Source organism: Oncorhynchus tshawytscha, linkage group LG25 (assembly GCF_018296145.1).
Source record: "Oncorhynchus tshawytscha isolate Ot180627B linkage group LG25, Otsh_v2.0, whole genome shotgun sequence".
NCBI lineage: Eukaryota > Metazoa > Chordata > Actinopteri > Salmoniformes > Salmonidae > Oncorhynchus > Oncorhynchus tshawytscha.
Genome location: NC_056453.1, coordinates 18164360 through 18236448, shown reverse-complemented (window position 1 = coordinate 18236448; position 72089 = coordinate 18164360). Strand labels below are relative to the sequence as shown.

General features: G+C 43.2%; 2 protein-coding genes and 1 pseudogene across 4 annotated transcripts; 1 reads left to right on the top strand and 2 right to left on the bottom strand.

Moving 5' to 3' along the window:
* Positions 1-13683: 13683 nt before the first annotated feature.
* trim65 (tripartite motif containing 65) lies at positions 13684-36494 on the bottom strand. The gene is made up of 8 exons (XM_042306047.1): positions 36294-36494; positions 32071-32545; positions 31676-31771; positions 21458-21688; positions 16650-16818; positions 15560-15649; positions 15113-15330; positions 13684-14979 (listed from the first exon to the last, which is right to left on the bottom strand). Exons 2-8 carry the CDS (start codon positions 32503-32505, stop codon positions 14671-14673), a joined length of 1548 nt encoding a protein of 515 aa, XP_042161981.1. The 5' UTR covers positions 32506-32545; positions 36294-36494; the 3' UTR covers positions 13684-14670.
* A 5052-nt stretch (positions 36495-41546) lies between these two features.
* Positions 41547-45578, top strand: LOC112224776 (annotated as a pseudogene).
* Positions 45579-50043: 4465 nt separating this feature from the next.
* Positions 50044-71436, bottom strand: fdxr (ferredoxin reductase). 3 transcript variants are annotated; one of them, XM_024387842.2, is made up of 13 exons: positions 71317-71436; positions 70635-70844; positions 70325-70425; positions 64573-64668; positions 64319-64441; positions 64092-64205; positions 62501-62602; positions 60361-60468; positions 57882-57966; positions 56719-56918; positions 56347-56518; positions 55805-55978; positions 50044-50424 (listed from the first exon to the last, which is right to left on the bottom strand). In XM_024387842.2, exons 2-13 carry the CDS (start codon positions 70723-70725, stop codon positions 50294-50296), a joined length of 1497 nt encoding a protein of 498 aa, XP_024243610.1. In that variant the 5' UTR covers positions 70726-70844; positions 71317-71436; the 3' UTR covers positions 50044-50293. The 3 variants fall into 3 exon arrangements, with proteins under 3 accessions (XP_024243610.1, XP_042161979.1, XP_024243611.1); XM_042306045.1 differs by lacking the exon at positions 71317-71436 and having other exon boundaries at positions 70635-71310; XM_024387843.2 differs by lacking the exons at positions 50044-50424; positions 71317-71436 and adding an exon at positions 55404-55504 and having other exon boundaries at positions 70635-71310.
* Between the last annotated feature and the right edge of the window lie 653 nt (positions 71437-72089).

Here is a 72089-nt window from a genome sequence, read left to right as displayed (position 1 = left end):
CTTCTGAATCTGGAACTCAAGACCATCCATTCACCGTATGACAAATCATTACATTCCCAATTCTCTTAATATTCCCAAAAACTCTAAGACGAATGTCACAGAGCATAACCACAACTGTTGTAACCATTTTATCACAATTAGCTTATACACCCTCATGATACTGGCAACCTCTCCAAGAGCTACCGGGTCAGGGAGTTTTAGCGCTAACCCATCGGGAGAAATCCCAACAATACAGCAGACCCAATCTGGTGAGATTTGTATCCAAACAAAGAAAAAAACGACAACAACAGCAATACACATATCACAATCCATTTGGGATAACGCTCAACCATTATTAACATACATTTTTCCTTTTATATGCAGACTGAACTAAATATTTACCGAAGGGCCAGGGCCACAGGTAACAGGTCATTTTTTACTTTGAACACGTCTCACATCGTGATTCAAAAACAAACAAGACTGCAGGTTAAATCAATAAAGTTAGAATTACAACTCTCAATAACTCCATAAGGAAATAATGGTATCCCATAATGTAATGGTAAACTAGACTAGAGACTGGTGTCCCTCATGTTATAATTAAATCCCACCTGTCTCGATAATTTCTAGTGAGGTTGATTAGGCCTCACTGTGAGAATGCTATTCATTGACTACAGCTCAGCGTTCAACACCATAGTGCCCTCAAAGCTCATCACTAAGCTAAGGACCCTGGGACTAAACACCTCCCTCTGCAACTGGATCCTGGACTTCCTTACGGCCGCCCCCAGGTGGTAAGGGTAGGTAACAACACATCTGCCATGCTGATCCTCAACATGGGGGCCCATTAGGGGTGCATGCTCAGTCCCCTCCTGTACTCCCTGTTCACTCATGACTGCATAGCCAGGCACGACTCCAACACCACCATTAAGTTTGCCGATGACACAACAGATCACCGACAACGATGAGACAACCTATAAGGAGAAGGTTAGAGACCTGGCCGTGTGGTGCCAGGACAACAACCTCTCCCTCGACGTCATCAAGACAAAGGAGATGATTGTGGACTACAGGAAAAGGAGGACTGAGCACGCCCCCATTCTCATCGATGGGGCTGCAGTGGAGTAGGTTGAGAGCTTCAAGTTTCTTGGTATCCACATCACCAAACTATCATGGTCCAAGCACACCAATAAAGTCAGGGAGAGGGCATGACAAAGCCTATTCCTCTCAGGAGACTGCAAAGATTTGGCATGGGTCACCAGATCCTCATAAGTTATACAGCTGTACCATCGAGAGCATCCTGACTGGTTAAATCACTGCCTGGTATGGCAACTGCTCGGCCTCTGACCACAAAGCACTGCAGAGGGTAGTGCGTACAGCCCGGTACATCACTGGGGCTAAGATTCAGAGCGCATCTAACCCGGAAGCCAGACAGAGCCTGGGCGCGAACCCAGAGTCTCTGGTGGCACAGCCAGCGCTACGATGCAGTGCCCTAGACCACTGCATCACTGGGAGGCCCTTGTTGCTGCTCTTTTGACAAATATGCAAACGCTTGCATGGCAGCATTTCCTCCGAATGCAGCAGGCTCCATTCCCACCTTACACTCCCTTTTCTAATGACCAACAGCCCCACTGTTGCGATATTGTATTTAGAGGTAGGTGAAGAAGTCAAGCACAGGAGAGCAGAGATGTCCAAGTAGCGTCTTTTAATAGGCAAGTCCACAAGAACAGGATCAGGTACAATACCAAAATAAACGGCCACGACAAAAGAGTTACACAGTTACTCACGGAAGGAAGAAAAACAACGCTCCTTAAACTTATACACACTCGGTATATACCTGAAAATCAAATTTATTTATATACCACTTCTTACATCAGCTGATATCTCAAAGTGCTGTACAGAAACCCAGACTAAAACCCCAAACAGCAAGCAATGCAGGTGTAGAAGCACGGTGGCTAGGAAAAACTCCCTAGAAAGGCCAAAACCTAGGAAAAAACCTAGAAAGAAACCTGGCTAGTCCTCTTCTGGCTGTGCCGGGTGGAGATTATAACAGAACATGGCCAAGATGTTGAAATTTTCATAAATGACCAGCATGGTCAAATAATAATAATCACAGTAGTTGTTGAGGGTGCAGCAAGTCAGCACCTCAGGAGTAAATGTCAGTTGGCTTTTCATAGCCGATCATTAAGAGTATCTCTACCGCTCCTGCTGTCTCTATAGAGTTGAAAACAGCAGGTCTGGGACAGGTAGGACATCCGGTGAACAGGTCAGGGTTCCATAGCCGCAAGCAGAACAGTTGAAACTGGAGCAGCAGCACGGCCAGGTGGACTGGGGACAGCAAGGAGTCATCATGCCAGGTAGTCCTCAGGCATGGTCCTAGGGCTCAGGTCCTCCGAGATAGAGAAAGAAAGAGAGAATTAGAGAGAGCATACTTACATTCACACAGGACACCAGATAAGACAGGAGAAGTACTCCAGATATAACAGACTGACCCTAGCCCCCCGACACATAAAAACTGCAGCATAAATACTGGAGGCTGAGACAGGAGGGGTCAGGAGACACTGTGGCCATATCCGATGATACCCCCGGACAGGGCCAAACAGGCAGGATATAACCCCACCCACTTTGCCAAAGCACAGCCCCCACACCACTAGAGGGATATCTTCAACCACCAACTTACCATCCTGAGACAAGGCCGAGTATAGCCCACAAAGATCTCCGCCACAGCACAACCCAAGGGGGGCGCCAACCCAGACAGGAAGATCACGTCAGTGACTCAACCCACTCAAGTGACACACCCCTCCTAGGGACAGCATGGAAGAGTACCAGTAAGCAAGTGACTCAGCCCTTGTAATAGGGTTAGAGGCAGAGAATCCCAGTGGAGAGAGGGGAACCGGCCAGGCAGAGACAGCAAGGGTGGTTAGTTGCTCCAGAGCCTTTCCGTTCACCTTCACACTCCTGGGCCAGACAACACTCAATCATATGACCTACTGAAGAGATGAGTCTTCTGTAAAGACTTAAAGGTTGAGACCGAGTCTGCGTCTATCACATGGGTAGGCAGACCATTCCATAAAAATGGAGCTCTATAGGAGAAAGCCCTGCCTCCAGCTGTTTGCTTAGAAATTCTAGGTACAATTAGGAGGCCTGCGTCTTGTGACCATAGAGTACGTGTAGGTATGTACGGCAGGACCAAATCGGAGAGATAGGTAGGAGCAAGCCCATGTAATGCCTTGTAGGTTAGCAGTAAAACCTTGAAATCAGCCCTTGCCTTAACAGGAAGCCAGTGTAGGGAGGCTAGCACTGGAGTAATATGATAATTTTTTTTGATTCTAGCAGCCGTATTTAGCGCTAACTGAAGTTTATTTAGTGCTTTATTAGTGCTTTATCCGGGTAGCCGGAAAGTAGAGCATTGCAGTAGTCTAACCTAGAAGTAACAAAAGCATGGATTAATTTTTCTGCATCATTTTTGGACAGAAAGTTTCTGATTTTTGCAATGTTATGTAGATGGAAAAAAGCTGTCCTTGAAACAGTCTTGATATGTTCGTCAAAAGGGAGATCAGGGTCCAGAGTAATGTCGAGGTCCTTCACAGTTTTATTTGAGACAACTTTACAACCATCAAGATTTAATTGTCAGATTCAACAGAAGATATCTTTGTTTCTTGGGGCCTAGAACAAGCATCTCTGTTTTGGCCGAGTTTAAAAGTAGAAAGTTTGCAGCCATCCACTTCCTTATGTCTGAAACACATGCTTCTAGTGAGGGCAATTTTGGGGCTTCACCATGTTTCATTGAAATATACAGCTGTGTGTCATCCGCATAGCAGTGAAAGTTAACATTATGTTTTGGAATGATATCCCCAAGAGGTAAAATATATATCTAAAGTTTTGAAAAACGTATTTGTTATTCAAATTAAAAGCCCAATGTATACTCGCCTTTGTGTAATGATTTAACTCCCACCGCTTGTGGGACATTTATTTTGAAGGCACGTATAAAATAACAACTGCACAAGGACAGACAGTGACTGACAGGCTGACATACAAGTCACAGTTACAAATAGTAGCTAGCTAGAAATTGCGCAAAAAATATTTTTTCAAAGATTTCAAAGGAAAGTAGACAATGAATGGTGTTCCAGCATGAGTGGACATCAAAATATTTTCTTTATTGAGGTATCAGGGAAAGCTGTGTGCAAAGAGAGCATTGTTGCCTTGAAAGACTACAACTGAAAAGAAAAACTACAATAGTCCCGACACTTCCAGATGAGGCATGCAGAGAATTTTAGGAATATGTCTTCTGAGCAGAGGGCAAGTGCATCGAAAGATTTGCTTTCTCAGTTGCAAAAGCAGCACGGACTTTTCACAAAACTGTATTCAGCAAACGACGGAAATGCGAGAGATAGCTATGTACTGTCCCACAAAATTGCTAAACATAGCAAGCCATTCACTGAGGGTGAATTCGATACAGAATGTTTAATTCACTCCGCAGCAATACTTTGCCCCGACAAGAAAGAGCTGTTTGAAAATGTTAACCTGTCAAAGACGAACAGTGACCCGGCGTGTTGAGGACATCGCAGAGAATATGGAACAACAGTTGAAAGACAAGGTAAAGGATTTCACCTATTTCTTCTTGGCCCTGGATGAGAGCAGTGATGCACAGTTGTTGATATTCTTACGAGGCATAACTCCCAGACTTTGAAACAGAGGAGCTTGCTTCAGTGCAGTCAATGAAGAGCACAATCACAGGGAAAGATTTATTGGAGGAGGTTAATAAGTGTGTCAAAGCTGGGACTGAGTTTTGAAAAGTTATCTAGTGTGACCACTGATGGGTCCCCAAACTTGACAGGAAAAAATGTTGGCATTTTGAAAAGGATACAAGATCAAGTAGCTGAGCTGAACCCAGATCAGAAAATGATTTTCCTGCATTACATTATTCATCAGGAGGTGATCTGTAAATGTGTTCTGAAAATTAGCCGTGGTGTGGATACAGTCACTAAAGTGGTAAACTTCATAAGAGCAAAATCTTTAAACCACGGGCAACTTGTCTCACTGTTGGAAGAGACTGTCGGGTCATGCAGATATTCCCTACCATACAAATGTGAGATTGTTGAGTTTGGGGAAGGTGCTTAAAAGGTTGTGGGACCTGAAGTCGGAGATGATTGAATTTTTGTAAATTCAAGGAAAATATGTGGATTTCCCTCAACTGCAAGATAAAGAATTGTTGACTGATTTTGCCTTCACCGTTGACATCATGGCCCTCATGAATGAACTGAATTCTAAACTACAAGGGAAGGGCCTTTTTGCACATCAGACGTACAGCCTTGTCAAAGCCTTCAAGGGAAAATTACTCCAAGTAGAAGCCAACAATTTCACCCACCTTCCGGCACAACTAGTCTGTTCCTTATCAGATGACAACAATCTCACCCACCTTCCGACACTACTAGTCTGTTCCTTATCAGATGACAACAATCTCACCCACCTTCCGACACTACTAGTCTGTTCCTTATCAGATGACAACAATCTCACCCACCTTCCGGCACAACTAGTCTGTTCCTTATCAGATGACAACAATCTCACCCACCTTCCGACACTACTAGTCTGTTCCTTATCAGATGACAACAATCTCACCCACCTTCCGACACTACTAGTCTGTTCCTCAGATGACAACAATCTCACCCACCTTCCGACACTACTAGTCTGTTCCTTATCAGATGACAACAATCTCACCCACCTTCCGACACTACTAGTCTGTTCCTTATCAGATGACAACAATCTCACCCACCTTCCGACACTACTAGTCTGTTCCTTATCAGATGACAACAATCTCACCCACCTTCCGGCACAACTAGTCTGTTCCTTATCAGATGACAACAATTTCACCCACCTTCCGGCACAACTAGTCTGTTCCTTATCAGATGACAACAATCTCACCCACCTTCCGGCACAACTAGTCTGTTCCTTATCAGATGACAACAATCTCACCCACCTTCCGACACTACTAGTCTGTTCCTTATCAGATGACAACAATCTCACCCACCTTCCGACACTACTAGTCTGTTCCTTATCAGATGACAACAATCTCACCCACCTTCCGACACTACTAGTCTGTTCCTTATCAGATGACAACAATCTCACCCACCTTCCGACACTATTAGTCTGTTCCTTATCAGATGACAACAATCTCACCCACCTTCCGGCACAACTAGTCTGTTCCTTATCAGATGACAACAATTTCACCCACAGAACTAGTCTGTTCCTTATCAGATGACAACAATTTCACCCACCTTCGGCACAACTAGTCTGTTCCTTATCAGATGACAACAATCTCACCCACCTTCCGACACAACTAGTCTGTTCCTTATCAGATGACAACAATTTCACCCACCTTCCGGCACAACTAGTCTGTTCCTTATCAGATGACAACAATCTCACCCACCTTCCGACACTACTAGTCTGTACCTTATCAGATGACAACAATCTCACCCACCTTCCGACACAACTAGTCTGTTCCTTATCAGATGACAACAATCTCACCCACCTTCCGACACTACTAGTCTGTTGTTTATCAGATGACAACAATCTCACCCACCTTCCGACACTACTAGTCTGTTCCTTATCAGATGACCTTCCGACACAACTAGTCTGTTCCCTATCAGATGACCTTCCGACACTACTAGTCTGTTCCTTATCAGATGACCTTCCGACACAACTAGTCTGTTCCTTATCAGATGACAACAATCTCACCCACCTTCCGACACTACTAGTCTGTTCCTTATCAGATGACAACAATCTCACCCACCTTCCAACACTACTAGTCTGTTCCTTATCAGATGTCTCACCCACCTTTACTAGTCTGTTCCTTATCAGATGACCTTCCGACACTACTAGTCTGTTCCTTATCAGATGACAACAATCTCACCCACCTTCCGACACTACTAGTCTGTTCCTTATCAGATGACAACAATCTCACCCACCTTCCGACACTACTAGTCTGTTCCTTATCAGATGACAACAATCTCACCCACCTTCCGACACTACTAGTCTGTTCCTTATCAGATGACAACAATCTCACCCACCTTCCGACACTACTAGTCTGTTCCTTATCAGATGATGACTAGTCTGTTCTTATCAGATGACAACAATTTCACCCACCTTCCGGCACAACTAGTCTGTTCCTTATCAGATGACAACAATCTCACCCACCTTCCGACACTACTAGTCTGTTCCTTATCAGATGACAACAATCTCACCCACCTTCCGACACTACTAGTCTGTTCCTTATCAGATGACAACAATCTCACCCACCTTCCGACACTACTAGTCTGTTCCTTATCAGATGACCTTCCGGCACAACTAGTCTGTTCCTTATCAGATGACAACAATTTCACCCACCTTCCGGCAGAACTAGTCTGTTCCTTATCAGATGACAACAATTTCACCCACCTTCCGGCACAACTAGTCTGTTCCTTATCAGATGACAACAATCTCACCCACCTTCCGACACAACTAGTCTGTTCCTTATCAGATGACAACAATTTCACCCACCTTCCGGCACAACTAGTCTGTTCCTTATCAGATGACAACAATCTCACCCACCTTCCGACACTACTAGTCTGTACCTTATCAGATGACCTTCCGACACAACTAGTCTGTTCCTTATCAGATGACAACAATCTCCCCACCTTCCGACACTACTAGTCTGTTGTTTATCAGATGACAACAATCTCACCCACCTTCCGACACTACTAGTCTGTTCCTTATCAGATGACCTTCCGACACAACTAGTCTGTTCCCTATCAGATGACCTTCCGACACTACTAGTCTGTTCCTTATCAGATGACCTTCCGACACAACTAGTCTGTTCCTTATCAGATGACCTTCCGACACTACTAGTCTGTTCCTTATCAGATGACCTTCTGACACTACTAGTCTGTTCCTTATCAGATGACCAGCGGGAGAAGTATACGTCGCTGCCACGTGCTTTGAACGGGGAGTTTTCTCGTCGTTTTGAGGATTTCAAAGTGTTGGAAAATGACATGCTGTTGGTTTCCTCTCCTTTCACCTTCAATGTGGATAACGCTCCTACTGACCTGCAACTTGAGCTTATCGATCTTCAGATTAGGAGTCATGCTCAGAAGATGTTTGTACTGTTTGGGTCAACCTATGTATGTGAACAGACATTTTCATTGATCAAATATAACAAGTCAAGGCACAGATCATCTCGTACTGACTCTCACCTCTCAGCAATCCTGCGCATCGCGACGTCAGAAACTATACCTGACATCCCCTCTCTAGTCAATGCCCATCAGAGACTTCACTCCTCACACTGATTGAGTAGTTTAAATGTAATGTTGAGCTCTCTCTCTCCTTGTGTTTTTGTGCATACCCGTTAACAGGAGTCCTGTCTGTGGTGTTGAATGCACAGTGTACTTTTCCCTCCGTGTAGTTCATTGCATGTTTAATAATGAAAATGCCTACCAAAAGGAGAACATGGATGTGGTTTATTTCTTTTCATGTTAAAAGAGTAAGTAGCAAAGCTGGATGTCATTTACAGTAGATATATCTGTCAACACAGTCATACACATGATGTACAAACCTGTAATATGACTCTGGCCCGCAATGGCAAAAATATATTCTCACGTGGCCCTCCATGGAAAATAATTGCCCAGGCCTGCCCTAGACTATAGCACTCAATATTTCAAAAATATACCTGATAATTTAACAATATTCCAAGTTTACGAGTCAGAACCCAGAATCCATCAACATCAAGGAATTTAAAATAAAGAATCCTTGCATCAAATCACTCTGCAGTGTTCCAGACTAACACTAACTGACTAGATCACTGATCCAAACTATTTTCAATCGAGAATATTGAAACACTGCTTGTTTTCTCTGAAAACGGCCCTTTTCGTCCTCATGCTAGCTAGCAGTATCCATCACAGCCATTTTGTCAGTAAATCAGCTCCTTTGTTGTTCAACGTGACGTGCCATTCCACAAAATGACGAAAAGGGCAGTTTCCAGAAAAATAGCACTATTTCAATCTTCTCATGTACAGTTTGGATAAAGGTAAAATTTGGAGTACTCCGTGGTTTCTTAATCTAACCATGATGGCATTCCGGCCGCAGTGCAGTTCAGAGTAAACAAATGTAACGTAACGGATCTTTTGGTGAAGTTAACAAGTAATATATGGCTACATACAGTGCATTCGGAAAGTATTCAGACCCCTTCACTTTTTCCACATTGTTACGTTGATACAATTATTTTTCTCAACAATCTACACACAATACCCCATAATGACAAAGCGGTAACAGGTTTAAAAATGTTTTGGACTGGAAATATCACATTTACATATCTATTCATACCCTTTGCTATGAGACTCGAAATTGAGCTCAGGTGCATCCTGTTTCCATTGATCATCCTTGAGATTTTATACAACTTGTTTGGAGTCCACCTGTGGTAAGTTTTTAATTGATTGGACATGATTTGGAAAGGCACATAACTGTCTATATAAGGTCTCATCAGTTGATAGTGCATGTCAGAGGAAAAACAAAGCCATGAGGATGAAGGAATTGTCCGTAGAGCTCCGAGACAGGATTTTGTCGAGGCACAGATCTGGGGAAGGGTACCAAAAAATGTCTGCAGCATCGAAGGTCCCCAAGAACACAATGGGCTCCATCATTCTTAAATGGAAGAAGTTTGGAACCATCAAGACACTTCCTAGAGCTGGTTGCCCGGCCAAACTGAGCCATCTGGGAGAAGGGCCTTGGTTAGGGAGGTGACCAAGAACCTGATGGTCACTCAGACAGAGCTCCAGATTTCCTCTGTGGAGATGGGAGAACCTTCCAGAAGGACAGCCATCTCTGCAGCACTCCACCAATCAGGCCTTTATGATAGAGTGGCCAGATGGAAGCCACTTCTTAGTAAAAGGCACATGACAGCCCACTTGGAGTTTGCCAAAAGGCACCTAAAGGACTCTGACCATGAGAAACAAGATTCTCTGGTCTAATTAAACCAAGATTGAACTCTTTGGCCTGAATGCCAAGCGTCCCATCTGAAGGAAACCTGGCACCATCCCTTCGGTGAAGTTTGATAGTGGCAGCATCATGCTGTGGGGATGTTTTTCAGCGGCAGGGACTCGGAGACTAGTCAGGATCGAGGGAAAGATGGACGGAGCAAAGTACAGAGAGATCCTTGATGGAAACCTGCTCCAGAGCACTCAGGACCTCTGACTGGGGCGAAGGTTCACCTTCCAACAGGACAACAACCCTAAGCACACAGCCAAGACAGTGGAGTGGAGTGGACAGGAGTGGCTTCAGTACAAGTCTATGAATGTCCTTGAGTGGCCCAGCCAGAGCCTGGACATAAACCCGATCGAACATCTCTGGAGAGGCCTGAAAATAGCTGTACAGCGATACTCCTCATCCAACCTGAGAGCTTGAGAGGATCTGCAGAGAAGAATGGGAGAAACTCTCCAAATACAGGTGTGCCAAACTTGTAGCATCATACCCAAGAAGACTCTATGCTGTAATCGCTGCCAAAGGTGTTTCAATAAAGTACTGAGTTAAAAGGTTTGAATATTTATGTGATATTTCAGTTTATTTGCAAAAACAATAATCTAAAAACCTGTTTTTGCTTTTTCATTATGGGGTATTGTGTGTAGATTGATTGATTGAAAAAAAAAACAATTTTAATCTTTTTTAAAATAAGGATTAGTAACGTGGAAAAAGTCAAGGGGTCTGAATACTTTCCGAATGCACTGTATTTATTTCAAATTCACATTAATTTATTGAGTAATTAAAATGTTCAAATATAATATTGAAAAGACAACAAAAGCAAAGCATGGTCTCAATTGTAACTAATATGCATTGAATTGGGTTTTATCAAACTGATCTTGTGTGATGTGAAGTGTGTCCATTTTATTAATTTGACTGTGTTGAATTTTTCTGTACACATTGTGATGCTAACCTGGGTACCTGACTATATCTGCATTTATGTGCTACATCATTGCCTTGTTTGACAAAATGACAAGTTGGATAAATCAGAAACAGGCTGGCACCATGTCTACATTAATACCAGATTTATGTCCAGCTCCAACTTCCAACACAAAGTTGTTCTAAACATTTAACATCATCTCCAGTACAATTCCAACAGGAACTTTTGAGACATTTCCTCAGCCTCTAGCAGCCCTAGAGATGTGATTTTCCGTTCTCTCACAGAAAACCGGTTTCTCGTATAGTAGTCCTTTCCAGTTCCTAACGGTGCTTCTGGTTCTCCACATCAATATCCCAAAGACTAGTCTGCTTTACCGAGTCTGATCCCATGTTCTCTGAACATTAACATTCCAGAAGATTCCTGTGACACAGCTGTACTTACTAATCTCTCCCATTTTAAGTCAGTGTCCCACAACTGGACTGTACAAAACATCTGTACAGTAAGGTGACATCACAGCACTATCATCAGCTTTACATGTTAGGGACAGCAATGTGAGGGAGAGTGGTTTGTATTCTTGTTAAGGTTCCAATTAGGAGCGGTCTCTTTTAACTCACAACATTTGGCAACTACACAACTAGATTTAATTAACATCTAGCTCTGGCCTAGAATGTTTTTCTTGATTATTTTTCTTCTATGTAATCAATACATCTTAGAGAAGACTGGACATACAACAAATGCTACTAAGATATACATCTGGATCTAAGGAGATTAACTATGTCGTGTTTGACATGAGTTTAGGGTCTGTTGCATTTTTGCAACCGGGGGTCTCACCAGGTTAAGGATTTTGTTTATAAAATGCTGACTGCTACATTATCTCACTATGGGAAAATGAGGGTTGCAGACTACAGTCGGAGAATGAAAGGTCTCACATGGGATAGGTCCCTAATACACATTTTATTTTTTACTTTCCTACATACATCCTAGTACCTTCCCAAACCAACGCATCTTAAAAGTCTGGATAGGTGAACAGAATATGGAGGCAACTCCGCTGAGCATAATGGAAATCCATATTGCTTTCACCCATCCAGGCATCAGTGTCCTAGTATCCAACTGGGACAGCGGCTGGAATTCAATCCAAAAAGCTCCCTTTCTTCCCTCTATATGTGATGACTCCCTAAGATCAAGGTTAGTGATCACAAGTATAGACAATATGGTTCTAGCTCTACCTAGGCCATAGAGAATGATAGAGATATCATATTTATACATGTCCCATAATGGCGTCTGTGCGTGCACAGGCAGCGCCATTGAGGCAATCTCTATTTTGAAGTAGTATATTTTCTTGTTCTACTACTTCTGAGTTGACAAACAAACAAAGGGTGCATACTGCCACCTAGAGTGTGTTGTCTGAACAGTTATAAAGCCAAGGTTGGTGATTTACTGTCACCTACAGTTGTGGAATGTTCACGAGTAGGCTATAATTAATTGGCTGACCCTGATGACCTGGATGGAATCATGTGATCTGTCCTTAACCCATAGGAAGTCCCACCCAGTTGACTACTATAAAATGGTGGAAGCCCTCAATGGCAATGCCCATGACAAAACAGGTTTTATCCATCTAGAGTCCTCTATCTAACACTACAACCTAGTCAATTAATTATACTCATTAGGAAACATTCCATAACTGCAGGTAGCAGTAAATCGCCAACCTTGGCTTCACACCGGTTCAAACGATACACTCTAGGTGGCAGTGTGCACCCTGTTTGTTTTACCAACTCACAGAAGTAGTGGTAGATGAAAATTAGATGGCTTCAACGGAGCTGCCTTTTGAGATCTTTGCTTCATCCTATCCTGGATCCTTGGGACATACTGTGTACGACTCCCTTCACAGAACAGTGCAAACTGGCTCTAACCAGAATAGAAAGAGGAGTGGGAGAACCCGGTGCACAACTGAGCAAGAGGGCAAGTACATTAGTGTCTAGTTTGAGAAAGACGCCTCTCAAATCCTCAACTAGCAGCTTCATTAAATAGTACCAGCAAAACACCAGTCTCAACGTCAACAGTGAAGAGGCGACTCCGGGATGCTGGCTTTCTAGGCAGAGTTGCAAAGAAAAAGCCATATCTCAGACTGGCCAATAGAAAGAAAAGATTAAGATGGGCAAAAGAACACAGACACTGGACAGAGGAACACTGTTGATGTTGAGACTGGTATTTTGCGGGTACTATATAATGAAGCTGTCAGTTGAGAACTTGAGGCATCTGTTTCTCAAACTAGACACTCTAATGTACGTGTCCTCTTACTCAGTTGTGCAAGGGGGCCTCACCATCTTTCTATTCTGGTTAGGGCCAGTTTGCGCTGTACGGTGAAGGGAGAAGAACACAGCATGGTACGAGATCTTCAGTTTCTTGACAATTTCTCGCATGGAATAGCCTTCAATTCTCAGAACAAGAATAGATTGATAAGTTTTAGAAGAAAGTTATTTGTTTCTGGCCATTTTGAGCCTGTAATCGAATCCACAAATGCTGATGCTCTAGATACTCAACTAGTCTAAAGGCCAGGTTTATTGCTTCTTTAAACAGGACAACAGTTTTCAGATGTGCTAAGATAATTGCAAAAGGGTTTTCTAATGATCAATTAGCCTTTTAAAATGATAAACTTGGATTAGCTAACAACGTGCCATTGGAACACAGGAGTGATAGTTGCTGATAATGGGCCTCTGGATACCTAATGTAGATATTCCATTCAAAATAAGCCGTTTCCAGCTACAATAGTCATTTACAACATTAACAATGTCTACACTGTATTTCTGATCAATTTGATGTTATTTTAATGGACAAAAATGTGCTTCTCCTTCAAAAACAAGGACATTTCTAAGTGACCCCAAACTTTAGAACGGTGGTGTACATGAAAACTATTAACCTCTCGTTGAATGACAACATACACTTAATTGAAAAATCACTACTGTTGACCAATCACCGACAAAGGGGTGTAAACTTCGGCTTCGAACTTCAGGCTTGTCTCTAGAAAAATATGTATGCACGAACAGCTGAAAATGATCTACCCCCCAACCCTAACTCAAAATGTTTAAAATTCAACTTCAATGGGATGATGTCAGAGTTGGGACATCCCTAGGATCCCGTTTAGACTTTTCCGTGCTCTCACAGACGCCATACTTGGACAGATACAATGATGCAATGTCTATGGTTCCCAAAAAATAACTGAACCTGTTGCCATAAGCCCCGTTTTTACCTGGTTCTAACTTGTGTCCTTTGTCCTGATCCTGTCAACATCCTGATTGTGCCCACATTTTTAGACAGGTGTTGACAATCAAGACACATTGTAATTTGATTGTGACTGGAGGTCGTCAGACACACAGTGTCTGGATATTTTACAAGTGTAGACAGATCCGGACAGAGAAACCATTTAAATCATAATTATTCCACTCTCCACTCTCATTGACAGGTGGCACCATTGACTGATTATAGACTGATTACATCAATATGTGTCTTAAATAAATATTATTTTGAAAGCTGTGAAATAATTTGCATAAAGGGACAAGGAAATCTGGTCAAAATGGAGACACAATGGACCAACCACAGGCACATTTTAATAGCATACTGTATGCTGACACATTTCTGGAAATGTAGGCACAATCAGAATGTAGGCAAGATCAGGACAAAGGACCCATGTTAGCACCAGGTATAAACAGGGTTATAGTTTCCCAAGACTAGTCCTATAAGAGATTGTTAGATCACGGTCATTCCCTTTCGTGTTGTCGTCATGGCGAGCAGAGGGTGATGCTCACGCCCTCCCCTATCCAACAGGCGGGGAACAGCTCCTGAGTGAAGGCACAGTGGAAGGCATGCAGCCGCGTATGCCCGTCTCCATAGTACGTCAGTGTTCCAGCCTCGTAGTCCAGCAGAATTCCGATGCGGGAGTGGTGGGAGTGGCCAGCCACCGTCTCCCGGCGGCCGTTGTGCCAGGCACTCAGCTGGCGCTCATCCAGCTGGAGGCTCCAGGACAGATCGTTCATTCCCACCATGCACCTTTTCCCCTTTTCCTTCCTGGGGATGCCCTCGTAAGTCACCTGGGGGAGAGATGCAGGGGTCAAAGGTAGGAAGAGGTGCAGTCAAAATTTCTAAAGACACGGGCACAATTCTATACAGTATATACAAATATTTACATATCATTCGGCTGCCATGGCCTTCACATCTTCTTACCCCAAGGTAGGCCCATGGCTTGGACAACTCCAGCTCCCAGTAGTGCTTTCCGTGTTTGAAGCCCTGGAAGCAGAGCACTTGCCAGGTGTGGTCAAAGCGAGCTTCGTGGGCTGGAACAGGGCGCGGCCCAGAGGTCAGGTGTTCCGCCCGTAGGTTCTCCTGGCAGAGGAGCAGGTGACTGTTGGCTGTGCGAGGGTCAAAGGTCAGGGTGCAGCGGTCTGAGGAGGTGGGAGGTAGCATGTGAGAAGACTTTTTTTAGGTGTAGAGTTTATTAGTCTAAATTAGCTCTAAAACAAAGGGTAGGTGATAGATCGCTTATGTTGGTAAACTTCTGAACATCATTCAGGTTACTAATTATAGATTCCAGAAAAAATATATATGTTGTTATTTACAGTTACTGTGTTGATATCTGAACGTTTTATCTTAAAGTAAGGAACGACCACATACATTCACTGAGGCCCTCCTTCCCAGCGGGGTGGCATGGAGCAGCAGGACTGGGGACCACAGCCAGGACAGGGCGCTTATCCTGGGGAGAACCTAGGGAAGAGATGAGGTGGGGGGATGGGGAAAAGGAGGGAGATCCACAGACAGACATTTTAAAAGTTTAGAGATGACTATCCATGAAAACAACACACACAGCTCCAGCTAAATATAGAGCAGCTAAATATAGAGCATTTACCTCGGCAAAGTAAGACAATATGCTCCTCATACAATAAGGTTACCTTGTCCTGACCTTACACACAGCCTCCTCCTGCATACAGTGAGGCTAGGTTACCTTGTCCTGACCTTACACACAGCCTCCTCCTGCATACAGTGAGGCTAGGTTACCTTGTCCTGACCTCACACACAGCCTCCTGCATACAGTGAGGTTAGGTTACCTTGCTTGTCCTGATCTTACACACAGCCTCCTCCTGCATACAGTGAGGTTAGGTTACCTTGCTTGTCCTGATCTTACACACAGCCTCCTCCATACAGTGAGGTTAGGTTACCTTGTTCTGACCTCACACACAGCCTCCTCCTGCATACAGTGAGGTTAGGTTACCTTGCTTGTCCTGACCTTACACACAGCCTCCTCCTTCATACAGTGAGGTTAGGTTACCTTGCTTGTTCTGATCTTACACACAGCCTCCTCCTGCATACAGTCAGGTTAGGTTACCTTGCTTGTTCTGACCTTACACACAGCCTCCTCCTGCATACAGTGAGGTTAGGTTACCTTGCTTGTCCTGACCTTACACACACCAGTGAGGTTAGGTTACCTTGCTTGTCCTGACCTTACACACAGCCTCCTCCTTCATACAGTGAGGTTAGGTTACCTTGCTTGTCCTGACCTTACACACAGCCTCCTCCTGCAGTGAGGTTAGGTTACCTTGCTTGTTCTGACCTTACAGACAGCCTCCTCCTTCATACAGTGAGGTTAGGTTACCTTGCTTGTTCTGACCTTACAGACAGCCTCCTCCTTCATACAGTGAGGTTAGGTTACCTTGCTTGTTCTGACCTTACACACAGCCTCCTCCTTCATACAGTGAGGTTAGGTTACCTTGCTTGTCCTGCCCCACAGCTGTAGACACAGCCTTCTCCAGGTCCTCAGACACTAGCTTGGAGATCCGTGAGAGGACGTCTGTCACCCCGCTGAGCCTCTCCTGCAGGTTAGGGGTCACATCCACTGGAATGTCCTTCATGCGAGGGACCTCCACCAGCCGAGACTCCTACAGAGCAAAGGAGGAAAATGATATAGTTTGATTGTCAATAATAATACAATATGGGAATTTTATCCCAAAGCTACTTAGTGCTAACATGTACATATATTTTATGTATGTGATTTATGCAGTGTTGTAGTACTCAAGTACAGGACTCGGACTCAAGTACGACTCGAATCCCAATTTTTTTTTTTTTTTTTTTTGTATTATTAATATTTTTTTTTAAATGTCTTGTGACTAAACTTGGTCTCGGCCATTGGGGACTCGGACTTGCCTTCCGATGACTGATATTTTCACTTGGGACTGGATAGCCTACTATGATAATGTTGTGACTTAACTTTAATATTAATCTGAAGACTGTTATTCAACTAATTAACCAACTATGTGTTCCCCGATTTGAATGAACCATGTAACAATTAACTCATTAGGATCTGGGGCACCACGACAGTGGTTATTTAAAGAGTTACCATCTAATGAATTCAACTCTAAAAGGTCTTTAGCTATCACATCTATAACCAGACAACTTATTAATCATAACCTCGTATCATATCATCGTTTTGAACAGTCGTAACCTCCTTGCAACTGCAAAAACCCGAGCCTTAGCCTCCCGGGTGGCGCAGTGGTTAAGGGCGCTGAGACCAGAGACTCTGGGTTCGCGCCCAGGCTCTGTCGTGACCGGCCGCGACCGGGACGTCCGCGGGGCGACACACAATTGGCCTAGCGTCGTCTGGGTTAGAGAGGGTTTGGCCGGTAGGGAAATCCTTGTCTCATCGCGCACCAGCGACTCCTGTGGCGGGCTGGGCGTAGTGCGCCCTAACCAAGGTTGCCAGGTGCACGGTGTTTCCTCCGACACATTGGTGCGGCTGGCTTCTGGGTTGGATGGCGCTGTGTTAAGAAGCAGTGCGGCTTGGTTGGGTTGTGTATCGGAGGACGCATGACTTTCAACCTTCGTCTCTCCCGAGCCCGTACGGGAGTTGTAGCGATGAGACAAGATAGTAGCTACTAAACAATTGGATGCCACGAAATTGGGGAGAAAAAGGGGTCAAATTCACCAACAAAAAAAAAACACGACACATTGGTTAGATTATTTATTTACTATGTAATTAAATGGGAACACAGGATAAACATACACTCTGCACCGGTTAATGACTGGAGACCTAATACGCTGAAAACAGGTCCCTAGCGGATTGACAACAACATGGATGCTTGTTAAAGAAGAGATGGAGAGAGAGACAGACACTTAACAAAGTCACATTCAGAAACTACTCTCACCTATAATAACCATATACTTTGCACACGAACCTGCGCCCGCATTGAGAAAGAAATCATGTATTTCATGACATGCTTGGGTTCGCCGGGGGTCTCTCGGCCGTTTCCAGCTACAATAGTCATTTACAACATTAACAAATGTCTACACTATATTTCTGATCAATTTGATGTTATTTTAATGGACAAAAGACAAAAAAATGTTATTTTCCTTCAAAAACAAGGACATTTCTAAGTGACCCCAAACTTTTGAACGGTAGTGCATATACACTGTGACATACAGCAGGTCAGCCACTAGGGGGAGACTCGTCGAGGCCTGGTCGATGCCTGGTGAAAGACTGAGTATACATCGAGGCGATGGCTCCATCTGCTGGAGGTGCCAGGTCTCGACGAGCTCTTCGGCCAGGGCTGATTGGGAGCTGGTGAGTAATTAAGGGCTGATTGCTCACCAGCTGTGCAAGGCCCATAAAGCTGCCAGAAGGGCAGCACACGAGAGAGTGGGGGAAGAAAGGACTCCTGTGTAGTTGGTGACGGTTGCAGAGGTATGAGGAGGGAGTTCAGTTTTTGTGCCAGACAGGATACAGCAAGACGGTATCCCGGAGAGGGTCTCATGGGGGAGACCTATCCTTTTCTTTTTTGATGTATTGTTTAAATAAACACCCTTGAAACCGAGCTAATCATACTGTCCGTGTCTGATCTGTGTAAATGTCTTGACCAAACCCCCTGGTCTGCCACAATACATCCTCACACACTAAGCTTACAAAACATTAAGAACACCTGCTCTTTCCATGACAGACTGACCAGGTCACTCCATGTGAACTCTATGATCCCTTATTGATGTCACTTGTTAAATCCACTTCAATCAGTGTAGATGAAGGATCGAGATGGATTTTTAAGACAATTGACATGTATTGTGTGCCATTCAGAAGGTGAATGAACCAGACAAAAGATGTAAGTGCCTTTGAACGGGTATGGTAGTAGGTGCCAGGTTTGACTCAAGAACTGCAACGCTGCTGGGTTTTTCACACAACAGTTTCCTGTGTGTAACAAGAATGATTCACAACTATGGGAAGCATTGGAGTCATCATGGTTCAGCATCCCTGTGCCTTTCGACACCTTGTAAAGTCCATGCCGTGACGAATTGAGGCTATTCTGAGGGCAAAAGGGCGGTGTACAACTCAATATTAGTAGGGTGTCCTAATGTTTGGTATACTCCGTATACAGTGCCTTCGGAAAGAATTCAAACCCTTTGACTTTATCCACATTTTGTTACGTTACAGCCGTATTCTAAAATCCTCAGCAATTTACACACAATACCCCATAATGACAAAGTGAAAACAGGTTTATAGAAATGTTTGCAAATAAAAAACATACCTTATTTACATAATTATTCAGACCCTTTGCTTTGAGACTCGAAGCTGAGCTCAGGTGCATCCTGTTTCCATTGAGCATCGTCGAGATGTTTCTACAACTTGTCCGTAGAGCTCCGAGACAGGATTGTGTCAAGGCACAGATCTGGGGAGGTGTACTAAAAAAATCTGCAGGATTGAAGGCCCCCAAGAACACAGTGACCTCTATTATTAAATGGAAGAAGTTTGGACCCACCAAGGCTCTTCCTAGAGCTGGCCGCCCAGCCAAACTGAGCAATCGGGCAACAAGGGTCTTGGTCAGGGAGGTGACCAAGAACCCGATGGTCACTGACAGAGCTCTGGACCTCTGTGGAGATGGGAGAACTTTCCAGAAGGATAACAATCTCTGTAACACCACACCAATCAGGGCTTTTTGGTAGTGGCCCAGCCAGAGCCTGGACTTGAACCCAATTGAACATCTCTGGAGAGACCTGAAAATAGCTGTGCAGCGACGCTCCACATCCAACCTGACAGATCTTGAGAGGATCTACAGAGAAGAATGGGAGAAACTCCCCAAATACAGGTGTGCCAAGGTTGTAGCGTCATACCCAAGATGACTCAAGTCTGTAATCGCTGCCAAAGGTGCTTCAAGGGTCTGAATACTTATAAATGAAAAACTGAAATAGCACATTTACATTTTTTTGCTAAAATTTTAAAAAACAAACAGTTTTTGCTTTGTCATTATGGGGAATTGTGTGTAGATTGAAAATATTTTTTTGTTTTAATCCATTTTAGAATAAGGCTGTAATGTAACAAAATGTGGAAAAAGTCAAGGGGTCTGAATAGTTTCTGAATGCACTGTAAGACTGTAAAAACACCAGGAAATCAGCTCCAAGTGCTCCAGCTCCAACTATTCCCACACATAAGACAAATGTGATTGTAAACAATGCTTGAAATGATTATGTTTTAGTCAAATATTTTATATGTTTGGGCTTCTTGCTGTCATTTTGCAGTCTACAAATTATAAGTAAATATGTTCTATTAACTGCGCCTGAATCTAGTTGATGCTCTAGAGTATTTGGAGACTAATGAAGTACAGTCCCAGGCTTCCCCAAACAATGGTAGTGTTACATCTGCCCCTGCCACGCCCTCTACTTCTCATCTTGTGTCTCCCTAACCTGCCACAAGCCCTCCAGTGCTCTCTCTGTGTGGGTGTATCTGATTGTGTGAGTGGAGACGGGTGTGCTGGAGTCAGAGCAGATCCCCACCAGCTGCAACCTGTTCCATAATCAAGACCTCTACAAATACTCAGGACTGCCACTTCCACGCTGCCAGATTGTAGCCTCTGCTCAGTCAGTCTGCATTTCAAGCCGTTTGTTTCTGCATAGATCTTATTATCCTGTGGTGCCTGTTTTCCCTAGCCTAACGCTGCTTTTCTCTACTCTACAGTTCCGTCTGCTCTGACTCTGGTCCCTGTCGCCAGTCCCTCGTCTCGTCAATCCTGCATCCCTGCCCTGGACCCCCGCTCTACTGCTTCCTTGGATTCCGCTCCGGACCTGCTTACCCTGCCCCTACTCCCCTTACCCCAGCCTCAATTCCTGGTTCACTGCTACCCGCCCGAGCTCCCCCTTGCCTGCACCCCATCTCCCCCTGCTTTTCAATAAATACCTTGGTAACCTTATCGCTGTCTCCTCGTCTGAGTCTGCACTTGGGTTCAATCTTGTTATATCCTGATGTGATTTGTTTACTGGGGAGTAGAATATATCAATGGTCTGTAAAAAGAGGATGCTGCCTGAATCAGGAGGGAACGGCGTCAGTGCTAAATATCAAGATTATCAATCTTTTTAAACATTTCTATTACTCTGCTCTGTGCACACTAGGCTTGAGTCTCCTAACCAACAAGTTTTATAGCAGTGAATGCATACATGTAAAACCAGCTCTGAGATAAATGATCAGCATATTGTTTTTGGGGATAGGTCATTTTGTATGCCTGTAAAAATCCAATCTATTTGGGAAAATATGTCAATGCTAACCTGTATTAGCTGGATGTCGGGCAGGTTGCGAAGAGTTGCGATCTGGCTCTGGCGCTCCCCGAGTTGCTTGGCCCTCTCCTGTAGCTCCTCCAACCTAGCCTCCCCCTGGGAGAGGGAAGCCTCCTTCTCCTGCTCAATGAAGTTCTCTGTAGACTCCTGTTTCTCTGCTAGCACCTTCAACAGCATGGAAAACTTGGCATTCACCCAGTGGGAGGTCTGCTGCAGGGTCACCTACAGAGGGGGAGAAGTTGGAAGTGAGAACAGTAAGAGGGGAAACATTTACCATATGGAGACAAGGATAGTAGTAGTAGTATTTAGGATTGTAGTTTTGACTGCAGTGAGAAGTGTCAACTTTCCAATAAACCAATATTGAAATTGGGGCTGGCTTGTGTAGCCGCAGATTATGGATGAAGACCGTCATGAAAATAAAAAAACTCATTACATTTACATTTATTTTATGTTTTAAACGAACAGCTGAATTAATTCGTGCGGCTGAGTGTTTCCACAGTTACATATTTTTTACATGTGTATCTTTCCCGTTCAAGTGGATTCATTTCGTACCTAGATACATTGGCTCCGATACGATACAGGAATGATACATTTTAGTTTTAAGTGAACTGGTTTGAATAGAGAACTAATCAATGCGATTAGTTGCGATTCGATGAATGAACATTTGTTGCATAGACATTCATTTTCCAATTCAAATCTGCTGCTGATGGAGCTCATGAGCTGGGCCTCTCTGAGCTGGATTTGTCTGAGCTGATGTTTGTGTGAACTTGTTTTCCTATCTTGTCAGGACCAGCTATTTTATGTTTAAAGGTTCAGGGTTAAAGGGACACTTCGGGATTTTGGCAATGAGGCCCTTTATCTACTTCACCAGAGTCCGTTGAACTCAGACTTCCAGCCATTGCGCTAACGCAAGTTAGCAATTAAACTGGCGCTAGTTAGCAACTTCCTTTAAACTGCACGCAGAGACATAAAAATGGTATCCACAAGTTCATCTGACTCTAGGAATGAAGACAAGGGCCTCATTGTGTGTGTGGAGGTGGAAGTGTTTAACTATTCTTGTGGGGACCAGAAGTGCCCACAAGTATAGTAAACAAACAAAGATTTGACCAACTGGGGACATTTTGTTAGTCAAATGCTATTTCTAGGGGGTTTAGGCTTAAGGTTAGAATTAGTGTTAGGGTTAGAATTAGGAGCTAGGGTTAGTTTTAGGATTAGGAGCTAGTGTTTAGGTTTTGGGGTTAGGTTAAGAGTACGGGTTAGGGAAAATAAGATTTTGAATGGGACTGAATTGTGTGTCACAAGACTGTGTGCATGTGCGCGCGTGCAGCATACCACCCTGCATCCCCATGCTGGCTTCCCACTGAAGCTAAGCAGAGTCGGTCCCTGGATGGGAGACCAGATGCTGCTGAAAGTGGTGTTTGAGGGACAGTAGGAGGAACTCTTTCCTCTGACCTAAAAAAAATATCTCAATACCCCAGGGCAGTGATTCGGGACATTGCCCTGTGTAGGGTGTGCTGTATTTCGGATGGGATATTAAACAGGTGTCCTGACTCTGTGGTCACCAAAGGACTAATGGACATAAGAGTAGGGGTGTAAACCCCAGTGTCCTGGGTAAATTTCCAATCTGGCCCACACCACCATCATGCCCACCTAATCATCCCCAGCTTCCAATTGGCTCATTCATCTCCCACCTCTCCTCTGTAACTACTCCCCAGGTTGTTGCTGTAAATGAGAATGTTTTCTCAGTCAACTGACCTGGTAAAATGAGGGTTAAATAAATAAAAAAGTGTGTGTGTGTGTGTGTGTAAATGATGTATGTACTATGTAAGGACCTGAGCTGTGCCATAAAACGAGACTAAACATCTACCACCCCACTATCAGATTAAGGGGGTGTTTTTTTTGTTGGTCCGACCACTTTGGTTCGGAAATCACCATCACCCACGAATTAATTTTAGCAGATTAAGTGTTTGAGCTAGTGTTGTATAACATGTATTGTTTACAGATTAACATTCTCATTTCCACTAGAATGGCGTCGGAGGGGATGGCAGCCGTTTTATGGGCTTCTAACCAACTGTGCTATTTTGTTCGTTTTTTTGCGTTGTTTGTAACTTCTTTTTTTACTTATTCACTACATAATGTTGTTGCTAATGTTTCTTATGACCGAAAATAACTTCTGGACATCAGAACAGCGATTACTCACCTCTAACTGGACAAAGATTTTTTATTTAACGAGTTTGACGCAAAGGATATATACGCTTTCTCGGGAACGGGCCCAAATCCCTGTCATTTGCGTGAAGAAAAGAAGGAGAAAAAGGGGGCGGAAGTCAGGCTGCCTTCTGAGAATTTGTAGGCGAGTGAGTTAACTCCTACGATTATCCTTTCTACTGGCCAACGTGCAATCATTGGAAAACAAAATGGATGATATACGATCAAGACTATCCTACCAACAGGACATTAAAAACTAATATCTTATGTTTCACCGAGTCGTGGCTGAACGACGACACGGGTAATACAGAGCTGGCGGAATTTTCCATGCATGAGCAGGACAGAGAAGCTACGTCTGGTAAGACGAGGGCCAGGCGTGTGTCTATTTGTCAATGACAGCTGGTACGTGATGTCTAATATAAAAGAAGTCTTGAGGTATTTCTCGCCTGAGTATATTATGATAAGATGTAGACCACACTATCTACCAAGAGAGCTCTCATCTATATTATTCGTAGCTGTCTATTTACCACCACAAACCAATGCTGGCACTAAGACCACTCTCAACCAGCAGTATAAGGCCATAAGCAAACAAGAAAATGCTCATCCAGAAGTGGCGGTCCTAGTGGCCGGGGAGTTTAATGCAGGCAAACTTAAATCCGTTTTACCTCATTTCTACCAGCATGTCACATGTGCAACCAGAGGGGAAAAAACTCTAGACCACCTTTACTCCACACAGAAAGGCATACAAAGCTCTCCCTCGCCCTCAATTTGGCAAATCTGACCACAATTCTATCCTCCTAATTCCTGCTTACAAGCAAAAACTAAAGCAGGAAGTACCAGTGACTCGCTCAATACGTAAGTGGTCAGATGACCCGGATGCTACACTATAGGACTGTTTTGCTAGCACAGACTGGAATATGTTCCGGGATTCATCCAATGGCATTGGGCAGTACACCACCTCAGTCATCGTCTTCATCAATAAGTGCATCGACAATGTCGTCCCCACAGTGATTGTACGTACATATCCCAACCAGAAGCCATGGATTACAGCCAACATCTGCATTGAGCTAAAGGCTAGAGCTGCATCTTTCAAGGAGTGGGACACTAATCCGGACACTCATAAGAAATCCCGCTACGTCCTCAGTAGAACCATCAAACAGACAAAGCATCAATACAGGATTAAGATTGAATTCTACTACACCCAGCCGCGAGCTGCCCAGTGACGCAAGCCTACCATACGAGCTAAATGCCTTTTATGCTCGCCTTGAGGCATGCAACACTGAAGCATGCATGAGAGCACCAGCTGGTCTGAACGACAGTGTGATAACACTCTTGGAAGCCGATGTGAGCAAGACCTTAAAACAGGTCAACATTCACAAAGCCGCGGGGCCAGATGGATTACCGGGACGTGTACTCAAACCATGTGCGGACCAACTGGCAAGTGTCTTCACTGACATTTTTAAGCTATCCCTGACCGAGTCTGTAATAGCTACATGTTTCAAGCAGAATACCATAGTCCCTGTGCCCAAGGAAGACAAGGTAACCTGCCTAAATGATTACCACCCTGTAACACCATGAAGTGCTTTGAAAGGCTGGTCATGGCTCACATCAACAGCATCATCCCGGATACCCTAGACCCACTCCAATTAGCATACTGCCCCAACAGATCCACATATGACGCAATCTCAATCACACTCCACAAGGCCCTTTCCCACCTGGACAAAAGGAACACCTTGGTGAGAATGCTGTTCATTGACTACAGCTGAGCATTCAACACCACAGTGCCCACAAAGCTTATCACTAAGCTAAGGACCCTGGGACTAAACACATCCCTCTGCAACTGGATCCTGGACTTCCTGACGGGCCGCCCCCAGGTGGTAAGGGTAGGCACCAACACATCTGTCACGCTGATCCTCAACACTTGGTCCCCTCATGGGTGCGTGCTTAGTCCCTTCCTGTACTCCCTGTTCACCCATGACTGCATGGCCAAACATGACTCCAACACCATCATTAAGTTTGCTGACACCAAACAGTGGTAGGACTGATTACCGACACCGATGAGACAGCCTATAGGGAGGAGGTCAGAGACCTGGTAGTGTGGTGCCAGGACAACAACCTCTCCCTCAATGTGAGCAAGACAAAGGAGCTGATTGTGGATTACAGTAAAAGGAGGGCCGAACAGGCCCCCATTAACATTGACGGGGCTGTAGGGGAGCAGGTCGAGAGTTTAAAGTTCCTTGGTGTCCACATCACCAACAAACTATCATGGTCCAAACACACCAAGACAGTCATGAAGAGGGCACAACACCTTTCCCCCCTCAGGAGACTGAAAAGATTTGGCATGGGTCCCCAGATCCTCAAAAAGTTCTACAGCTACACCATCGAGAGCATCCTGACCGGTTGTATCACCGCCTGGTATGGCAACTGCTTGGCACCTGACCGTAAGGTGCTACAGAGGGTAGTGCGTACGGTCCAGTATCTCAGCTTCCTGCTATCCAGGACCTATATACTAGGCGGTGTCAGAGGAAAGACCAAAAAATGGTCATAGACTCCAGTCACCCAAGTCATAGACTTTTCTCTCTGCTACAGCACGGCAAGCGCTACCGGAGAGCCAAGTCTAGGACCTAAAGGCTCCTTAAAGCTTCTACTCCCAAGCCATAAGACTGCTGAATTATTAATCAAATGGCCACGCAGACTATTTACATTGACACCCCCCCTCCCCCCCATTTGTTTTTACACTGCTGCTACTCGCTGTTTATCTATGCATAGTCACTTTACCCCTACCTACATGTACAAATTATCTTGACTAACCTGTACCCCCGCACATTGACTCGGTACCAGTACCCCCTGTATATAGCCTCGTTATTGTTATTTTATTGTGTTACTTTTTATTATTTTTTACTTTACTTTATTTGGTAAATATTTTCTTAACTCTTTCTTGAACTGCATTGTTGGTTAAAGGCTTGTAAGTCAGCATTTCACGGTAAAGTCTACACCTATTGTATTCGGCGCATGTGACAAATAAAGTTTGATTTGATTAGTAATGACATAGTCAATGAATATAAAGCACTTTGGATTCCCCCCCCATCTCAAAATCAAATGGTTTTGACCATTTGGATGTTTTTACAGAGTGCTCTTCTCTCCTCCTCTCGCTTCACCATGTAGTACACCTCGCAGAAGTGATTGCTTTCCTCGTTATGAAATCATCAACTCCACCCTGTAAATCTAAAGATGACCATATACACTGATTGTTTAAAGCAAAACTACTAAAACTATTGCTGATGGTGAACCTGAAACCTGAATTTTTGTATGGAGGTCAGTGTCGAATTTGGTCAACATAAAATATAATAGCTAATTTGCTACATGAGGCTTATTTGATCTAATAGAAGTTTTGTAATGGTTAGGTTGTTACAAATGCACTCATATAAGAATTTCTGTAACTTACCCAAAAACAACTTTATATCAGAGTTATGCCTGCTGTCATAGAGATGGAGGACTCATCACTGATATAACCTGTTTTAGCATGGACATTGAGGGCTTCCACCATTTGAAAGTAGTCAACTGGGTGGGGATTCCTACGAGTTGGGAGCAATCAGCCAATTTTTTATTCAACCTTTATTTAACTAGGCAAGTCAGTTAAGAACAACTTCTTATTTACAATGACCGCAAAATGATTAAAAATCAAAATAAATTCAATAAAAATATAGGACAAAACACACATCACGACAAGGGAGTCAACACTACATAAAGAGAGACCTAAGACAGCATGTCATGTGTTGCTGCCATGCTAACACAGCATGGTAGCAACACAACATGACAACAACATGGTAGCAACACAACATGGCAGCAGCACAAAACAGAGTACAAACATTACTGGGTACAGACAACAGCACAAAGGGCAAGAAGGTAGAGACAACAATACATCATGCAAAGCAGCCACAACTGTCAGTAAGTGTCCATGATTGAGTCTTTGAATAAAGAGATTGAGATAAAACTTTCCAGTTTGAGTGTTTGTTGCAGCTCGTTCAAGGCCATAGCTGCAGCGAACTGAAAAGACGAGCGACCCAGGGATGTGTGTGCTTCGGGGACCTTTCAGAGAATGTGACTGGCAGAACGGGTGTTGTATGTGGAGGATGAGAGCTGCAGTAGATATCTCATAGGGAGGAGTGAGGCCTATGAGGGTTTTATAAATAAGCATCAACCAGTGGGTCTGCGATAGGTATACAGAGATGACCAGCTTACAGATGAGTACAGAGTGCAGTGATGTGAACATTTATTACTTTAAAATTGAGATGGGCTCAATGGCGCTGCCCATGCTGTCATGTCATCTCCATGGTCTGTTGTTGACACACGTATTTGCTCACTCATTGGCTAGAATGGTCCCACCTGATCTCGCCTCTTCCCGCATGCCTTCCATCTTTGAGGACATGTATTTCCATTGTTAGAGCAGTCACTCAAATATATTGTCAATATAATAGACAATCTTTGAGTATAGCCAGATGAGAGTTGTCTCCAGTATCTTACTTTTATTTCGGCAAAACACAATTTTCAACAGCGCATAGATAATAACCTAGCAAATTACATAGGTTGTAATTTTAAAAATAAAACCTAATATCAGGCATGCCATTTTAGCATTTGAATCATAAAGGTGCCACTCATATGTGCAAGATCAGGAACAGGCCTCCTACCTCGCGCCGGTCAGTGAGTGATGCTAGGCACAATGCGCAGTTTGACTAGGCTACTGATATTGCCTGGGGTTGTTCGGCATGCAAAATGACTTGTAGATAAATGACTGTCAACACAGTTACATGTAGTTCTGACAGTGAAGGGGAGGACGCATCAAATCTAATTTTATTTGTCACATGCGCCGAATACAACTGGTGTAGACTTTACTGTGAAATGCTTAATTATGAGCCCTTCCCAACAATGCAGAGTTTAAAAATAAAATAGTAACACGAGGAATAAACTAAAATACACAAGAATGGAGCTATATACAGCGAGTACCAGTACCAGGTACAGTGAGGAGAACAAGTATTTGATACACTGCCGATTTTGCAGGTTTTCCTACTTACAAAGCATGTAGAGGTCTGTAATTTTTATCATGGGTACACTTCAACTGTGAGAGACGGAATCTAAAGCAAAAATCCAGAAAATCACATTGTATGATTTTTAAGTAATTAATTTGCATTTTATTGCATGACATAAGTATTTGATCACCTACCAACCAGTAAGAATTCCGACTCTCACAGACCTGTTAGTTTTTCTTTAAGAAGCCCTCCTGTTCTCCACTCATTACCTGTATAAAAGAAACCTGTCCACACACTCAATCAAACAGACTCCAACCTCTCCACAATGGCCAAGACCAGAGAGCTGTGTAAGGACATCAGGGATAAAATTGTAGCCGCGCACAAGGCTGGGATGGGCTACAGGACAATAGGCAAGCAGCTTGGTGAGAAGGCAACAACTGTTGACGCAATTATTAGAAAATGGAAGAAGTTCAAGATGACGGTCAATCACCCTCGGTCTGGGGCTCCATGCAAGATCTCACCTCGTGGGGCATCAATGATCATGAGGAAGGTGAGGGATCAGCCCAGAACTACACGGCAGGACCTGGTCAATGACCTGAAGAGAGCTGGGACCACAGTCTCAAAAAAACCATTAATAACACACTACGCTGTCATGGATTAAAATCCTGCAGAGCACGTAAGGTCCCCCTGCTCAAGCCAGCGCATGTCCAGGCCCGTCTGAAGTTTGCCAATGACCATCTGGATGATCCAGAGGAGGAATGGGAGAAGGTCATGTGGTCTGATGAGACAAAAATATAGCTTTTTGGTCTAAACTCCACTCGCCGTGTTTGGAGGAAGAAGAAGGATGAGTACAACTCAAAGAACACCATCCCAACCGTGAAGCATGGAGGTGGAAACATCATTCTTTGGGGACAGGACGACTGCACCGTATTGAGGGGAGGATGGATGGGGCCATGTATTGCGAGATCTTGGCCAACAACCTCCTTCCCTCAGTAAGAACATTGAAGATGGGTCGTGGCTGGGTCTTCCAGCATGACAACGACCCGAAACACACAGCCAGGGCAACTAAGGAGTGGCTCCGTAAGAAGCATCTCAAGGTCCTGGAGTGTCCTAGCCAGTCTCCAGACCTGAACCCAATAGAAAATCTTTGGAGGGAGCTGAAAGTCCGTATTGCCCAGCGGCAGCCCCAAAACCTGAAGGATCTGGAGGTCTGTATGGAGGAGTGGACCAAAATCCCTGCTGCAGTGTGTGCAAACCTGGTCAAGAACTACAGGAAACGTATGATCTCTGTAATTGCAAACAAAGGTTTCTGCACCAAATATTAAGTTCTGCTTTTCTGATGTATCAAATACTTATGTCATGCAATAAAATGCAAATGAAATACTTAAAAATCATACAATGTGATTTTCTGGATTTTTGTTTTAGATTCCGTCTCTCACAGTTGAAGTGTACCTATGATAAAAAAATTACAGACCTCTACATGCTTTGTAAGTAGGAAAACCTGCAAAATCAGCAGTGTATCAAATACTTGTTCTCCCCACTGTATATGTGCAAAGGTACGAGGTACTTTAGGCCAGAAAGCAGAGTAAAGTGACTAGGCATCAGGATAGATAATAATAAGAGTAAAATAAAGAACAGAGCAGCAGCAGCAAATGATGAGTATAAAAGTGTGTGCGTATATATTTGATGGGTTCTGATTTCTAAACTTGAAATATTGTTAATCATCAGGTATCCTATTGAAATGAGTGCCACAGTCTGGTTTCTACACCAGAATCTGTAGGAGGAATGTATATGGTGGAGTCAATTAAGCTTGGAATGTACTGAGTAAAGTTAAGGCAATCACATGGTTGCAGTCACTAAGGGTGGAGAGCTGTGGTTTTAGGTCAGGCCAGGTCACATTAAGGGAGAAGGAACATTTTTTTTTTTTTTTTACCCGCATCACTTAACTTCCTGCATAGCAATAAAGATGTAATGTTTAGAGGGAAGGAAGAGTCTTCACCCAAATTGAGGTATATACACTTGTGCTGGTGGAAACACATCTTTGTCTGTTCAGCTGTCTGACCCTTTGGGTGAATAAACTTGGTTCGAGTTTTTATAGTTGTCTGTCTGTTTTTACCCTGTTATTTAGAACCTAACATAGAGTGGGCTGTCAATGTTGTGTGTGTGTATATGGTTTGTGTTTATATAGTCTAGTGAGTGTGTGTAGGGTCAGTGCAAGACAGAGTCAGTGCAGATAGTTTGGGTACCCTTAATTGACTATTTAGCAGTCTGGCTCTTTAGAAGTCTTATGGCTTGGGGGTGGAAGCTGCCTCGGAGCCTGGTCGTCCGAGAGCCAATGCCCTGGTACCGTTTGCCGAACAGTAGCTGAGTGAACAGTCTATAGCTTGGGTGGCTGGAGTCTTTGACAGTTGTCACAAAAGATGAGGTATTTTCAGAAGGTAGAAAAATGTACAAAACATTTTTGTGAACCGGCATTTTTGTGAACATTTTGAATTAATTTTTCTGACCGATGCATGCTACATTTGGATCGGGTTGGGGTCCGCAGACTGATGCACTTGTATCTTAAACATTTGAATCATGGACAGATGCCTATGTGAATCGTTACATCCCCATTTACAACGTGATTAAACTTTGCTGAAACAAGCAAGGTGTTGTAGAAAACGAGTCTTAGGCTGCCTAGACAACGCACCCCGTTCAGCAGTAGCACCTGCATTCAGGAGTAGAGAACAAAATATGCGTCTTAAAAAATATATACTGAATGATTATAAAGTGGCTGCGGTCATATGGCTGACAAATAACCTTCATCCAAATGTCCATGACCGTCACAGCCCTAATTTGAAACAATGCGACTAATATCCGGCAAATCTACTTTGAAAGTAGAGGAAACCTTTTCACAATGAACCATAAGGCCTATCCATTGACTATGGTACTTTCAATATGAAGATGTAGGGACGGTCACTGTAAAAATCAACTTTACCTTGGCTTTGGTGATGTTCTCCGTCAGCTCAGCGATGCTCCTCTCAGTCTTCTCCATACATATTCCCACCTCCACACTCTTCCTCCTCAGTAGTAACTGTTCAGATAGACAATACCACAATGAATGTGTAGGATATGCAGCAGAGTATGAATTCAATTTCATGACATTTGCAGCACACAAATGTTGACCTGACCTGTCAGAGAGAATATAGTGTGTATGTATATATATATATATATATATATATATATATATATATATATATATAGTATCGGTATTTTCCAGGAGTTAGTGTTGGGTCACAGGCAGCCAATGGGGCTGTGGCAGATTTTGTTTTTGTTCATCTCTGTGACAGTCACAAGAACATAGGAGCCACTTACGGTCTCTCTGACACTCACCTCTCGGTTCTCCTTCTCAGCCTCCACCAGCACTTTCTCGTGGTTCTTACACTCGGAGATGGCACACTCGCAGCACACACACATGTTGTCCTTCCGGCAGTAGTACACCAGGGGCTTCTTGTGTCGGTCACACAGAATCAGGTGCGTGGCCCTGGCCATGTCACCCCTCATAACCGGTACAGTGTCTCTACCGAATGCACCGGCACTGTTCGCTGTGGCCTCAGCCAGGACGGACAGGGACACATTGCGTTTTAGGATGGGTCTAGTGGGGAATTTCTCATTGCAGATAGGGCAATGCGGCCCGATGTCGCACTTGGACTTGGTGTCCCAGTGAGTCGTGATGCAGTCTCGACAGAAGGTGTGACCGCATGGGATGGTGACTGGGACTTTGAAGCGGTCCAAGCAAATGGCACAGGACAAATTATGGGTCTCCATCCCTCCAGTAGATCTGTAAACAGAACACACCTCTTCAGATCTGTGGAGAGAAATGAATGGGAGAAGTTGGACATGATGTAGGTTGCTGATACAGTAGCTACATAACATGCATATGGATTTCAATCTTGATTCTAAGATTGCTTCATGCTGTAGCTAGCCATGATACTGTCACATTATTGTGTACTGGCCTACTGTAACATGTTCATTTATTTATTATCGACAGCATCACGAGACAAAGAGCCATTTAGGACAGGGGTCTTAAACCTTTCTTGCCCAGGGACTACTGCCCAGGCAAACCGGCGACCCCATCATATGTTAGCAAAAAATATATAATTCACATCTTATCATCAGGTGAATGCCAAGGAGAAGTAATCAACATTTAAAAATGAATAGATTTTGCATTATTCTGACCTCCCCACACTACAATTGGAAAAGGAAGTGTAAACTCTAACACAGCCAGTGGAGGATGCTGAGGGAGGACAGCTCACACTAATGGCTGGCTAACCATGTATTTGATACCATTCCACCAATTCCGCTCCAGCCATTACCACGAGCCCATCCTCCCCAATTAAGGTGCCACCAACCGCCTGTGAACACAGCCTATTAGATATTAGGAGTTGAGAAGTAAAGTTGACATCGTGAGAAAGATGTTCTCCTCTTCTCTACTATAGGTATGTAATTCAAGGTGTGTTTATTCTATTAGCGATAGTCACAATTTTTCTTTATTTTGACTATTTTCTACATTGTAGAATAATAGTGTAGACATCAAAACTATGAAATAACACATGGAATCATGTAGTAACCAAACAAGTGTTCAACAAATCAAAATATATTTTAGATTCTTCAAAGTAGCCACCCTTTGCCTTGATGACAGCTTTGCACACTCTTTGCATTCTCTCTACCAGCTTCATGAGGAATGCTTTTCCAACAGTCTTGAAGAAGTTCCCACATATGCTGAGCACTTGTTGGCTGATTTTCCTTCACTTGCGGTCCAACTCATCCCAGACCATCTCAACTGGGTTGAGGTCAGGTGATTGTGGAGGCCAGGTCATCTGATGCAGCACTCCATCCCTCATCTAAATAGCCCTTACATAGCCTGGAAGTGTGTTTCATGTCATTGTCCTGTTGAAAAACAAATGATAGTGGGACTAAGTGCAAACCTCCTCCATGCTTCAGGGTGGGAACCACACATGTGGAGATCATCCATCCGTTCACCCACACCGCATCTCACAAAGACAGGGCGGTTGGAACCAAAAATCTAAAATTTGACTCATCAGACCAAAGGACAGATTTCCACCGGTCTAATGTCCATTGCTTGTGTTTCTTGGCCCAAGCAAGTCTCTTCTTCTTATTGGTGTCCTTTAGTAGTGGTTTCTTTGTAGCAATTCGACCATGAAGGCCTGATTCTTGCAGACTCCTCTGAACAGTTAATATTGAGATGTGTCTGTTACTTGAACTCTGTGAAGCATTTATTTGGGCTGCAATCTGATGTGCAGATAGATAACTTGAATTAACTTATCCTCTGCAGCAGAGGAAACAAATCTGGGTCTTCCTTTCCTGTGGCGATCCTCATGAGAGCCAGTTTCATCATAGCACGTGATTGCAAAAAAACCATCAAATTTTCCAGATTGACTGACCGTCATGTCTTAAAATAATGATGGACTGTAATTTCTCTTTGCTTATTTGAGCTGTTCTTGCCATAATATGGACTTGGTCTTGTACCAAATACGGCTGCTATCTTCTATATACAACCCCTACCTTGTCACAACACAACTGATTGTCTCAAACACATTAAGGAAAGAAATTCCACAAATTAACTTTTAACACGGCGCACCTGTTCATTTAAATGCATTCCAGGTGACTAAGTCATGAAGCTGGTTGAGAGAATGCCAAGAGTGTGCAAAGCTGTCATCAAGGCAAAGGATGGCTACTTTGAAGAACACTTTTTTGGTTACTACATGATTCCATATGTGTTATTTCATAGTTTTGATGTCTTCACTATTATTCGACAATGTAGAAAATAGTAAAAAAATTATATATAATATATATATTATATGTATATATATATATATATATATATATATACACATATACATACATACATACACACACGCACACACAGTGGGGCAAAAAAGTGTTTAGTCAGCCACCAATTGTGCAAGTTCTCCCACTTAAAAAGATGAGAGAGGCCTGTAATTTTCATCATAGGTACACTTCAAATATGACAGACAAAATGAAAAAAAAAATCCAGAAAATCACATTGTAGGATTTTTAATGAATTTATTTGCAAATTATGGTGGAAAATAAGTATTTGGTCACCTACAAACAAGCAAGATTTCTGGCTCTCACAGACCTGTAACTTCTTCTTTAAGAGGCTCCTCTGTCCTCCACTCGTTACCTGTATTAATGGCACCTGTTTGAACTTGTTATCAGTATAAAAGACACCTGTCCACAACCTCAAACAGTCACACTCCAAACTCCACTATGGCCAAGACCAAAGAGCTGTCAAAGGACACCAGAAACAAAATTGTAGACCTGCACCAGGCTGGGAAGACTGAATCTGCAATAGGTAAGCAGCTTGGTTTGAAGAAATCAACTGTGGGAGCAATTATTAGGAAATGGAAGACATACAAGACCACTGATAATCTCCCTCGATCTGGGGCTCCACGCAGGATCTCACAAGAATCACAAGAACGGTGAGCAAAAATCCCAGAACCACACGGGGGGACCTAGTGAATGACCTGCAGAGAGCTGGGACCAAAGTAACAAAGCCTACCATCAGCAAGGGCACTGAAGATGAAACGTGGCTGGGTCTTTCAGCATGACAATGATCCCAAACACACCGCCCGGGCAACGAAGGAGTGGCTTCGTAAGAAGCATTTCAAGGTCCTGGAGTGGCCTAGCCAGTCTCCAGAACTCAACCCCATAGAAAATAGTTGAAAGTCCGTGTTGCCCAGCAACAGCCCCAAAATATCACTGCTCTAGAGGAGATCTGCATGGAGAAATGGGCCAAAATACCAGCAACAGTGTGTGAAAAGGTTGTGAAGACTTACAGAAAACGTTTGACCTCTGTCATTGCCAAAAAAGGGTATATAACAAAGTATTGAGATAAACTTTTGTTATTGACCAAATACTTATTTTCCACAATAATTTGCAAATAAATTCATAAAAAATCCTACAATGTGATTTTCTGGATTTTTTCTCTCTCATTTTGTCTGTCATAGTTGAAGTGTACATATGATGCAATTTACAGGCCTCTCTCATATTTTTAAGTGGGAGAACTTGCACAATTGGTGGCTGACTAAATACTTTGTTGCCCCACTGTATATATAAATATATATATAACCTAATATATACTGTATATATACACGGTATATATACTGTATATTTAGGAGAATGACCATGGTGACAGTTGGACATTATGAGCAACTCGACCATTACAAAGGAATTAACGTTATACACTATGAGATGTTGTCATTTGATGCCATACAGTGAGTGGGTCAAACGATGCTACATAGGCTATAGCAAAGCCAGCAGTTTGTAAGCTAGCCTAGCTATATCAAATGAATGACATCACAGTATATACTAGCCATGGCGCTAACGTTAACACATAGCTAATGTAGCTAGCTAACGTTACTTTGTAACCATGATTACAGTAAAAAGACAGCTATCAAGTAGAAATATGAGTAACGTTACAGTTTTATGATACTAGCCAAACGGATTTAAGGTACAACTTTTCACATATATAATTCTAGCTAACATTCCACTTAAAAGTAAATGTAGCTCACCAGTGCAATATAATAAATTAGGGCATCTGACGTAAATACAGTTGCTGAGAATCCGCCTTGCCGAAATACAGCGTTCAAGACAACTGGGAATTCGGAAAAAAACTAGGTAAAATCACGACGTCGGTGATCTGCAGTTCGGAAAGTCGGAGCTCTGGAAAGAGGCCCGATTTGGAATTCCTAGTTGGATGATCATCCATTTTTCTCAGTCGGAGTTTGTTTTTCCGAGTTCCCAGTTGTCTTGAATAAACTGAAGTCCAGGCTGTATCACAACCGGCCGTGATTGGGAGTACCATAGGGCGGCGCACAATTGGCCCAGCGTCGTCCGGGTTTGGTCAGTTTATACCGTAATTGTAAATAATAATTTGGTCTTAACTGACTTGCCTAGTTAATTAAAGTTTAAATAAGAAATATATTTTTTTAAATCGGAAGACAGAGATTTCCGAGTTGGTTTGAACGCAGCAGACGCTCCACATGATGACGAAGTACGCATACACATACCTATTCCCACTTACCGGATGTTACAGTTTGCGTTTCTTCATTCACCAAAGTCAGACAGCGCCCGGTGGAAGTCTTGTGCGATTCTCTTGGCGCGAGTACAGTTGGTGAAAATGTGTGAACGGTGGTGAAGAAGAGTAGAGTAAAAATGGCTAAAGTTGGAAATGAACAGCAGTTTATGGTGTGAGTGCTATTCACGAGCAATGATATATTTTTTGCTTGACCCAGTTTACGGTCTCGAAGATGGTGAATGACGAATTAGGTCAAGTGGAATCGGTCAGAGTGATCAGGACTCATGAGCGGTATGATGTTGATTTCGTGTGTCAAAATCGCAAAATAGGAAAGCTCTCTGGCTCTTCAAGATGTCGACATATGATGTGCAAAGCTTTGCCTTTCAGAGTATATCACCGGTTAAAGGTGTTGTCTCTGGTGTCTCGTTTGACCGAGGTAAAGACAGTTTCAGGTTGAACAGCAGTTAGGGACCGTCAACATGGTGACAAATCAAACATGTCAAATTTCAATTACTCCTAAAATGTTAGAAACTTGTTCTAGCTAACCCGAAGGCATAGACACACACTGCACACTTTTTTGGTCGATTTTTATATATTTTGTTTATTGTCGATCTTGCACTATATTACATTTTTGAATTTCAATAGCTCTTTGTCATGTGATCTACTGACTTCAGACAAGGTTCAGAATGTACAGTCAGTGGGCCTACACCCTTTAGATTGTCCATTTTCATCTCACACAATTTTACATGAATTGTCAATGTTTCTAATTTCAATAGCTGCTTGGTCATGTGTACTACTGACATCAAACTAGGTTCAGAATGTCTACTGACTACACTTCTATATTGCACACCCTTTAAGTTTGTTCATTTTTATCTCACACGTTTTTACATGAATTTTAAAACATTTAAAAATTCAATACCTCATTGGTCATGTGACCTACTGACTTACAAACAAGGTTCAGAATGTACACTCATTGGCCCTACACATTGCACACCCTTTAGTTTGTCCATTTTCATCTCACACGATTTTACATTAATTTGCCTGCTCTGCCCCACTGAAGGACAGTGTCATTCACAAACCTATTCACTTGGGCCTTTTCCCTGGGGCCTTCCTAACCTCCAGGGAGGCCCCCATTGACCTGGTGACCTCTGACTCTTGGGCTCTAGGCCTACACTCCCTGCCCGCCTGCTTGCCCTCTCCCTGGGCCTGAGAGTGTTTCGCTTACTCCCTGGAACTACAGACCTCCAGGCCTCCACACCTACTCTCCTTACCCGGTCAACACCCCTCTCCCTTGGCCTTAGAGTATAGCTTACTCCTTGGAATTACTAAGACGTCTATAGTCCCGCTGTTAAGAACCACGTGCACCTGGTAAACCAAAACAAGCTCTGTGCTCCTAGTGACCCGCCTGCTTTTTTCTGCTCACAGACTAAGTCCCCACTCCAACCTCCATGGCCTGAGTGCTGCCCCAAGTCTGAACGCCCCTGCTTGGACTCAGAGTGCCCTCCACCTTGTTAGAGGCCTCCTTGTGCACCTGGTGACCCTCCTGCTTTTATCCGCTAAGAGACTAAGACCCCAACCTCCACAGCCTGAGTGCTGCCCCTGAGTAACGTCCGGTGGTATCATCAGAGGCTTTTCTGTCTTACAAACTGGACATCAGTTGCTGCTACTAACCTTCTGCGGACTTTAGCTGTTTTTTGTGTTTTTATTTTTACACCCAATCGACATCAAGTGCCAGCGCAATACTTATAGGCTTGAGAACCAAATACCCCTTGCAGTATCTAGCGGCACCATCAACTGGGTGTCGGAAGAAGCAACAGAAAATAATCATCCCCTTTCAATCATTTGCTTGCACAGTCAGCCCTCCGGGAGAGAACCATAGGAACCACTTTTACCAGCGCTTCAATCGATATTCCTCACTTTGACATGAGGGGGTCACGGTCACCCAATGGGTGACTTTAGTGCGACAGGTGGGTACGCTCCTTTGAATTTCATCAAGTTGACATTCAGTGATCCGTGCCCAGTGGGAACCTAGGCTTCTTCCGTCCGTTTTATGGATCCGCAGCAAATCGATGAGTGTGGATGGTACTACCCACATCAGATGTAGGCTTCCCTCCCCAGACAAGCTGGAGATACCTCTCCCCACTTCGTAGGGCATGAGCCAGATCCATGCAATGCCCTATCACTGCAGGGCCAATGGGTTTAGTCTCCATCTCCAGTCAATTGAGCATAGAGGAGACTGCCCCACCTACAATGTGGGGGGCCGGCAGGCGCCGTAGTCTGGGGAGATCCGCGAGAAGGGCCTGGCGCGCGTCCAGAGTTTCCGCTGCCAACAATCGGACCCAACACCCCACCGGCCCGCCGACGGACAACACCCCAATGAACCCCTGCACGCAGCCGCTTGCGAAACCACACACGAGAGACAGCGAGAGGCCGCACAATGAACTTCCAATGGTGCCGAGGAGGGCGACAGAGCGACTGCACCCCTAGACCCGGCTTAAGCACCCCAGCCCGACTGACCCAGCCCTTAGAGCCAATCCTTCTCCCGAAGTTACGGATCTTTTTTGTCAACTTCCCTTACCTACATTGTTATTTTTTTAAATTTCACCTTTATTTAACCAGGTAAGCTAGTTGAGAACAAGTTCTCATTTACAACTGCGACCTGGCCAAGATAAAGCAAAGCAGTGCGACAGAAACAAGAATACAGAGTTACACATGGAATAAACAAGCGTACAGTCAACACAATAGAAAAAAATAGTCTATATACAGTGTGTGGAAATGGCATGAGGTATGGCAATAAATAGGCCATAGTAGCAAAGTAATTTCAATTTAGCAGATTAACACTGGAGCAATAGATGAGCAGATGATGGTGTGTAAGTAGAGATACTGGTGTGCAAAAGAGCAGCACAGTAAATAAAAACAAAATGGGGATGAGGTAGGGAGATTGGGTGTGCTATTTACAGATGGACTATGTACAGCTGCAGCGATTGGTTAGCTGCTCAGATAGCTGATGTTTAAAGTTAGTGAGGGGAATGTAAGTCTCCAGCTTCAGCGATTTTTGCAATTCGTTCCAGTCACTGGCAGCAGAGAACTAGAAGGAAAGGCGGCCAAACGAGGGGTTGGCTTTGGGGATGACCAGTGAGATATACCTGCTGGAGCGCGGGTGTTATCGTGACAAGTGAGCTGAGATAAGGCAGAGCTTTACCTAGCATAGACTTGCAGATGACCTGGAGCCAGTGGGTCTGGCGACAAATATGTAGCGAGGGCCAGCTGACTAGAGCATACAAGTCGCAGTGGTGGGTGGTATATGGGGCTTTGGTAACAAAACGGATGCAGTCTTGAGTATTGGAAGTTATTTTGTAGATGACATCACCGAAGTCTAGGATCGGTAGGATAGTCAGTTTTACTTGGTTAAGTTTGGCGGCGTGAGTGAAGGAGGCTTTGTTGCGAAATAGAAAGCCGACTCTAGATTTGATTTTGGATTGGAGATGTTTGATATGAGTCTGGAAGGAGAGTTTACAGTCTAACTGGACACCTATGTATTTGTAATTGACCATGTATTCTAGGTCAGAACCGTCCAGAGTAGTGATGCTAGTCGGGCGGGCGAGTGCAGGCAGCGAACGGTTGAAAAGCATGCATTTGGTTTTGCTAGCGTTTAAGAGCAGTTGGAGGCCACGGAAGGAGTGTTGTATGGCATTGAAGCTCGTTTGGAGGTTAGTTAACACAGTGTCCAAAGAAGGGTCAGATGTACAGAATGGTGTTGTCTGTGTAGAGGTGGATAAGGGAATCACCTGCAGCAAGAGCGACATTGTTGATATATACAGAGAAAAGAGTCGGCCCGAGAATTAAACCCTGTGGTACCCCCATAGAGACTGCCAGAGGTCCAGACAACAGGCCCTCCGATTTTACACACTGAACTTAATCTGCGAAGTAGTTGGTGAACCAGGCGAGGCAGTCATTTGAGAAACCAAGGCTATTGAGTCTTCCAATAAGAATGTGGTGATTGACAGAGTCGAAAGCCTTGGCCAGGTCGATGAAGATGGCTGCACAGTACTGTCTTTTATCGATGGCGGTTATGATATCGTTTAGTACCTTGAGCGTGGCTGAGGTGCACCCGTGACCAGCTCGGAAACCGGATTGCACAGTGGAGAAGGTACATTGGGATTCGAAATGGTCAGTGATCTGTTTATTAACCTGGCTTTCGAATACTTTAGAAAGGCTGGGCAGGATGGATATAGCTCTGTAACAGTTTGGGTCTAGAGTGTCACCCCCTTTGAAGAGAGGGATGACCGCGGCAGCTTTCCAATCTTTAGGGATCTCGGACAAAATGAGAGGTTGAACAGAGTGGTAATAGGGGTTGCAACAATGGCGGCGGATAATTTTAGAAATAGAGGGTCTAGCCCAGCTGATTTGTACGGGTCCACTTTTTGCAGCTCTTTCAGAACATCTGCAATCTGGATTTGGGTGAAGGAGAAGCTGGGGAGGCTCAGGCAAGTAGCTTCGAGGCGTGCGGAGCTGTTGGCCGGGGTTAGGGTAGCCAGGAGGAAAGCATCGCTAGCCGTAGAGAAATACTTACTGACATTTTCGATTATCATGGATTTATCTCGTGGTGACCGTGTCGCCTAGCCTCAGTGCAATAGGCAGCTGGGAGGAGGTGCTCTTGTTCTCCAAGGACTTTACAGTGTCCCAAAACTTTTTGGAGTTAGAGCTACATGCCAGAGGCTGTTCACCTTGGAGGCCTGCTGCGGATATGGGTACTGCCCGGCATGAGATTTAAACCCTATCCCCCGGATTTTCAAGGGCCAGGGAGAGCTCACCAGATGCCGCCGAAACCACAACGCTTTCTAGGGCTTGAGCCCCTCTCGAGGGGCGAACCCATTCCAGGACGCCCTGCCCTTCACAAAGAAAAGAGAACTCTCCCCGGGGCTCCCGCCAGATTCTCTGGGATCGGTCGCGTTACCACACTGGATGCCTCGCGGCGTCAGTCCGTGTGTCTCACCCTGATCTGGTTCACCTATCCTTGTGATTGTCTCCACCCCCTCCAGGTGTCGCTTATTATCCCCAATGTATACATCCCTATGTTTCCTATCTCTCTGTGCCAGTTCGTCTTGTTTGCCAAGTCAACCAGCGTTTTTCCTTGCTCCTACTTTTCCCAGTCTCTGTTTGTTTCTAGTCCTCCTGGTTTCGACCCTTGCCTGTCCTGACTCTGAACCCGCCTGCCTGACCACTCTGCCTGTTTCTGACCCCTGCCTGGCTTGACCTCGACTGCCTATTGCCTGGTACTGTTTGGATTCTGACCTGGTTTATGAACTCTCGCCTGTCCCCGACCTGCCTTTGCCATTAATAATTATCGGCGCTCAACCACCTGCCTCCTATGTCTGCATTTGGGTCTCACCTTGTGCCCTTATACTGTGGACATTCTGAAAGTAGTTTGAGGTCAGTGGGTCACATTACCAAGGAGATATTTAAATTTGAAAGTTTGAAATATTCATGTAAAATAGTGTGAGATGAAAATGGACAAACTAAAGGGTGTGCAATATAGAAGGGTAGTCGGACATTCTGAAAGTAGTTTGAGGTCAGTAGGTCACATGACCAAGAAACTATTGAAATTAGAAACATTGAAAAACATTGAAAGCTTGTAAAAACGTGTGAGATGAAAATGGACAAACAAAAGGGTGTGCAATGTGTAGGCCCACTGAGTGTACATTCTGAACTGTTTGAAGTCAGTAGGTCACATGACCAAGGAGTTATTGAAATGTTGAATTTAGAAAAAATGTAAAATGTGAGTTATGAAAATGGACAAACAAAAGGGTGTGCAATGTGTAGGCCCACTGAGGGTATATTCTGAATCTTGTTTGAAGTTAGGTCACATGACCAAGGAGCTATTGAAATTCAAATGTAAAAAGAAGTTTGTACTTTGTTTACACTCTAACTAATTCAATTAGGAATACAAAATGCTGTTCACATTTCCACATTTTTATTAGCTTTGGAAAGTGAATTAATGTCCAAATCGTGTGCAATTTTTCTAACATCATGACACTTATTTGGAGTCTGTGGCTCAAGTGGTTTGAAAGCGCGAATATCCAACTTGAAACTGTCTTTACATTGGTTCTCGTTTGACATAGAGGATGTGTGGTTTAAGAATAACGTTCGAGGAGTTGGTAGACGCACGTCGCTTTAATCGAACGATAGGCTTTTTTTCTGTCTTATCAGTTTTGCTGTCATTTGACGAAGTGGTTCTCCCGACTTCAGTTTTACATTATGTATGAGGGATATGCGGTGACACCATATGCGCAGAAGCCGCTGCATTGTTACAATTGTAAAAAGTTTGGACACTTGGCAAGTGTTTTGTCTAAGGAATAAATATGCAGTAGTTGAAGGGCCAGATGAAACATGCCGCTGTAATTGTGATTGGAATCACGTTCCCGGAGTGCCCTGTAAGGATGGAGGTTGCAGTAGCTAGGATCAGGGCGATCCAGCAGGTCTCTTATGTGAAGGCAGTGAAAATAGCTGAAGGAGTGAGTAGAGATTAGATGCTATTGGATGTCTCCACAATTTGCAGTTAATGCAATGCAGGAGAAGGATCCCGACACACTAACAGTGAAGACGGACTTTTGCGTTTATAGCGCAAGTGATACATTGCACTAGTCAAACTAATAAAAACAATCTAATTAGCGAGATATTGTGAATGCGACAAATAGATTTCTGGATCTCCAGGACTTTACAGCTGAAATGTTATAGGGAGTACTGAATGAAGAGGTTCCCCTCTCCCAGTTTCCCGAGCCTGTGTTGGGATCTGAATAGACATCTAAATCCGACTGAAGGAGTTTTTTTGTGTTTTTGTTTGAAATTCAGGGTAGTAGTGTGAATTTGCTTAGTGATTTTCTTTAGATTTTTGATAATTAATATGAATTTGTTAATCCAAAACATTTTGCTTTTGGGGATTTTTTTACTACCCTGTACAGTAGGTGTCAGCAATTCACCTTATGAGTGGTCTTTGTTGTTTTTCCAGTCAACGTTCACCTGGATCGGGTGCAAGCAGGCTGGGAGAAGACAAGTGGCCCGTACCAAGTCGAGGCTTGCGGATCACTATGGGATCTTCAAGGATCTGTTCCCCATGGCCTACTTCGTCCCCCGGGTCAGCTACGACCAAGACAGCTCAGCACAAGTACATTATGGGAATCACTTGATGCCCAAAGAGGTAAGATAAATGGATCATAGGGCATACAGTAGTTTTTATGAAAGATACAATAACTGTTGCCGTATCTTTGTTCAGATCAGTTTTTAGCTCTCTGAATCCTGCATGGCTCTTCTATTTCACCTGCCCTCCTCTGTGTGTGACAGGCTTCTGTAGCACCTCAGGTCAGTTTTGTGGCAGAGTAGGGCTCCCTATGGACACTGCTGCGCACCAGCCCAGGCAAGACACTCATACACCATTTGAGAATACGAGTTTTGTAATCCAGTTCTTAACATGTCCACATGGTGACACTGTGTCCTCATACGAATGTATGACTAAAGAAATATTTACTGAATGATTCCTTCATTTCAGATGAGCATCTGCTGGATAGTGAAGGGGAGTGTGTGCACTGGCTGGTGTGAGTATTGCAATAATGATTATTGTATTGTGCTTTTGTCAAACTTGTAAGGGATTTACATTTTCTGGGGGTAAGGGCAATTCCACAGTAACAGAATAATGCGGAGACTGATTTTACACTTTCAAAAAAAAAAAGCCAAACAAAAACCCATGATTGCAAGTTAAACAAACCATACAATTCTATGCACAAGTATGACTTAATTTCCACAAAAAATGTTACAAAAACACATTTACTTGAACAGTGCAGATGCAAAGTTTGGTAACATTATGGCAGTACCAACAGCACAAACTGTCATTCTGTTATCAAACTTTGCATCTGCACTGTCCTTCGTGTGTTTATGTAAAAATGTTGGTGAAAATGTTTAAAAGTAATCCTTGTGCATAGTTGTATGGTTTGTTTAACTTTGCAGTGTCTCAACATCACTGTTACTGTGGAATTGCCCGTAACGAAATCCTTCCACCACCAATATGATAATCTGTTTTTAATTTATATAGATTAGTTTAATTACCATCAGAAAATGACGACAAAAAAAGCGAGCAATTGACATCCTCTCCTTGTTTCCAGTGGGAACATCCCAGGTGGGGCTGTGACGGCAGGAGAGGACCTGTCAATATCTGGCCCCGATCCCTGCCAAGGCTACTGGCTTTAACCACTTTGTCTACATCATGTTCAGACAGGAAGGAACCATCAACTTCCATGAAGACATCTGACCATCACCATGGTGACTAACAGGACATACAAGTATCATTTGTGCTCCATGACCACCATCCATCTGTTCATTTCACACTAACACGCTTCCCCCCCTCTCTGCTCCTCGAGTGCATCTCTGTCACAGCGGATATTTAAGACTGTAGATTTCTACAGGAAGCACCAGGACCGCATGACTCCAGCAGACCTCTCTCTCTTCCAGGGTTGGAGAGTCATGCTTTACAGGATGGTAGGAAGTCACAGGATTGCTGTAGGGGTGGAGATCTTTGGATTAGGCATCAAGGGGGTTGAGGTCAAGGGAGAAACAATGGTTTTACACTATCACTTCGTCTTCCTGTTGAACCATAAAATATGTAAGGATTGGAAGGACTGGAGAAGTTCCCACATTGGAGTATATATACACTTGTGGTGGTGGAAACATTTTTTGTCTGAATGCAGCTGTATCGACCCTCTAGGCATAATAAACTTGGTTAAGCGTTCATAGTGTCCGTTGAGTTTTTTTACTGAGAATTACAACATAACACTCTTAAGCCATCCCTTTAAATATGGTGTACCTTTATTAGAATTGTTGACCGACTCACTAGAATACATTGAGAGAACTGGTTCAGAATATAAGGATCAATTAAAGAAAGCCTTTATACACCTTGGCTTATTCCACATTGTTACAGCCTGAATTTAAAATGGATTAAATTGATCTACACACACAGAATAAATTTGAGCAAATTTATTCTATGAAATACAGATCTCATTTATGTAAGTATTCACACCCCAGAGTCAATGCTTTGTAGAAGCACCATTGGCCGCGATTACAGCAGGGAGTCTTTACACACCTGGATTGTGTAATATTTGCCCATTTATTAAAACAATTCTTCAAGCTCTGTCAAATTTGTTGTTGATCATTGCTAGACAACCATTTTCAGGTTTTGCCATATTTTAAGTAGATTTAAGTCAAAACTAACTCGGCCACATTCAACGTCAGGGTAAACAACTCCAGTGTAGATTTGGCTTCGTTTTAGATTATTGTGCTATTGAGAAATGTATCTCCCAGTGTATAGTGGAAAGCAGTGGAAAATGGGTGTGCCTGCATTTTTTGTATCCTGGAAACTTTCTAATCCTTAATGATTCCAAGCATACCTATAACATGATTTCAGTGGCATTGTTAACCAACACACCCCACAAAGAAAATAATTAAAAACAGGTTCAGCACCTCAAGAGTTATATTTGGTGAAAGGCTCAGCACATGCATACTCAGCTTGACTGGCTCTCGTTCAGGAAATTGAGAAATAAGTGCACTCAGCTATCCAGAAGGCTAAAGTTAGTTATTTTAAGGCGCAGTTCCCCCAGCCCTTCTAATGCGTCTAGCCCCGATGCTCCTCCCTCTTTTTCCCCTGCCCCGCTATAAAGTTTCTCCCTGCAGGGAGTCTTAGGTGCTTAAGGAGCTCCTTAAACTTGACCCCCAAAAACCATCTGGGTCAAATAGTTTAGATCCTTTCTTCTTTAAGATTGCAGCTCCTATCATTGCCGAGCCTGTCTCTCCTCTCTGGGAAGGTTCCCATTGCTTAGATGGCAGCCACGGTGTGTCCTTTATTTAAAGGGGGAGATCAAACTGATCCTAACTGTTATAGGCCAATATACACCACTGCTACTCTCTTATCTATGCATAGTCACTTTAATAACTACCTACATATTACCTTGACTAACTGGTGCCCCTGCATATTGACTCTGTACCGGTACCCCCCTGTATATAGTCTCGCTATTGTTATTTTACTGCTGCGCTTTAATTACTTGTTCATTTTCTTTTAAAATGTATAGAAATAAAAGTATTAAACTGCATTGTTGGTTAGGGGCTCGTAACTAAGCATTTCACTGTAAGGTGTTGTATTTGGTGCATGTGACTAATACATGCATACTCCGCTTGACTGGCTCTCGTTCAGGAAATTGAGAAATAAGTGCACTCCGCTATCCAGAAGGCTAAAGTTAGTTGTGACTAATACATTGATTTGAATATACATCTTGCTCTGTTTATCAAAAGTGTTGGAAAAACTTGTCAACAATCAACTGACTGGCTTTTTTAAACCTTTATTTAACTAGGCAAGTCAGTTAAGAACATGACGGCCTACCGGGGAACAGTGGGTTAATTGCCTTGTTCAGGGGCAGAACGACAGATTTTTACCTTGTCAGCTCGGAGGGATTCGATCCAGCAACCTTTCGGATACTGGCACAATGCTCTAACCTCTAGGCTACCTGCTGCTATTTTATTGACTTGGTCAAAGCTTTTGATATGGTAGACCATTCCATTCTTGTGGGTTAGCTAAGGAGAATTGGTGTCTCTGAGGGATCTTTGGCCTGGTTTGCTAACTACCTCAGAGTTAATTTATTTTATCTTTATTTAACTAGGCAAGTCGGTTAAGAACAAATTCTTAATTTCAATGACGGCCTAGGAACAGCAGGTTAACTGCCTTGTTCAGGGGCAGAACAACATTTTTACCTTGTCAGCTTGGGGAGTCGATCTTTCAACCTTTCGGTTACTTTTCCAATGCTCTAACCACTAGGCCACCTGCCACCCCAAGAGTGCAATGTGTAAAGTCAGAACATCTGCTGTCTCAGCCACTGTCTGTCACCAAGGGGGTACACCAAGGCTCGATCCTAGGCCCCACACTCTTCTAAATTTACAGCAACAACATAGGTCAGGCAGTAGGACACTCTCTCATCCGTTTATATGAAGATGATAGACTTGTACTCAGCTGGCCACTCCCCGGATTTTGTGTTAAACGCATGCATTTCCCGCTGTGTAAACACATTCCAAATAGGATCAGGATAACTCCTGATAATGTTGGGTAGCTGATATTCAGAGCAAAATAGATTAGTCACAGGAATCGGGACTAATAAAGACAATGCAACAGTCTGTTTTACAAATGTGGGCCTAACACATGGATGGGCATTCATAAAATTGAATTGTAACACCCTAGTAAGCACGGACCGACGCCAACGTCTTTTTTTGGTCCTGTCTGGACTAGCCAGACCGGCCTTGATTTGAACGTCCACAAATCACCCAACCCCAACCTAAATGAGATGGTTTGGGATGAGTTGGACCGCAGAGTGAAGGAAAAGCAGCCAACAAGTGCTCAGTATATGTTGGAAAAGCCTTCCAGGTGAAGCTGGTTGAGAGAATGCCGAGAGTGTGCAAAGCTGTCAAGGCAAAGAGAAGCTACTTTGAAGAATCTCAAATATAAAATAAACAAATCAAAATAACACTTTTTTGGTTACTACATGATTCCATGTGTTATTTCATAGTTTGTCTCCACTATTATTCTACAATGTAGAAAATAGTACAAATAAAGAAATGTAGGTGTGTCCAAACTTGACTGGTACTGTATTTTTTTACAAATGTTAACATTTTTCTTCCACTTTGACATTCAAGCATCTTGTGTAAATCTTTGACAAAAATATTTTAATCCCACCTTGTTATACAACAAAATGTGGAAAAATTCAAGGGGTTTAAATACTTTCTTTAGGCACTGTACATAAAGTGCATTAATTTCAAAACAGTAAAACAGATATGTATTTAAAAAAAACTCAAATACAAGGTGACTGCAACACTTCTGGGTTTTTCACACTCAAAAGTTTCCCCTGTGTATCAAGAATGGTCCACCACCGAAAGGACATCGAGCCAACTTGACAACTGTGGGAAGCATTGGAGTCAACATGGGCCTGCATCCCCCTTGTAGTCCATGCCCTGACGACTTGAGGCTGATCCAAGGGCAAAAAGGGGGTGCAACTCAATATTAGGAAAATGTTCCTAATGTTTTGTACACTCAGTGTATATGGCCAACTGAACTTTAACACCTTTAACTTGCTTTGATGATGCAGAGGTTGTTGATTCAGGTCTAACCAAGTTTTTAGTGTCACACTCTTAATGAAAACACAATTACACTACAGTTACATTAACATAAAACAGTAGTGACACACTGATGTGGGGTCTTCATGGAACACTGATGTAAGTCTTCATGGAAATGAAACAGAGACTAGGGCCCAGTTTTCATAAGGCATCTTAAAGCTAAATTCATTGGTAGTACCTTCACGGGGCATCGTTAAATCTCAGAGTTGTTTCCCAAATCCATCGTTACTAAAGTTGCACTTAAACGCTTGTTATTTACCGTCTCCCTCAGACCACTCGTAGAACAGCTAAGTGCGTAATTAGATGCGATTTTTTCCTACCGCGTCACTTCATACACAGAAGATCACCGCTAAACATAGAATCAAGATATTTGTCTCTCTGTGACGGTCGACAACTTCACAACGAAGTTGACTACAAATAAAGTTGCCAATGTCTTTAAAATTCTTACAAATAAGCAAAGGATAAAAATATGCTTCAAATGAAAACCCAGACGAGTGCATTAAAAGATAAATAGTTGACCTACAGCTACATAGGCCTATATACGGAACTTCAATGTTCATTCAATTTAGTTTTAGTTTGCCATTAGGCTACTGTCTATTTTTTTTACTCAATATATTTCATGATGTGTAGCCTAATGTGCACAATGACGTGCCAAATCCAGTGTTTTAAGATTTGCAGCCATAGGCGATAATCTCTCCATGAGCTGATCCATCGACAGTATTGTGGAATAATTGTAATGTTTAAGGTGTTATTTGAACGGAGAACGCTGATCCAAGAGCAGCACTGCCTTTTTTTGTCTCGATCCTATCTGTATCGACACATGCCTCAACAACGCACTTAGCGAACGTTCTCTCTGTGGTGTATTGAGAAACACATACTACATCTTCAGAAATATGGATGCATCATTAAAAACACTTGTATGCCTAAATTCCATCGCTATCGGGAAACCAGGCCCTGACTGTTTTTATTAGCGCCAAGCCACAACCATTAAAATCACTAGTACTGCAGTGAAACACCACCATTGTTTCAATGAGAGCTCTGGTGAGTAAGATGTAAAGTGTATTTATTACATATGGCAAGTCAACTTGGAACTCGGGTATTGTATGACTGGCATTGCATGATGGTCAGGGACTAAATTGATCGTGTGCGTGTACCATAGACAGACAAGTTCGTGGCCTGTAGGTGGCATAAAAAGTGGGGTTGGACCAGTGTTGTGTGTGTGGTCAGTGGTTCTTATTCACTTCTTGGTTGTCGAGTCCTCTGATCCATATGACCTGTGTGTGTGGTCCCTTGTCCCTATGCCCGGGCTACCTGCAGCATCTCTCCCACGTCCAGCATCTTTTCCCTGGGCTTTCCCTTGATCTCTCCCCTCCTCGTCTCCTCACTGTCGATCTTCTCCCAGTCAGAGAACGAAACTGGCTTCACACCTACAGTCATGCACAGGGAGGTAGGTCGTTTTTGTAAAATATCAAGGTGGACGCTAACACTTGTGGAAGCTGATACTTAGTCCTCAACATACCTAAACTCAGCAAAAAAAGAAACAACTGTTCCACAGGTACATGTTCATTGTTTATGGTTCATTGAACAAGCATGGGAAACAGTGTTTAAACCCTTTACAATGAAGATCTGTGAAGTTATTTGGAATTTTCCAAATTATCTTTGAAAGACAGGGTCCTGAAAAAGGGATGTTTCTTTTTAGTTGTTGCTGAGTTTACATTACAGTGGAGATACATTGTTATTATTATCCCTTTCTCTTTAGTCAGGCTCCGTTTATGGCATCTTAGTGACAGAGAACGGTCTGTATGGAGTCAGCAAGATTACCATTTGCCTTAAGGGATTTCCAGTCGTCATGATTTGTTATCATGTAAATCAGGGATGGGCAACTGGCGGCCCGCGGGCACTTTTGAAAGCCCTCAGATCAAACTTTTTTAAATTAATTTTTCTACATACAAATATATTCTTGTAAGGTAGAATAGTTGCAATTTCGAAAATTGTCTGTGCGCCAGCAGTTTCTCCTTTGTCAGTCTTTAATTACTTACTTTTATTTACTTTTATCTCTTATTCTCATCTGTATGTTTTTAAACTGCACTGTCGGTTAGGGTCTCGTAAGTAAGCATTTCACTATAAGGTCGACACCTGTTGTATTCAACGCATGTGACTAATACAATTTGATAGCTGACATTGGTTAATTGAGTGACTAAGATTTTTAGATTGCTAAGTTAGTTTAGCGGCCAGCTATTTAAACTTGTTATCATGGTCCAATTACAGTCTGGGGGGGCTCCATTGATTTTGTTATTCAGTCTCACCCAGATATCATTAAAAACCGCAAACACTTCTCTCCACCCTATGGTAAAATAAAATAAAATTGTATTTGTCACATATGCCAAATACAACAGGTGTACAACAGGTGTAGGTAGACCTTACCTTAAATGCTTACTTACAAGCCCTTAACCAACAATGCAGTTTAGAAAATAGAGTTAAGAAACTAACACAATAAAATAACAATAATAAGGCCATATACAGGGGGTACCGGTATCGAGTAAATGTGTGGAGGTACAGATTAGTCATGGTAATTTGTACATGTAAGTAGGGCTAAAGTGACTGTGTGTGTTGTGGTGGGGGACAATGCAAATAGTCTGAGTGCCCATTTGATTAATTATTCAGGAGTCCTATGGCTTGGGGGTAGAAGCTGTTAAGAAGCATTTTGGACCTGGACTTGGCGCTCCGGTACCGCTTGCCATGCGGTAAAAGAGAGAACAGTCTGTCTAGGGTGGCTGGAGTCTTTGACAATTTTTAGGGCCTTCCTCTGACACTGCCTAGTTTATACAGTTGAAGTCGGAAGTTAACATACACTTAGGGTGGAGCCATTAAAACTAGTTTTCCAACCACAAATGTCTTGTAAACAAACTATAGTTTTGGCAAGTCGGTTAGGACATCTACTTTGTGCATGACATAAATCATTTTTTCCAACAACTGTTTGCAGACAGATTATTTAATTTATAATTCACTGTATCACAATTCCAGTGGGTCAGAAGTTTACATACACGAAGTTGACTGTGCTTTTAAAACAGCTTGGAAAATTCCAGAAAAGGATGTCATGGCTTTAGAAGCTTCTGATAGGCTAGTTGACATCATTTGAGTCAATTGGAGGTGTACCTGTGTATTTCAAGGCCTACCTTCAAACTCAGTGCCTCTTTGCTTGACATCATGGGAAAATCAAAAGAAATCAGCCAAGACATCAGAAAAAAAAACACAGCCGTCATACCGCTCAAGGAAGGAGATGCGTTCTGTCTCCTAGAGATGAACGTACTTTGGTGTGAAAAGTGGAAATCAATCCCAGAACAGCAGCAAAGGACCTTGTGAAGATGCTGAAGGAAACAGGTACAAAAGTATCTATATCCACATAACCTGAAAGGCTGCTCGGACAAGGAAGCCACTGCTCCGAAACCGCCATAAAAAAGCCAGATTACGGTTTGCAACTGCACATGGGGACAAAGAGTGTACTTCTTGGAGAAATGTCCTCTGCTCTGATGAAACAAAAATAGAACTGTTTGGCCATAATGACCATCGTTATGTTTGAAGGAAAAAGGGGGAGGCTTGCAAGCCGAAGAACACCATCCCAACCGTGAAGCACGGGGTGGCAGCATCATGTTGTGGGGGTGTTTTGCTGCAGGAGGGACTGGTGCACTTCACAAAATAGATTACATCTAGAGGGAGGAAAATTATATGGATATATTGAAGCAACATCTCAAGACATCAGTCAGGAAGTTAAAGCTTGGTCGCAAATGGGTCTTCCAAATGGACAATGATCCCAAGCATACTTGCAAAGTTGTGGCAAGATGGCTTAAGGACAACAAAGTCAAGGTATTGGAGTGGCTATCACAAAGCCCTGACCTCAATCATATAGCAAATTTGAGGGCAGAACTGAAAAAGCGTGTTCGAGCAAGGAGGCCTAAAAACCTGACTCAGTTACACCAGCTCTGTCAGGAGGAATGGGCCAAAAATTCACCCAACTTATCGTGGGAAGCTTGAAGAAGGCTACCCAAAACATTTGACCAAAGTTAAACAATTTAAAGGCAATGCTACCAAATACTAATTGAGTGTATGTAAACTTCTGACCCACTGGGAATGTGATGAAAGAAATAAAAGCTGAAAGAAATCATTCTCTACTATTATTCTGACATTTCACATTCTTAAAATAAAGTGGTCATCCTAACTAACCTAAGACAGGGAATTTTTACTATGATTAAATGTCAGGAATTGTGAAAAACTGAGTTTAAATGTATTTGGCTAAGGGGTATGTAAACTTCCAACTTCAACTTTTCCTGGATGGCAGGAAGCTTGGCCCCAGTGATGCACTGGGCCGTACGCACTACCCCCAACTGCAGAGCAGTTGCCATACCAGGTGGTGATGCAAACGGTCAGGATGCTCTCGATGGTGCAGCTGTGGAACTTTGAGGATCTGGGGACCCATGCCAAATTTTTTCAGTCTCCTGAGGGGGAAAAGGCATTGTCGTGCCCTGTTTATGAATTTCTTGACGTGTATGGACCATGATAGTTTGTTGGTGATGTGGACACCAAGGAACTTGAAACTCTCGACCCGCTCCACTACACCTGCGTCGATGTGAATGGGGGCGTGTTCAGTCCTCCTTTTCCTGTAGTCCATGATCATCTCCTTTGTCTTTCTCACGTTGAGGGAGAGGGTGTTTTCCTGGCACCACACTGCCAGGTCTCTGACCTCCTCCGTACAGACGGTCTCATCATTGTCGGTCTCATCATTGTCGGTGATCAGGCCTAGCACCGTTGTTGTCAGCAAACTTAATGATGGTGTTGGAGTCGTGCTTGGCCACGCAGTCGTGGGTGAACAGGGAGTACAGAAGGGGACTGAGCACGCACCCCTGAGGGGCCCCAGTGTTGAGGATCACAGTGGCAGATGTGTGGTTGCCTACCCTTACCACCTGGGGACAACCTGTCAGGAAGTTTAGGATCCAGTTGCATAGGGAGGTGTTTAGTCCCAGGGTCCTTAGCTTTGTGGGCACTATTGTGCTGAACGCTGAGGTATAGTTAAAACCTCTTGGAACTACCGCTCCCGGATCCGGGAGAATTGTCATCAACTGACACTAATTAGCATAACACAACGGACAAAATCTACTTGAAAATATTCATATTCGTGAAATATATTGAAACATAGCTTAGCCTTTTGGTAATCACCCTGTCATCTCAGATTTTGAAATGATGCTTTACAGCCAAAGCAAGACAAGCATTTGTGTAAGTTTATCGATAGCCTAGCATAGCATTATGCCTAGCTAGCAGCAGGCAGCTTGGTCACGAAAATCAGAAAAGCAATCAAATTAAATCGTTTACCTTTGAGCTTCGGATGTTTTCACTCACGAGACTTCCAGTTAGATAGCAAATGTTCCTTTTTTCCATAAAGATTATTTTTGTAGGCGAAATAGCTCTGTTTGTTCTTCACGTTTGGCTGAGAAATCGACCGGAAATTGCGGACACGACAACACCGAAAAATATTCCAGATTAGATCCATAATATCGACAGAAACATGGCAAAGTTTTTTTATAATCAATCCTCAATGTGTTTTTCAAATATCTATTCGATAATATATCAACCGGGTCAGTTGGCTTCTTAGTAGGAGCGAGAGAAACAATAGCCGCATTTGTCTATTACGCACACATCACTGAGCCACCAGCTGACCACTGACGCAATGTTGTCGCTCACGCTCATTTTCCAAAATAAAAGCCTGAAACTATGTCTTGTGACACTAGACACATTAGGGAAGCCATAGAAAAATAAATCTGGTTGATATCCCTTTCACTGCTCAATAGGGACACAGGAACGCAGAGGTTTCTAAATAAGAGTCACTTCCTGATTGGATTTTTCTCAGGCTTTCGCCTGCATAATCAGTTCTGTTATACTCACAGACAATATTTTTACAGTTTTGGAAACTTTAGTGTTTTCTATCCTAAGCTGTCAATTATATGCATTTTCTAGTATCTGGTCCTGAAAAATAGCCTGTTTACTTTGGGAACGTTATTTTTCCAAAATTGAAAATAGTGCCCTCTAGTTTCAAGAGGTTAATGAACAGCATTCTCACATAGGTGTTCCTTTTGTCCAGGTGGGAAAGGGCAGAGTGGCGTGTGATTGAGCTTCATCTGTGGATCTGTTGGGGCATTATGCTAATTGGAGTGTGTCTAGGGTATCTAGGATGTTGTTGTTGATGTGAGCCATGACCAGCCTTTCAAAGCACTTCATGGCTACCAACGGTAGTCATTTAGGCAGGTTACCTTCGCTTTCTTCACAGGGACTATGGTGGTCTGCTTGAAACATGTATGTAGGGAGAGTTTGAACATGTCAGTGAAGACACTTGCCAGTTGGTCCGCGTATGCTTGGAGTACACATCTTGGTAATCCGTCTGGCCCCGCGGCCTTGTGAACGCTGACCTGTTTAGAGGTCTTGCTCACATCATCTACGTGTATAATTGCAGGTAATTAGCTGTAAAACAGAAATGCACATGTGGGTACGCCGACCCGAGAGGATCTGTGGTCCCTCATGATGAATTCAGATTTTTTGTGGCCCCCACTCCCATCAAAGTTGCCTATCCCTGATGTAAATAGTACATGCAAGAAGTTAAAACACAAATACAGCACTGCAGGCGTAACACCGGTACACTGCTGTATTGCATTTACTGTACGTACTATTGTACACAAGAAGTTTCCTCACAGGAAAAATGTTGTTATTTGAAGTGAATTGAATCATTTTAATAATCAACACAGTGCTAAAGAGTTGCAGTACCTCTTTTCTCCAGGAGGGCGGAGACCCCCTGTGAGCCAGGCTTGACGGTGGATACATCCAGTGTTCCTTTACCAATGTCCTGTAGCAGAGTCCTGGCTGTGTCAAAGCTGTCGTTCATGGTGGTGGCTATCACCCCCGTGGGACCCCTCTTCACCCAGCCACTGCAGTACAGACCTGCCGACACACACACACACACACACACACACACACACACACACACACACACACAGAGGTTAAAGGGGACAGTTCAATCCAAAAGGGATAGACTTTCTTCTCAGACCTCAATAGTGGTCTGAGGTTGATCATCGAAACCCCACCGCCTGCGGCATATATCCACCACCCTAGCGTGGGTAAGAATCCCGACCCCACTGCTATTCTGTATCTCCCTCTCTCTCTGGGTCACCACTCTCATTTCATGTTAGCCCTATCTGAATTAAAAACAAATGAAAATACTTACATATATACACCTTTTGGGGGGAAATGGGGCCCATTTTCCAATTAGCTTGTGTTTAAGGCAGGCAGACGAACGCACCCATACACACCTGCAGTCTGCTGCACGCGGCCCATAGTGTTGGGGATGATGGCTTTTCGGGTGTCGAAGGGGACGGCGGGGTCGATGAGAAGGCTCTTGTAGCCGATGCTGCTGATGACTAGGCCGCACTCCACATCTTCCACCTCACCGGTGGCCACTGCCCTCACCCCCTCACCGTCGCCCTGGGGAGAGACAGAGAGGCCGGGGCCAGCTTAACCTAGGCGCTTCTCTGTTCCAGCTTCAGACAATATGGCCTTGTCTTGTGTTTAATGAAAAAGGTTTTATTGGATTTATCTGGGAAAGTAGGGACAATCAATTACGACAGAGGGTAAGCTCAAGAGATGATCCCACAGTATAGCTATTCCTAAAGCACCCGGCTCACCTCCAGCCGATTGACAGCCAATCGTATCCCTGCGGCCCTGATGAGGTCAGTTGAGGGGAGGACCTCCAGGGGCTTCCGGAGGAAGCGGAATCCCCAGGCCCGCTCTGCCCTGTTCCGTCTCTCCAACTCCTCCTCCCCTGGAGTCTCTATTGCAGCCTTCAGCAGCAGCTCGGTCAGACGCTTCCTGGGCCTGGCCAGCGCTGAGAGGACACACACACACAAACACACAATTACAGTCAAATTATACTGACAAAAATAAACAAGTTGAACAAAAGCTAGGGGGCAAGTATCAACACATACCTACAGTTCAGGCATAAACCCAAATAAGACAGCCCACACACATAGGAATCTACACTAACCCTTGGTTGAAACTTTCAGGTACTTTTCCGAGACACCATATGTTGCCAAACTAGCTCCTACACGTCAAACTTGATTCAATTTCTTTTTCCGTGCAAAAAGAATCCCTCAGGCTGTCTGAAGAAGCACCGTTCCAATAGATCATCTCCATTATGTCATCCCCTTAGTCGAAAGGTTGCTGGGTCGGTGAAAAATCTGCGATGTGCAAGGCACTTAACCCTAATTGCTCCTGTAAGTTGCTCTGTATGTTGCTCTCCTGTAAGTCTGCTAAATGACTCATAATGTAAATGTAAGATGAAAATCCATAGTCCTATACTCAATATGGTTAAGAAAATACTGTGAATATGTGACTGACAATCAAGTAAATAATTCAGACTTCTGAAACGCCCTCGCAAGACTGTGATAGCAGAGCGGACAGTCTAGATTAGAGACAGTTTATCATGGGGAACAGGTTGATGGGAAGGCAGAGACAGAGAGAGATGCTGGTTTGAAGACAAGGGAGAATTTACAAATGGATGTTAATCTGATTCTGTAACCATTGACGATCTGGGTTATGGTAGAGCAAACATATACTGCTGCTGGTCTGCAGAGTTCCGACATGATTGAGAGGGGGGAGTTTGGAGCATGTTCCTTGTCAGATAGATGGTCGCAATGGAGGCCTTAGGGAAGGGGAAGGGAATACAGATGCTGTTGAGGCCTGTGAAGGGCAGTGTGTGACATCACATTACTAAGGACAAGGATACAAGTCAATAACAGAAGATTTTAATGAGAGAAACCTTAAGAGGAACTAAACAGCCGTGTCTCACATTTAAGAGTTTCTGCTATGCCCTCAAACTCAGACGCCTCCATCTCTGGTCTGGTGCCAGGCAGGTTCACCATCTCTCTCAGCTCCTAGACACAACAAATAAACACCCACGAGTGTTTGCAAAAATAATGTTGATTTAACCACATACAGTGCCTTGCGAAAGTATTCGGCCCCCTTGAACTTTGCGACCTTTTGCCACATTTCAGGCTTCAAACATAAAGATATAAAACTGTATGTTTTTGTGAAGAATCAACAACAAGTGGGACACAATCATGAAGTGGAACGACATTTATTGGATATTTCAAACTTTTTTAACAAATCAAAAACTGAAAAATTGGGCATGCAAAATTATTCAGCCCCCTTAAGTTAATACTTTGTAGCGCCACCTTTTGCTGCGATTACAGCTGTAAGTCGCTTGGGGTATGTCTCTATCAGTTTTGCACATCGAGAGACTGAAATTTTTTCCCATTCCTCCTTGCAAAACAGCTCGAGCTCAGTGAGGTTGGATGGAGAGCATTTGTGAACAGCAGTTTTCAGTTCTTTCCACAGATTCTCGATTGGATTCAGGTCTGGACTTTGACTTGGCCATTCTAACACCTGGATATGTTTATTTTTGAACCATTCCATTGTAGATTTTGCTTTATGTTTTGGATCATTGTCTTGTTGGAAGACAAATCTCCGTCCCAGTCTCAGGTCTTTTGCAGACTCCATCAGTTTTTTTCCAGAATGGTCCTGTATTTGGCTCCATCCATCTTCCCATCAATTTTAACCATCTTCCCTGTCCCTGCTGAAGAAAAGCAGGCCCAAACCATGATGCTGCCACCACCATGTTTGACAGTGGGGATGGTGTGTTCAGTGTGATGAGCTGTGTTGCTTTTACGCCAAACATAACGTTTTGCATTGTTGCCAAAAAGTTCAATTTTGGTTTCATCTGACCAGAGCACCTTCTTCCACATGTTTGGTGTGTCTCCCAGGTGGCTTGTGGCAAACTTTAAACAACACTTTTTATGGATATCTTTAAGAAATGGCTTTCTTCTTGCCACTCTTCCATAAAGGCCAGATTTGTGCAATATACGACTGATTGTTGTCCTATGGACAGAGTCTCCCACCTCAGCTGTAGAACTCTGCAGTTCATCCAGAGTGATCATGGGCCTCTTGGCTGCATCTCTGATCAGTCTTCTCCTTGTATGAGCTGAAAGTTTAGAGGGACGGCCAGGTCTTGGTAGATTTGCAGTGGTCTGATACTCCTTCCATTTCAATATTATCGCTTGCACAGTGCTCCTTGGGATGTTTAAAGCTTGGGAAATCTTTTTGTATCCAAATCCCGCTTTAAACTTCTTCACAACAGTATCTCGGACCTGCCTGGTGTGTTCCTTGTTCTTCATGATGCTCTCTGCGCTTTTAACGGACCTCTGAGACTATCACAGTGCAGGTGCATTTATACGGAGACTTGATTACACACAGGTGGATTGTATTTATCATCATTAGTCCTTTAGGTCAACATTGGATCATTCAGAGATCCTCACTGAACTTCTGGAGAGAGTTTGCTGCACTGAAAGTAAAGGGGCTGAATAATTTTGCACGCCCAGTTTTTCAGTTTTTGATTTGTTAAAAAAGTTTGAAATATCCAATAAATGTCGTTCCACTTCATGATTGTGTCCCACTTGTTGTTGATTCTTCACAAAAAAATACAGTTTTATATCTTTATGTTTGAAGCCTGAAATGTGGCAAAAGGTCGCAAAGTTCAAGGGGGCCGAATACTTTCGCAAGGCACTGTACAAGCACAGGTGATGGTTATGAACGCAACTCTTAACGCTTTGTAATCTTGTTGTCTTAAGTCTTCGTCAAAGAAGTAGAACAAATTATAAGTAGAAAAAGTTACAGGTGTTTCATGTTTTTACATTTTTAGCTCAACATATCATTTTAACAGTATGCATACATTTTTCTTTAAATCGAATAAATGTGGGAAAAAAAACAAATGAAGACATTAATAAATGCATTTCTATAACTTCCAAAATATTTGTTACAATGATAGGGGATTGCCAAGTTGGAGGCACGGTGGATTCAACACATTACCCCTGACCTGATCTGAGCGAAAGTTCATTTATAAAGATGTGGGGATGTTTAAGGCAGATAAAAGGCTAAACCTTTGGCACGTATACTCACATGGCAAACCGGCACAGTCAATTGTATGTTGTGAATGGAAACTGTCTCACAATCTAGAATCACACTATGCAAAACCAACACAAATACTATGCAGTAATAAATAGTCCCTGATTTACAGAACAAAACAATTGCACTTGGAACTTTAAACCCTCATAAATATGACTTCATAATTTAGTGTTTGGACAATAAAAATACATACAATGGTAATCATCAAATGTGAATCATCAAATGTAAGACATCAACCTGTGTGCTCCCTGTGTTCTGCAGCCCACCTGTAGTGGTCAGGGGTTAAGTGTTAGGGGTCAGAGCCTCACCTTAATAGTGCAGGCCACTTGTAGGGGCCCCCTGCGCCCCACAATGAGCACCCTGCGGACACTGCTCTCTGCCAGGGCATCTAGTGCATGCTGGGTGATATCAGTCTTCTACACGGGAATGAGACAGAGAAGGGGTTACATGGAGACACCTGACACTTAGCAATAATTATATATCCAGAGTAGAGGTTGACCGATTAATCAGAATGGCCGATTAATTAGGGCCGATTTCAAGTTTTCAAAACAATTGGTAATCTGCATTTTTGACACCGATTATGGCCGATTACATTACACTCCACGAGGAGACTAGTGGAGGTTGTTATGCGAGTGCAGCAAGGAGCCAAGGCAAGTTGCTAGTTAGCATTAAACTTATCTTATAAAAAACAATCAATCTTGACATAATCACTAGTTAACTACATATGGTTGATGATGTTACTAGTTTATCTAGCGTGTCCTGTGTTGCATATAATCGATGCGGTGCCTGTTAATTTCTCATCGAATCACAGCCTACTTCGCCAAACGGGTGATGATTTAACAAGCGCAAAAAAAAAGCACTGTCGTTGCACCAATGTGTACCTAACCATAAACATCAATGCCTTTCTTTAAAATAAATTACACAAGTATATGTTTTTAAACCTGCATATTTAGTTAATATTTCCTGCTAACATGAATTTATTTTAACTAGGGAAATTGTGTCACTTCTCTTGCGTTCTGTGCAAGCCGAGTCAGGGTATATGCAGCAGTTTGGGCCGCCTGGCTCGTTGTGAACTGCTTGAAGACCATTTCTTCCTAACAAAGACCATAATTCATTTGCCAGAATTGTACATAATTATGACATACATTGAATGTTGTGCAATGTAACAGCAATATTTAGACTAATGGATGCCACTCGTTAGATAAAATACGGAACGGTTCCGTATTTCACTGAAAGAATAAAAGTCTTGTTTTCGAGATGGTAGTTTCCGGATTCTACCATATTAATGACCTAAGGCTCGTATTTCTGTGTGTCATTATAATTAAATCTATGATTTGATAGAGCAGTCTGACTGAGCGGTGGTAGGCAGCAGCGGGCTCATAAGCATTCATTCAAACAGCACTTTCCTGCATTTGCCAGCAGCTCTTCGCGGTGCTTCAAGCATTGCGCTGTTTATGACTTCAAGCCTATCAACTCCCGAGATTAGGCTGGCAATACTATAGTGCCCATAAGAACATCCAATAGTCAAAGGTATATGAAATACAAATGGTAGAGAGAAATAGTCCTATAATTCCTATAATAACTACAACCTAAAACTTCTTACCTGGGAATATTGAAGACTCATGTTAAAAGGAACCAGCTTTCATATATTCTCATGTTCTGAGCAAGGAACTTAAACTTTTTTACATGGCACATATTGCACTTTTACTTTCTTCTCCAACACTGTGTTTTTGCATTATTTAAACCAAATTGAACATGTTTGATTGTTTATTTGAGACTAAATAGATTTTGATATATTATATTAAGTTAAAATAAAAGTGTTAATTCAGTATTGTTGTAATTGTCATTATTACAAATACATATATTGTAATAATGAAAAATTGGCCGATTAACCGGTATTGGTCCTCCAAAAATCAGCATCGCGTTGAAAAATCACAATCGGTCGACCTCTAATCCAGAGATATGCAGATATGGATTGTTTTCTTTCTGTGTGCTTTAACATTTTATACACAATGGTAGGATTTAGGCTTTGACAGAGAGAGATCAGATATAGAATGTATTTGGGTAGATGCGTGGCAGCATATCTCTAGTCTGACTACCCATCCACATCACTCTGTCCAAACTAGCATTTCTTCTCCACAATGAGTCCGGGTTTGCTTTCCTCCATTACGTTCTCTAGAATGCAAACACATTCTGAGCATTCTGATTGGTCCCAGAAACCATTGGGTTGACCCAGAGCTGGCCTACATGATGATGTTATCAACTTTGATATTGTGATTCGTTAGATTTGTTAGAGATGACCCATTTGCTGTTTAATTAGTTTTGTACAAGGGCCCTCATTTTGAGGTCAACACAAAAAACTTCTAGGATGGCAGTTTCAGACAATGTTTGGAGCGATAGAGCAGCGGAATTAAATTTGGGATGAGTCGTCAGGCAAGCATATCTTACCTTCAGAATATCTACAGGAGATAGCAGTATCCTCGCAACATCCAGTGCCACGTTACCCTGCCCCAGAATGACAGCAGTCTCACAGCTCAGATCCGGCCTAAGCTAGTAGGATGGAGAAAGAGAAATGGAGAGGGACCGAGATAAACAGATTTATGTACAGCGCATTCAGAAAGTATTCAGACCCCTTGACCTTTTCCACATTTTGTTACGTTTCAGCCTTACTCTTAAATTGACTAAATAAAAATTCTCAGCAATCCACACACAGTACCCCATAATGACAAAGCAAAAACAGGTTTTTAGAAACAGAAATACCTTATTTACATAACTATTCAAACCCTTTGCTATGAGACTCGAAATTGAGCTCAGGTGCATCCTGTTTCCATTGATCATCCTTGAGATGTTTCTACAACTTGATTGGAGTACACCTATGGTAAATTCAGGTAATTGGACATGATTTGGAAAGGCACACACCTGTCTATATAAGGTTCCACAGTTCACAGTGCATGTCAGAGCAAAAACTAAGCCATGAGGTCAAAGGAATTGTCCGTAGACCTCCGAGACAGGATTGTGGCGAGGCACAGATCTGGAGAAGGGTACCCAAAACAATTCTGCAGCATTGAAGGTCCCCAAGAACAGAGGCCTCCATCATTGTTAAATGGAAAACGTTTGAAAACACAGAGACTCTACCTAGAGCTGCCCTTGGCAGCCCACTTGGGAGTTTGCCAAAAGGCACCTAAAGCCTCTCAGACCATGAGAAACAAGATTTTCTGGTCTGATGAAACCAAGATTGAACTCTTTGGCCTGAATTCCAAGCATTACGTCTGGAGGAAACCTGGCACCATCCCTACAGTGAAGCATGGTGGTGGCAGCATCACGCTGTAAGGACATTTGTCAGCGGCAGGGAGACTAGTCAGGATCGAGGGAAAGATGAATGGAGGAAAGTACAGAGAGCTACTTGATGAAAACCTGCTCCACAGCACTCAGGACCTCAGCACTCGGGTTCACCTTCCAACAGGACAACGACCCTAAGCACACAGCCAATACAATGCAGGAATGGCTTCGGGACAAGTCTCAATGTCCTTGAGTGGCACAGCCAGAGCCCGAACCCGATCTAACATCTCTGGAGAGACCTGAAAATAGCTGTGCAGCAAAGCTCCCCATCCAACCTGACAAAGCTTGAGAGTATCTGCAAAGAAGATTGGGAGAAACTCCACAAATGCAGGTGTGTCAAGCTTGTAGCTTCTACCCAAGAAGACTCGATGCTGTAATCACTGCTTCAATAAAGTACTGAGTAAAGGGTCTGAACACTTATGTAAATGTGATATTTACATTTTTTATAAATTAGCAAAAATGTCTAAACCTGTTTTTGCTTTGTCATTATGGGTTGTTGTGTGTAGATTGACATGGGGGGGAAAAAATATTTAACACATTTTAGAATAAGGATGTGGAATGTGGAAAAATGTGGAAAAGGTCAAGGGGTATAAATACTTTCCGAAGGCACTGTATATCACTGAAATGTGTGTCGAAGCCTGTGATTTAAAAGCTCAGTACTTTCTCCTAACACCTCTGTAAATAGTTAGGACAACATTACCTCACTGTTTCTAGGCAGCCCATTGTACCAGCCGACAAAGTCTTTGGCAGAGTACACCCCAGCCAAGTCTTCCCCTGGTACACCCATTGTCCTGTTCCCCTCCGCTCCATAGCTCTACGGATAAACACACACACACACACATAAATACTCACACTTAAAAGACACAAAACCAACACACACACACACAGTGATTTAGGGGTGTAGATCTCTTTGGGGTGTAGTCTCACCAGCACCACAGCGTGGTAGGCTTCTTGAAGCTCCTCCACAGTGACGTCCTTCCCCACTCTCACATTGCCATGGAAACTACACCTGGCATGCTGGGCCGTTTGGGTGAAGGTGTTGATGACGTTCTGATGAGACAAGAAAAAAAGAGAGAAATAGAAGAAGAGGGAGGAGAGAGAAGGAGAGATGCCATGATTCAATAAATTATATAAATTTTGTCTGCTTCTGTCTGGCTATCATTTAATCAATCAATACTGACCTTGACCTCTGGATGGTCGGGGGCCACCCCAAATCTGACCAGGCCGAAGGGGACGGGTAGACGCTCGTAGATGTCCACCTGAACATCTGTCCGAGTCTTTTACAGACACACACACAAAAAAGCCTTGCTTACACTTAAAAACATGCCAGTATGAACCAAACATATGTTGACACTGACTCAGGCCTGGGCAACTCCAGTCCTCGGGGGCCTGATTGGTGTCACACTTTTCCCCATCCCTAGCAAACACACCTGATTTAAACTAATTGCATTTTTAACTGAAGATCATGATTAGTTGATTATTGGAGTCAAGTGTGTTGGCTGGGGAAAAAGTGTGACACCAATCAGGCCCCTGAGGATTGGCGTTGCCCAGGCCTGCGTACTACTTTAGTTTGACTCTATTGACGTATGCAGGGCTATATTTGACCCGACAGTGTCAGACTTGGTAGGCTTTTATTTTAAAATAAGGGCTTTGTGTACAAGTGCAGGAAATGTATTCATGCCATTTAACAACCGTGGACCACAAATAATGCTATCTTTACACATGGGAAATATACAAGTAGCAGCCAGTCGCTATATACTGTATGTACCACAATACAAATGAGAGCTATTGATAGAGTAATCAGCAATTGATGACGTAATTTCCTGGTTTACGAGCAGGCTCGGTAGCTGCCTGTAAAAATATGTTCCAAGCAAATTAGGCAATTGTGCACATACAATTTCTCAGATTATCTCTTAATATCACCAAGTATGGGTAAATCCATTTGAATTCAATCACTTTTTGACAGCATCACTTTGATATGAACAAAACCTTCCATATATATATTTTCCCATTGTCGAAGTTACTTTTTTGTCAGAAAGCTACTTTTAAAACATGAATGCCAGGACATTCAAGAGATAGAAGGTGCTCAAAGTTGACCTATATTGCTTACCCTACCATACCATGAGACATCCATGTCTTCATCACTGGAAAAGATAAACAGTTGAGATTGCTATCATTTAAAAGCTTACAAACAGGGCTGTCAAACTATTGTATACTTTCGTGAAAAAAACATTTAGTCAAATTGTATTTTTGTTTTTGTTTTACCTTAAACGTCAATTATCTAAAAACGCCTCAACTCAAGATTTTTTTTCGTCTGTTTGGTCTGTTGTTTTAACCCAATGAGTCCCACCATAACGCCAGCACGTTTTGGACTTCTAACCTCTTGAAAAAAACATTGTGTGTCTACAGACTTCTGCGTTATACCATTGGATATGTCTATTTCTTCTGCAGCCATAAATACCAACTGTGTGATTAGAGCAGTGCTCACAAGCTCATACAAAAGTTATTGAAAGATAAGGTAGACAATCTCAGGACAGTGCCTAGAATACTGTAATAAGCTCACAGCTACTGTCACAAACTCTACACGGTTGTCACGGACTAGTTGGATATTCATTTCCCAGTGAGCAAACTATTTCTGTAGTTTTTTTGTACTTACAGCATTCATAAATTCAATGTTAATCAGGTTTTTGCTTTGGCCGACTTTCTTTTTTTATTATTGATTTTTGCCACAAAAACTCATGAATGCAACTGTTTATGTCAAATTGGTTTGTGTTGTACTTGTAGCCCCTGGTTGTCCTGAAAAGAAAATGGTAAATCACTGCATTGTGATGCTAAATATAAGGGCTAGACAGGCAGATAAATGAAAAGTAAATTTTTGATGGGGTATCGGGACTGAGGGTTAAATTATACCATAGCAAACCTAATGAAATCATAGGAATATGGATAATAGAATAGACATGACCATTTAAGTTGACATTCGACAATAGGTGGGCCGGCAGCCATCTTTTGGGTAGTAATTAGAACTTAACATTTCAATTAAATGTTTATGTCAATGGTGTACCAGGTAAATTGCAATGGTCTGAAGGGATTGGTCCATTCTATTTCTATGATTGAAATGACACCCACCCGGTATTCAAGAGCATGTAGTGTCTCAACTGATAGTGGGCACAACACAAAAACCTAAAATGATGTAAAGTAGGGTGGGTCTAAGTAAGCTACAACGTATGCAATATTTTTTAGTTGATGCCTTTTTAGATAGCTGATTTTTAAAAAGTTGACAAAAAAAATAAGTGATTGAATTCAAATTCAAACCCATATTTTACATTTACTCTAGTAAAAAGAGTTGTCACTAGTTACCACAGCCACAAAGTTTAAATGGGCAATATCATAACATAAAAACATTTGCTTTTTGATCTTAATTTAAAGTTAGGCATAAGGTTAGCAGTGTGGTTAAGGTTAGCCCAATACATTACACATAAAAGTAATTGGACGAAGGCGTCTTCTGTATGGGGGAGTTTTAATTGGAATGGCCGATTATCGGTCAACCTCTAGTCGAGACCCAGGGTCTCGAGCTTAATGACGAATTTGGAGGGTACTATGGCGTTAAATGCTGAGCTGTAGGCGATGAACAGCATTCTTACATAGGTATTCCTCTTGTCCAGATGGGTTAGGGCAGTGGGCAGTGTGATTGCGATTGCGTCGTCTGTGGACCTATTGGGGCAGTAAGCAAATTGGAGTGGGTCTAGGGTGTCAGGTAGGGTGGAGGTGATATGGTCCTTGACTAGTCTCTCAAAGCACTTCATGATGACAGAAGTGAGTGCTATGGGGCGATAGTCATTTAGCTCATTTACCTTAGCTTTCTTGGAAACAGGAACAATGGTGGCATGTGGGGACAGCAGACTGTGATAGGGATTGATTGAATATGTCCGTAAACACACCAGCCAGCTGGTCTGCGCATGCTCTGAGGACTCGGCTATGTATGCCGTCTGGGCCGGCAGCCCTGCGAGGGTTAACACGTTTAAATGTTTTACTCACATTGGCTGCGTTGAAGGAGAGCCCGCATGTTTTGGTAGCGGGCCGTGTCGGTGGCACTGTAATGTCCTCAAAGCGAGCAAAAAAGCGGTTTTGTTTGTCTGGGAGCAAGACATCGGGGCTGATTTTCTTTATGTAGTCCGTGATTGACTGTAGACCCTGCCACATACCTCTCGTGTCTGAGCCGTTGAATTGCGACTCTACTTTGTCTCTATACTGACACTTAGCTTGTTAGATTGCCTTGCGGAGGGAATAGCTAGACTGTTTGTATTCGGTCATGTTTCCGGTCGCCTTGCCCTGATTAAAAGTGGTGGTTCGCACTTTCAGTTTTGCGCGAATGCTGCCATCAATCCACGGTTTCTGGTTGGGGATGGTTTTAAAAGTCGCCGTGGGTACAACATCACCGATGCACTTGCTAATAAACTCCCTCACCGACTCAGCATATACATCAATGTTGTTGTTCGATGCTATCCGGAACATATCCCAGTCCATGTGATCAAAGCAATCTTGAAGCGTGGAATCAGATTGGTCGGACCAGCGGTGAACAGACCAGAGCACGGGTGTTTCCTGTTTTAGTTTCAGAATCCCTAACCCATCTGGACAAGAGGAATACCTATGTGAGAATGCTGTTCATCGACTAAAGCTCAGCATTTAACACCATAGTACCCTCCAAACTCGTCATCAAGCTCGAGACCCTGGGTCTCGACCCCGCCCTGTGCAACTGGGTACTGGACTTCGTGACGGGCCGCCCCCAGGTGGTGAGGGTAGGTAACATCTCCACCCCGCTGATTCTCAACACTGGGGCCCCACAAGGGTGCGTTCTGAGCCCTCTCCTGTACTCCCTGTTCACCCACGACTGCGTGGCCATGCACGCCTCCAACTCAATCATCAAGTTTGCGGACGACAGTACAGTGGTAGGCTTGATTACCAACAACGACGAGACGGCCTACAGGGAGGAGGTGAGGGCCCTCGGAGTGTGGTGTCAGGAAAATAACCGCATACTCAACAAAACAAAGGAGATGATTGTGGACTTCAGGAAACAACAGAGGGAGCACCCCCCTATCGACGGGACAGTAATGGAGAGGGTAGTAAGTTTCAAGTTCCTCGGCGTACACATCACAGACAAACTGAATTGGTCCACCCACACAGACAACGTTGTGAAGAAGGCACAGCAGCGCCTCTTCAACCTCAGGAGATGAAGAAATTTGGCTTGTCACCAAAAGCACTCACAAACTTCTACAGATGCACAATCAAGAGCATCCTGTCGGGCTGCATCACCGCCTTGTACGGCAACTGCTCCACCCACAACCATAAGGCTCTCCAGAGGGTAGTGAGGTCTGCACAACGCATCACCGGGGGCAAACTACCTGCCCTCCAGGACACCTACACCACCCGATGTCACAGGAAGGCCATAAAGATCATCAAGGACAACAACCACCCGAGCCACTGCCTGTTCACCCCGCTATCATCCAGAAGGCGAGGTCAGTACAGGTGCATCAAAGCAGGGACCGAGAGACTGAAAAACAGCTTCTATCTCAAGGCCAGACTGTTAAACAGCCACCACTACATTGAGTGGCTGCTGCCAACACACTGCCTCAACTCCAGCCACTTTAATAATTGAAATGGATGGAAATTGATGTAAAAATATAAATCACTAGCCACTTTAAACAATGCTACTTAATATAATGTTCAGATACCCTACATTATTCATCTCATATGTATATGTATATACTGTACTCTATATCATCTACTGCATCTTTATGTAATAGATGTATCACTAGCCACTTTCAACTATTCAACTTTGTTTACCCTACATTACTCATCTCATCTCATATGTATATACTGTACTCAATACCATCTACTGCATCTTGCCTATGCCGTTCTGTACCATCACTCATTCATATATCTTTATGTACATATTCTTTATCCCTTTACACTAGTGTGTATAAGGTAGTAGTTTTTGAATTGTTAGGTTAGATTACTTGTTGGTTATTACTGTATTGTCGGAACTAGAAGCACAAGCATTTCGCTACACTCACATTAACATCTGCTAACCATGTGTATGTAACAAATAAATTTGATTTGATAAGGGCCTCCCGGGTGGCACAGTGGTTAAGGGCGCTGTACTGCAGGGCCGGGCGCAGTGCGCGCTAACCAAGGTTGCCAGGTGCACAGTGTTTCCTCCGACACATTGGTGCGGCTGGCTTCCGGGTTGGATGCGCGCTGTGTTAAGAAGCAGTTGGGTTGTGTATCGGAGGACGCATGACTTTCAACCTTCGTCTCTCCCGAGCCCGTACGGGAGTTGTAGCGATGAGACAAGATAGTAGCTACTAACAATTGGATACCATGAAATTGGGGAGAAAAAAAGTAAATAAATAAATAGATTTGATTACTATGGCCTATTTATTGCCTTCTTACTCCATTTGCACACACGGTATAGATTTCTATTGACTGTACTTTTGTTTATAAATGTGTTTTTTTGGCCAAAGGATCAAATTCTCAGCTATGTAAACAATACAGAGCTGTAGCACAACAAAGAACTGGGTCTGGTGGATTACTATAGGTGGGGAATTATGTCAACTCTGGGTGTAAAGTACACATTGGCTGCTGTCCCTTTTATCTAATCTCTATCCTTCCTGAAGTCTGCACTTGTTAACTTCCCCTCTGGGTGTAAAGTACACATTGGCTGCTGTCCCTTTTATCTAATCTCTATCCTTCCTGAAGTCTGCACTTGTTAACTTCCCCTCATGGAATGGTTCCCTAGTTTACACTTCGGGGGAAAGGGCAATAAATTGGAACAGGATTTTGGGAAAGAAAGCTCTGATCCAAGATTTGTGCCTAAGGGAAGCATCTACCCGATGGTTCAAATCTTGGGGATGGTAGCACTGAGACATCACTCACCTTGACTAGGTGTTGTGCAGTGTAGAAGCCAGCTGGGCCACCTCCAACTATGCACACCTTGGCACTGGAGGCAGGTGTGGAGGTGGAAAGTCCACACACACCTGTATAGACACAAGCCAGAATGAGCAATGACAACCCATGTATGTAGCTAACTCATTCTATGTCACTACATGGTCATTTTATCTGTCATATAAATATCTGTTACTAAATCACTATTCTGTCCAGACCTGTAGACGTGTCGTTTTACTCTAAGCAGGGTGAATTACTGCATGCACTTAGAGCAGTGTCCATTGTTTGCCCCCCTTCTTACCATGGAATCGTGTGATCCTCCCGCACCTTGCCGAAGTCAGAAATAACTTTAAAATCTGGACCTTGCACAACGCAGCTTTATGAGTGCTCATCTTCACAACTCATCAATCGTCCAGGAAATGTCTCTTTGGTAGGCGGCTAGCGAGACTAGCTTGTAGTTTGGTCCAGACTGATCTTTGGTCATAACGTTAAATGCAGAAGAGACAAGGCACTAGGACAGGAATGGATTACGGGCGGGATTATCAATCACTTCATCTCTTCCGGCTGCGTGTGCTCTCCAGTTGTCACAAAATAATGAAAACACAATTAATCAGATAGCTGGTACATTGCAAATAGGTAGCTAGCTAGCGTTAGTAACTAAATAAAGGCACAGTCATTCATTAAAAGTACAATTGTTCCCCTACTAGATAGTTAACCATCCACAGTGTAGTAGCTACGTGAGTGTGCTAGCCACAGTGCTGCAGATGACCGTGGGTGCATTTGTTGACAAATTAATTCAACAGGATTAGCTAGCTACCTCGCTCAACTGGTTAGGTTTATGCGATTTAGAGTTAATTATTTAACAAATTAAGTTAGCTAGCTATTCTGAAAAATGTGGCACTTGCCATGCATGAAGGCAGATTACATTTTAAAACAATAGTGGAAGACTTGAAACAAATGTAAATCATATGTCAAAAACGAACCGTTTATCATGTGTTCCGTCCAAAGTGTCTCGTCCTGAAAATACAGCTGCATACATAGTTCCGGGTTAAAGCTAACTGCACCTTGACAAATGGCATTATAGAGATAATAATCTCTAAACCCAAGGTAATAGTGGGTCAATGTCTTGGGTTTATCAGGACCCCAGGGTACACACACGCACAGTTACATAACAAGACCTTGCTTTTGAATTTCTGGCGCCCTTGAATGAACATCACTGTGTTTTTTGTTGGGTTTCTACATCAAATAAATTCAATAGCTTCTGCACCATGTTTTATTTTGAAGTTTAAATGAATTACTATGTCCTCTCTTTCAGACACCATAATGTATTCTTAGATTAGACATTGACGAGCCCTAGATAATTGCCTCATGAAATTCCCCTGTAGAGTGCCAAATTCTCATAAACTCTACAATATCTGTTAGCAGTGGCAATGTTAGCATATAAATCTTGGTGGGGCAAACAAAACATATATTTTTTAGATGCATGCCAGCAAAGCCACTACACAACCCAACACTAAACAATACATCAACTGCACTATAAGGGTGACAAACGGTGAGCACAAACTGTTAGGGCCCACATAAAGATGTCCCAATATCAGAGCTTTCTTTTCAGCACCATGGAGTGAATCCTTACCACTGTTCCACCTGGCTATCAGCGGAGCCCTGTCTGGCAGCGAAACAGTTCATTCAGCATAATTTACTGCCTTTCTAAAAAAAAACATATCTGATATGGCTGACTTGCTTAAACAAATGTGGT

Excerpts from the sequence above, each read along its gene's own strand:
- trim65 (XM_042306047.1), bottom strand. The coding sequence starts at position 32,505 with ATGGAGACCCATAATTTGTCCTGTGCCATTTGCTTGGACCGCTTCAAA. Across the intron at positions 31,772-32,070 it reads CTGAGAAGGAGAACCGAGAG|TTACTACTGAGGAGGAAGAG; the intron begins GTGAGTGTCAGA and ends CTATCTGAACAG. Across the intron at positions 14,980-15,112 it reads AGCCATGGGCCTACCTTGGG|GTGACTTACGAGGGCATCCC; the intron begins GTAAGAAGATGT and ends TCTCTCCCCCAG.
- fdxr (XM_024387842.2), bottom strand. The coding sequence starts at position 70,725 with ATGAGCACTCATAAAGCTGCGTTGTGCAAGGTCCAGATTTTAAAGTTA. Across the intron at positions 70,426-70,634 it reads GAGGATCACACGATTCCATG|GTGTGTGTGGACTTTCCACC; the intron begins GTAAGAAGGGGG and ends GTGTCTATACAG. Across the intron at positions 57,967-60,360 it reads AAGTGGCCTGCACTATTAAG|GAGCTGAGAGAGATGGTGAA; the intron begins GTGAGGCTCTGA and ends TGTTGTGTCTAG.